At 33.1% G+C, this 58,535-nt stretch overlaps 7 protein-coding genes and 1 long non-coding RNA gene across 8 annotated transcripts; 4 read left to right on the forward strand and 4 right to left on the reverse strand.

Annotated features, from left to right (window-relative positions):
* Positions 1–9,750: 9,750 nt before the first annotated feature.
* On the reverse strand, positions 9,751–16,920 carry LOC114188268 (integrin-linked protein kinase 1). The gene is made up of 12 exons (XM_028076856.1): positions 16,424–16,920; positions 14,412–14,486; positions 14,207–14,302; positions 13,443–13,528; positions 13,236–13,356; positions 13,045–13,124; positions 12,181–12,243; positions 11,942–12,048; positions 11,685–11,770; positions 11,134–11,255; positions 10,520–10,631; positions 9,751–10,153 (listed from the first exon to the last, which is right to left on the reverse strand). The coding sequence occupies exons 1-12, from the start codon at positions 16,736–16,738 to the stop codon at positions 10,049–10,051; spliced, it is 1,368 nt and encodes a 455-aa protein (XP_027932657.1). The 5' UTR covers positions 16,739–16,920; the 3' UTR covers positions 9,751–10,048.
* A 2,886-nt stretch (positions 16,921–19,806) lies between these two features.
* LOC114186618 lies at positions 19,807–20,262 on the forward strand. The gene is made up of 2 exons (XM_028074573.1): positions 19,807–19,924; positions 20,001–20,262. The coding sequence occupies exons 1-2, from the start codon at positions 19,864–19,866 to the stop codon at positions 20,171–20,173; spliced, it is 234 nt and encodes a 77-aa protein (XP_027930374.1). The 5' UTR covers positions 19,807–19,863; the 3' UTR covers positions 20,174–20,262.
* A 5,710-nt stretch (positions 20,263–25,972) lies between these two features.
* Positions 25,973–27,383, reverse strand: LOC114187200 (oil body-associated protein 2B-like). The gene is made up of 4 exons (XM_028075378.1): positions 27,049–27,383; positions 26,876–26,958; positions 26,670–26,784; positions 25,973–26,389 (listed from the first exon to the last, which is right to left on the reverse strand). Exons 1-4 carry the CDS (start codon positions 27,329–27,331, stop codon positions 26,133–26,135), a joined length of 738 nt encoding a protein of 245 aa, XP_027931179.1. The 5' UTR covers positions 27,332–27,383; the 3' UTR covers positions 25,973–26,132.
* Positions 27,384–28,399: 1,016 nt separating this feature from the next.
* LOC114187566 (protein NRT1/ PTR FAMILY 4.6-like) lies at positions 28,400–32,936 on the reverse strand. The gene is made up of 7 exons (XM_028075841.1): positions 32,847–32,936; positions 32,388–32,502; positions 32,178–32,298; positions 31,884–32,101; positions 30,017–30,460; positions 29,734–29,861; positions 28,400–29,528 (listed from the first exon to the last, which is right to left on the reverse strand). Exons 2-7 carry the CDS (start codon positions 32,388–32,390, stop codon positions 28,658–28,660), a joined length of 1,785 nt encoding a protein of 594 aa, XP_027931642.1. The 5' UTR covers positions 32,391–32,502; positions 32,847–32,936; the 3' UTR covers positions 28,400–28,657.
* A 5,012-nt stretch (positions 32,937–37,948) lies between these two features.
* Positions 37,949–40,037, forward strand: LOC114187591 (heat shock 70 kDa protein-like). Its single transcript, XM_028075869.1, has one exon. It carries the CDS (start codon positions 38,041–38,043, stop codon positions 39,847–39,849), a length of 1,809 nt encoding a protein of 602 aa, XP_027931670.1. The 5' UTR covers positions 37,949–38,040; the 3' UTR covers positions 39,850–40,037.
* A 1,618-nt stretch (positions 40,038–41,655) lies between these two features.
* On the forward strand, positions 41,656–44,414 carry LOC114187590 (heat shock 70 kDa protein-like). Its single transcript, XM_028075868.1, has one exon. It carries the CDS (start codon positions 41,886–41,888, stop codon positions 44,265–44,267), a length of 2,382 nt encoding a protein of 793 aa, XP_027931669.1. The 5' UTR covers positions 41,656–41,885; the 3' UTR covers positions 44,268–44,414.
* A 229-nt stretch (positions 44,415–44,643) lies between these two features.
* LOC114186853 lies at positions 44,644–46,678 on the reverse strand. Its single transcript, XR_003605160.1, has 3 exons — positions 46,479–46,678; positions 46,301–46,375; positions 44,644–44,871 (listed from the first exon to the last, which is right to left on the reverse strand). It is a non-coding gene; the product is annotated as an uncharacterized LOC114186853 (long non-coding RNA).
* A 7,041-nt stretch (positions 46,679–53,719) lies between these two features.
* On the forward strand, positions 53,720–56,032 carry LOC114187924 (dynamin-related protein 4C-like). Its single transcript, XM_028076344.1, has one exon. The coding sequence runs from the start codon at positions 53,798–53,800 to the stop codon at positions 55,787–55,789; it is 1,992 nt and encodes a 663-aa protein (XP_027932145.1). The 5' UTR covers positions 53,720–53,797; the 3' UTR covers positions 55,790–56,032.
* Positions 56,033–58,535: the final 2,503 nt, after the last annotated feature.

Here is a 58,535-nt window from a genome sequence, read left to right on the forward strand (position 1 = left end):
ATTTTTGTCCTCAAAATTATATATTATTTTCATACTTGTATATTTTCTCCTCCCCCCACAACGGAAAAAATAAAAACCAGACACTAGTCTTGAAAGCAAGGTACCCACCATTCGTTATCTTTCCCTTACTCATTATGAAAAGGTTGTACGAATAATTAAGTAGGTAAACTCTAGCTTTCACCTCAAAATGAATTTTTGGGCCCACTGTTTTCCCCCATGGAAGTCGAAAATTAACCGAAGAAGCAGAAGGAAAAAATAAGGTATAGGTTATGGTAGGAATTTAACATTAATTATATGTTTACAGAGAGTGTGGAATAGGTTAGTTAGATGAGGGAGTGTTGGTTCCCGTTTTGGTTGATTTTGGCATGATGATGATGATGTTGTTTAGTGGATAGTTTGGTACAGAGAAGTAAGAAATGTTGCATGGATGGTCTCTATTTGCAGGTGCTTAGGAAATGTAGGGATGAGTGGCATGGTGACAGCACTAAGGGCCAATGCAATCCTTGTCGAGATTTCCGTGTTGGCGACGGTATAGCATTGGTGAGGACAAGGCACTACCATGTTTTTATCCTTGGTGTGTGGCAAATTGCTTAACCTTTTTCCAAAGCATCCAACTCACCTTCTGCTCATAACTTGAATTGTAATTCCATTTAGCTCTGAAATGGAAAGGGGCTAGAGAGATAAGCCATTTTCTCAAGGGTCAAACTCCTTATGTTTTCACAACAAAAAAATCTTGCCCATATCTGCCATGAGGACCACACGTTGAGGGTAAGTGGTACCACATGCCTCTTGCTTCAGCCATCCAAATGCTAGAGTTAACACACATGTGTCACCACTGGGCATATGTAGACCTCTCAATTATTGCTTATGCATGGTTTTCAATGTGAACCAATTATGCAAAAGAATGGGTGTGATGGAATGGAATGCATTTCAAAAAGAATTTTGTGAAATTAGAGCCTTGATGCCTCATAACAAGTCTCTGATTAAGCTCTTGTTTGGGAGGAAGGGGAAAGAGTGGAGAAAGGGAAGACAAGGGTAGAAGAGGCCCCCCCCTTATAATTGTTTGGAAATTTGGGTGAACCCTCTGCCCCCCCTCCCTCTCTTCTTCTTCTTCTTCTTTTTTTTCTTTCTAATAAAACAACTTACTAGGAGTAGGTAAATTAGTTACCTTATCCTTCTTTAATTTAAAATACCTCTCTTTTGGCTTAGTCTATAGTACTTTGTTCTAATTGTTAAATTCTTCCATGTCCTTAAACTTTGCATGCCTCAATTTCAAATAACTGTCTCAACAAATAGAGGAAGCCCATAATTATCTTCCCTTTGTCATTATTTACTCCCAATAAATGCATAATTAAACTTCAAAATGAATGCCATTATGGAATGATAAGTTTTGTGAGAGTGACTCTTATAAGAGAATGTCATTCACTCATTCTTTACTGTAAAGTTAGGAGCGAAGTACAAGGTGCAGTTCCTTTGAGGAGTAATATATTCTTTGCACAAGGGGACCACACAGCAATTACATGATTCTCTATAGGGCTTTCAAATGATGCTACTCCTTGCTGTTCTTCAATGCAAAACCTAATCTCATAAATGCATAGTATGTAGGTTATCACAATCTCACCTTCTTTGTCGTCAAGCTATTGTATGATTTCAGCCGATTCAAGTACTGCCTTTCACTCCCACATGCTTAAATAGAAAGTTTAGCTCAAACGGGAACTAAATTCAATTCAAAGAATTGGGTGTGGGGGCTGCTACGATTTTGCCCTTCTTCAACCACTTATATCACAACCTGCTCATCAACTATAACATCCGCTATTAACGCCCTAAATAACTCTTCTGCCACATTTTAACTTACCATTACCTTCCATCCCCCGAACAAGTCAATTCTTTTTGTCAGTGTCATGCAACCTAAAATGCTTCAACTATAAGGTTTTCAGTTTCTTTTCAATTCATTCTTCGATATTTTAGCATCAAAAAGACCCTTCCCATAAAACCAGTGATTCTGGTATTGGGCTGACTCCCCTGGGTATGGTGGATGGCAAAGAAGTTTGTCATAACTTTCACAAATTGTATTGCTAGGGTAATTGCAGGAAACGTTAGGGTTTGAATTGGAGTTTGTAAGAAATGATCATTAGTTTGTTTCAACTACCGGATAGGAATGTCATGAAATATTTCTCCTAATCGAAAGTAAGCATTAGTGTCCTTGGTCCCTGAGTAGAAGTGAGTGGAAGTTTTTTGTACCAAGGCTTAAGAATATTGAAGATGAACAAAAATACTCGATCTATATTAGGTAACATCTTTCTGCTCTCATCTCACACCACTTCAGGGTGACTGATGCTTGGTCCCATCCCTTCCTTTTGCTAAAGAGAACCCACAATGGTAATTGGTAGATGCTGGTAATTCCCAATTACAGTATAAATCTGTTGTCCATTTTCCTCCTCTTGTTTCTTTGTTACCTTAGGCCTTTTGCTCTATAAAGCCTATGAATTTTAGTTGATGGGTCCAAATTCAACGACCCCAAAAGATGTACAAGATAAAATTGAGGGTCCTCTGCCACCACTGCCTAGTTGGATCAGCGGAACTAGAAAAAATTTAGTACTTCTTTCTCTTACGAATGAAAAGTTCATTCCAAATTCTGTAATGTGATATTTACCGGTGAATATGATGCTTCTCTGTAAAGTCTCTCAAGTGGATACAAGCTTTAACAGAACAACAAGTTTACTGCAACTAACTTAAAATGGAGCATGGGGATCAATGAATTTACCCTGTTAAAAGAGCTTAAAGGGGAAAAAGAAGTGAGTAATGCTTGTGTATAATGTTGATTGCTCTTATGGATTTGGAGTGTGTAAAGTCCACCTTTTTGTTTTTGCTGGAGGCTCCAGTCATAAGAAAACCATTCTCGTGCTTCACCCTCTTATTTCTTACTGTTGGATTGGGGTGTAGGCATGATATGAACCGAACCAACTTTTGGTCTCGCAGTCACATGGTGCTGAATATAAATTTTGTTACTTATGTGGCCTCCAATCACTCTTTTTTCACATTCTACAGGGCAATGATGTCCTTAGAAAAAGCACAAAGCAGTTGGAAGTTGGTAACTGTTACAACCTTTTTTTTACTCATAGAATGAGTATTATAGTAGGAATCCTCACCCACCCCATCCCCAAATAAAATCTCCCAAGTAGAAACTCGAATTTCACAGCACTGTGTTTGGGTGGCATGTTGGTATCTGAAGGAAGAAAGCATGGGAAATAAGATTTTTTTTGTTTTTCCATTGCCGAGTGATGCGAAGCATGATGGTTTATTTTAGAGACAAAGTCCCCACCCACAAACACAAGGGTAGGGCAATGTTATTATGAGCATTTTAACAGGTAGTTGGGTCCAAGTACAAAATCATATGAGCTGCATTAATTCCCTAATATTATTTCAACACCCTCTCCTCTTCTAGCGTTGCCCGTGACATCCCAACGTGAACCATCACACCAAATCCTTCCATTGCCATGTGGCTCCAGCTAACCCTAAGCTTTCAATACCCAACATATCAAAAGATTAACTGTCACGTTTATCAGTCTATTCCTCTGACGTTCGTAATTTTTCTATTAAAACAAACTTCAAAATTTTGGAAAAAGTGACAACATTATAATTAATTCCAACACCATCATGAATTTATGGCTATGTTCAGTTGGATGTCAGTGTTGGGGGAAAATGAATTCACGTTTGACAAGGAAGTGTTAATTGGAAATTAATTGATGAGCCCCGATTTGAAGGGGTACGTAGAAGATACGATTATAAAGCAGGAAGCGATATTAAGAGTTTTCCACGTTGAGGAACCTTGGATTTGCCCCATCTTGAGTTGCAGATAGAAGAGCTTAAAATGTTACGTACGAAGTGAAAATAGAAGCTGAAACACTGTGGTGGAAGTGAAAGCTCGTAATACATGTCAATTACGTGCAAAGCTTTCTCGAAATAAGAGGGTTGAGTTGGAGTCTACGGTTGGTATGGTTCCCACTAATTGGAAAATTTTCACGTTAATAGATTCTTCATCATTATTGTTATTATTATTTTGTTAGAAGATTAGTATTGAGAATTTTTTTTAAATATTATTGGATTACGGCAGAGGGTGTGCGGTGAAAGGAGAAAAAGGTAAAGGCGTGAGATTTGCTTGCACATTTGAAACTGTCCAAATGGGGAAACAAGGGTTCCACGAACAGTGCCAAATTTTGTTATCTCTTCAGAAATAGGTAAGCATGCCTGCAATTTGGATTCGCTACTTTGGGTTTAGTTTAGACCTTAACCCATTTTCAGCAACCATATTAATCTCTTCCTCTCAACGTGCACTCTAAACACATTTCTTAAATATGCTTCATAGAGTAATTCTTTGGTCTTCTTCCTTACGGGGAAACTAAAAAACCCATGTTACTGTAAATATATATTTGTTTCCTATTAGGTCATGCCACCCATAACATAATCTATCATTTAATTCACACCATATTTAATGCTGCTTTGGTACATAATATATTATTTCAGGACAATTCTAGTCTCTCTTCTACCCTAATCTCCTCCTTCTTTCATTTTAAGCAATATATTTCTCTTTCTGCTCATTTCAGAACGTTACTTATTTTCATATATTCAAAATTTTCTGCTTTAGTGCGTTTTAAAATAAAATAGATTAATGTCAAATGTGAAATGATTTTTATAAGTTTTCGAATAACTCAATTAAATATTTAAGAAATAAATTTTGATGTATATAAAAGAAATAGTTAATAAAATAATAAGTATATATCTTCAAAATCATTTACTATTGGTCACATTTTTTATTGTGTTGAACTCTTAATACGTCTAGTCCCGTTTCATTTTTGGAGGTGTGCAAATTAAAGTTGGTGACAATAAGATATACACTTCCAATATATATAGCACAGAAATTAAAATAAATTAATCACATTACTACTATTTAAAAAAAAATAAACAAGATATTACTATATGAAATCAGCCGTGTGCTGTTTTCTTTTTTTCTTTTTTAACTTTGTTAGGTTTATCTAACTTATATTTAACGTGATGTTCGTATAGGTAATAGTATGAGAATATATTTATAATTGTATTACTAGTATCAAATATTACTAATTTTATTAATCATTAATAGATATAAATATGTTAAGGTGTCATACATTAATTATCTAATGAAATTAAAAAATAATTTTGACTCAAAATTGTCTTTCTAACCATCTTTTTGATGTCGAATAGCATTTGACTTTTTATTGAAAAAACTTCAATAGTACAACAGTAATGTACCAGCTTATATATAATAGGTAGAATGATATTTTTCTTGAGTAAGATGTCGTTAGAATCTTACAAACAATGAATTGTCTTGTGAATACTTTACTGAATATTAAATGTGTTTTATAATTAAAATTATATATAAAGCTAAAATTTTACTTTTGCTTCTTCAATTTATTGTTCACTTAGCTGGTTTATTAAATTTCTAAAACGATTTAGTTTAAATTTTTTCCGTCATATAAAGCTAACAAAAAATCTTAATGAAATATAATATTGCTGATATATAATAGTTGAATCTATTTCTTGTCAGCATATATGCAGAATATGATCCTAATATTGATTCTGATGATCAATCATAAACCATATCTCATACTCATGTTATAAATAGTAAATGGAAAGTGTATATGAATAAGCCATAACGATGATGTTCCCTTCTTTAGAGCACTAGTGATCCAGTGATCTTCTTCCTGTGGAGCACCTTTATTTCCCTTTAGTCTTCTATCTTGATGGGGATAGAGAGAAAGGAACTTGAAAAGAACGTTATGTCTCTGTGTACTCTCAGAAAGGACCACGACCATTTATAAACTGTTAAGTTTTAGTATTTCTAATTTAGCCCCTCATCAAATTAGAAATTACTTTATGGTCTCTATACAATATTTATTTTCATGACATATGCCTTTAGTCAAAACTTTAATTTAGTCAGATCACTTTATTATTTGGCTTAATAAATAATAGTCCTAACACATTTAATTATGTATCATATATATATATATATATATATATATATATATATATATATATATATATATATATATATATGCATGACCCAAAATTACTAACATTTCTTATATCAAGTTGCAATAAAGTTGCTTCAATGTTGAAATTTATCTTGGAAAATGCTAAGTTGTTTTTTTATTGATGTTTTGATCTTTTTTTCATAGTAGAAAAGGGTTGAAAGCAGCGACTGTGTCTTTACGGTTGGTATTTTGCAGAGATCCGTGATGAAAAAATATATGATTATATATTATGAGATGTAATGTAAGTTATAAATGTAATTTTTATGGTTATTTTGTATGAAGCTACCTACTATTGAGAATTTCCCATTCAAATGTATCGGAGGAAGAGTATGTGAATTTTGTAAAGTTGAATATAAAAGGCTTTGTTAGCTTATGTAATCTAATTATTAACTAATGAAAACTGTACTTATGAATTATGTAATATACACATTTTTGCATGTAAATTTTAATTGTTTGAATCACATTGAAGACAAATGTACATTGAATCTAGTAAAAAGGGTATGGTTATAGTATTTGTCTCTTTGGGTGAACTAGGTTACATATTCTAAACAAGTGAAAGACAAATTGGACCTACTTAAACACATGAAGGACGAATTTAAATATACTTAAAAACATATTGAACTAACATACATTTATGAAAAAAAATATAAATAATATCATAAATAAATAAACGCTAATTAAGTTAGAAAGATTTGGACCAACCAAACAAAGGCTTTAAAAATAAGGAACAAAGTGTAAAATAATAAAATCAAATAAATTAAATGAGAAGATGGAAAGTGGTAATTGTATTATTATATTATATTTTTATTTTTTATTTATTGTTATCTTTTATTGTTATTTTATTATTATATTTTCAGATATTTTAGGTTTTATTTAATAAAACTGGAAAAAATAATTATTTGGTTTACATATTTAATATTTTGCGTGAAAATATAAAAAATAAATAAAAAGAATATCATCGAAATTTGATTATCAAAGTTATCCGTAAGAGACATTTATGAAGTGAGTTACTTCAATACAAAATAACGTAATACAAGACAAAGTACAAAACTACATGTATCGACCAAATCAAAAAAAAAAAAACTATAAACAAAAAGTTTGATAGAGGTAAAAAAGAACAACCCTTTTTGGGAAAACCCCCCCTTTTCAAAAAGAGAGAGAAAAATAACACTTTTGGAAAGAATGACACTTGACCTAAAAACAATGAAGGTAAAAGTGCATTATTAAGGCAGAAAATATTCATCTTGGTCACTATTCTAGTATTCACATAATGTTTAGGAGTAACTAACTCCCTCATTCACGGGGTTGAGTGTAATATTTCCTCTATTCATGGTATAGTTATTGTTTCTCATCACTCATTGATAAGAGATTGGAACTTATTACAAAAGATGTGAATGCTAAAGAATGAATTAGAAATATATTGTTTAATATTTTTGCTTTGAATTGAATCATGCAACACAATCCCAGTGAAGCTTTTATCATATATTTTCTTAAATCAAATTAATTGTTTTTATTTTGTGAATTTTATTGTTTTCTAGTTTTAGATTAACTTCTCATTCATCAATTGTTTGAAAATTTTTAACCATTATTAGTAAATAAACGTAATTTTTCTTAAGCCACAATAATCTTTGGGAAAACAATACTTAGACTATACACTTTATTACTTGTGCAATTTGGTATACTTGTCAATTTCATAATAGAAAGAATATGACATCTTTGGATACTAGATAAGTATATTGTTGAATTACTTCTTGAATAAGTTCTTCAAAGATAGAAATCTAGATTAAGAGTATCCAGATTTTAAGATACAAATAAAGATGTATTGTTTTATGTTTCTCTTAAAGTATGTAAAATATAATATGGAGGGGCCTTTTATAGGATAAGAAAGCATGTTCAATAAGCTTCCAAAGATTTAAAAAGAGAAGTAAAGTACTAATGGGCCAAAAGACTAAGGTAACCAAAAATCTAGATACATGAAATGAAAATGAGATTGCAACTTCCTTATCATCATGTCATGTGATAGAAAAAACAATTAGGTGTGTGAACTAACTTTAACTAGTATTAGTTGGAGTTAGTCCATGACACTTAGCCACCTTGTCACAAAATATGCTAGAAGCTTTTAGAACTTTCTAACACATTTAAAATAATGTTTCTTATTTTTAAAAGGTATTTATTCTTTAATTCATGTTCTTTATTGAAGTTTCTTGAGTTTATCATCTTATTTTGTAAGGACCACAAGAGGTGCCTTCTTTTTATTTGTTTGAATTCTCTCTATCTATGGTTTCATCACAAACTCTTCAAATATTTAATATCATATCAACATTTTTCTATGTGTACCCACTAACGAGGTAACCACTTCATAATAACAGAAAAAAAAAAAAAAAAACTAAGCTAAACTTAGTTTTAGAAATTTAAAGGACCAAATTAGATTTTTTTTTTTTAAGTTAAGAGACCACACTAAATATAAAAATAAGTTAAAAAAAACTAAAGCAATTTTTCGTCTAATATAAACTAAAAGGAGACGTGATTCGAAAAAGATTACAAATGGACATATTCTTGGAGAATTAAGTAAGAAAAAAGTTACTCTTTATTGTCAAAGCATATAAATTTTTGACCAGAACAAGACACGTATATTTTTTAAAATACAGAAAAATATAAATTATATGATGACTTTGTTATTATTATTTAATGTTAGGAAATTTTTTTATGAAAATAATTGTGATCGTATGTAGTTATTATTTAATAATTAGATCAACATAATTTATATTTTATGTGAAATTATTATCACTAGTAAAAAACAAATTGATCCTCATTATTGCATTTTTGATAACTTATATTTGAGAACTCTAGTTTATATTTCTCCTTTAACAAATCTATTAGCACTCTTGATAATTATTTCAAATAATAATGTAAGCTGTTGATGAATCAAAATAAAATTCTACATATGAGAATTCACTGATTGATGTTCAAGGACAAAGTTTCAGGTATGATTCAAGGACAAAGTTTCAGGTATGAATAGTGCAGGTACCCCTTCAATATAACAAAACTGTTTTTTTTTGTCAACGTCTCCCAGCCCAATTCTCCACCTACCCAAAACAGAGAAAAAAGACCCTCACACGGCCCATACCCTTATTTTTAAAATGAGATATTTACTTCCTGCACCCCGTGATTACTACCTGCACACACTAATGACACAGAATAAAAATTAAAATACCTTCTCTTGTTGCATTGCATCATTGATGTTAACATGACTATACTCCGCAGAGACAAACTGTATTTGGGATTTATCAAGGTAAATTTCCATTTCTACATTTTTAAGTGAAAAAACTATAAAGTCAATTTCTCTATATATTAAAACAAACTTATGCATAAGTTAAAATTTCGATTTTTAAAAGGTAATGTAAAAAAAAAAAATTACAAATTATATTATAGACTGAGTTTAATTTACGAAAAAATTATCTTATTTTTTGTTTTATTTTCTAGAAGTCCTACAAAACAATATTTAAACAAAATCCCAAGTGCTACTATTTTTCTCCATGATCATTTACTCATGTCATGGCATTGCCTCTTTTTGTTATTGTTTCTAAAATTAAAAATTAAACGATAGTGTTTTTAATACTATAACCATTTTTTATATAACAAAAACAAAAATAGCATTTATTTATCATTTATCATCTTCCTGTTTGTTTGGTTCTGCAGTGAGAACCAAAAATTACATAACAAAATTGTCTTGGTACATAATAATACAGTACATAATGTACATGACAAGGAGCAAGTTCCTAGAATGTGTTTACGTTACTACAATTTTATATATATCAGACACAATGTAATTGAAAAAGAAATAATTGAGAAGCATGAAGAATCTTGAAAAATACACATGTGAAAGAGTTGCAAAGCCCCTACTCAGAAATCAAATTTGTTTGTTGTTCTTCATCTTTACGCCAATGTTTGAAGTTACAGGAGAAGACCAGTGTTCTCCTTCATATTCTGCTGGATTTAGAGCGAGATGAACCACGACTGCTTCCATTTGAATGATCTCTCTTTAGCAAGGCTTCCAGATTTTGGAAACATTTCAAAGGCCTAACCTGTATGTTACAAACACTGTCAATGTTACAACTGCTCCACATGTGTTGTAATCACAGAAAGCTGTTCAAATAAATGACATATAGTGCCAACTTTTAGTACAATGCTAGTGAAAATTTGTACATTGCCAATTGCTTATATTTGCATACAACCAACAGTAAATTTAGCTGATAAATTATGGATGGTACCCTTCATTAAAATAGCAAAATCAAGTGAATAGTATTAAACATGCGACAAATAATGACTTTAACTTGTAAAATATGAAATATTTAAAGAGATTAGGCATTTAGTCCATTGAACAGAGTTTTGAAGAAGCACAAATATCTGATGCAGGGGAGAGGGGAATGTTATGTAAGAGAGAGGATAACCTTCCAACGTCTTTTTTGACCGATTGTGTTGTAGATGAACTCCAGCCTTGTTATAATTTGCCTGAATGTTGGCCTCATAGCTGGATTTTCATTCCAGCACTCTTCAATCAATCTACAAACATATATCATTATTCATTAAAAAATGGAATTACAAAAAAAAAAATAAAGATACATTTAAACATACCTTTTTTATGTGATTTTAAATTGCTAAATAGTTCAATAGCTAATTTTAGTCATACTTTTACTTCATTGATCTAGCGTAATAGATAAATTCCAAATTTTTAAACTTCTGAACTTTGAACTAACTTTTCAAGTATCTTTTTACCAAACATTGGCATAATAAGAATAAGAGTTGGTTTACAAACGTGAACATTGTTAAACTGTAACTGTCCAAACATTAATAGTTTATGCCCTATTAATAAAAAAGAAGGTAAGTTATCTGTTAAAATGCAAAAATAAGGAATAAAATGTATACCTAGTTAGAAAGCTTATTAACAAAAAAATTGTATGTTGCATGTTAAGATGAGGAAATAGTTTAACATCCTTTTACCTTTTCTCAGGAAATTGAAATCACTGAACAGGAAAAAATAACCCAAGAAACATATATGACTTACTCTCTAATTCCATGGGAGTAACGCTTGGCTGGAGCTCGAAAAGGTGGACGCTCTTTGGCAGCATACACCTTAGGAACTTCATCTTCTTGCTTTGCAGAAAAAGGAGGGCACCCTTCAATCATCTAAAGATAAACATAAGAAACATCAATTGTGACAATAGCTAGTTAGGATCTTAACATTCACACTAAGGCTACAATAATTCCATCAAACCAATAAATATTATTAGAAACTCGACAGCAGAAAAGAATGCTATCATATTGTTGGAAATATTGGGTTTTGAAGGGAAAGAGAAGTAAATAACCAAGTTAAAAAAAGGATATAAAAATTCTACATAGTTGATTTTCAAGGAAAAAGAATGTAGTTTAAATGTCATTTGGGAACATGGTTTACTATGAACCATGTAGAGGTCAATTCAACTGGTAGTCAAGAAAGGTCTCATACAGGATATGGATAAAACAAAAATAAAGGGACCAATGCAACAATAACAACGATAATATTGCCATTCTATAATGTATAGCTTTTATTAGCATAGATGGAAAAAATAAAGTTACCTCTTGTAGAATTAGTGCAAATGAAAACACATCCACTTTGGTGTCATATTCTTCTTGTTTGAAAACTTCCGGAGCCACATACCGGCCTATGAGCAAAAATAAAAGATTCCCAGTTTCAGAAAATCAAGAGGACATGGAAAATGTCACAATAGTGAAAGTATTCTCAAATGCCCCATGAAAAAGAGAATACAGCATTTCAGATAATTCAATATTTCAAGTATGCATTAATGACAGTTCTGAAGAAAAGCAGCACCCACAGGAAGTTTCTTGGCAAGTTAGAGGCTTGTCTTCTTTAACGGCCAGCAACTTGCTAACCCCAAAGTCTGCAACTTTTAGGTGCCCAGAATCATCCCGCAATATATTACTGTTAGCTTACTCATAAGCAACATTGATAAAAAGTGTAGACTGTATCAGCCACTAAACCAGACACACACGGACTTCACATAAAACAATATAAAATTGAGGAAAAAACAATAACCGAACAAAAGAAACTTACGAAGGTTCAAGATCACGGTGAATAATGGGTGATGGCTTATTTTCATGCAAATAACCCACTCCCCTGCATAATTTCAAATAAAAAATGGTATTGAGTACACTTAATAGAACAAAAGATAAATAAAAAAGGGAGCAGAGATCATTATCAGAACCCAACAAATGTCTCATCTAAATATAATTTCCATTAAATGGATTTTGAGAACTTGTGTTTAACATGTCACAGACTTTCCTCCAGCAAGAATGAATCCATGAGAAATGTTAACAGTCATAAAACTCCTAAAACAAAATTCCATGAATGAGGGAGGTAGCTTTCAAAAATACATTGAATACCTTTCCATCAAATTAATAACTTTGTCTCGGTGGGTCATATAGAAATGACTGGCAGTTTGTGAGCCAAAACCATTTAGCCACTAAGATCCTATTCGATTTTTCTCTCTATATGGATGCAGTTATGTTACTGGCAAAAGGGATTAGATCATTATATAACCTAATTAAGCACAGACTTCAATGGTTATCCATATATTCATTTATTTATTTACTATATATGACAAAAATTATACACCTTTAGTTAATTTTATCTTCAGTTTGTTACTTTCTAGTTTCTCAGACAAATTCTTCTTCTTTTCTCCTTTATTGAAAATCAAGCCACTAGGGCAAGGAATCTGAAGCCTTTTATAATAAAAAATATACTATAGTTTATGTGCTCTTCTGATCTTTTGCATGACTAATAAGCACCAATCAAAATAAAATCACAGAAGTTTAAAATCACCCCCCTGGTAGAGAGAGAGAAAGAGAGCTCATTGTGAGACTAGATGCTGCAAACAGAAGAACCCAGATAAAATCAATGCATGAGTGTCGTCAATACCTAGCAATATCAAGCGCAAATCTCACAGCTGTAGATGGTTTCAAAGCTCCCTTTCTTTTCAAGAAATCACAAAGATCTCCCTGCACGACATGGCAAAATTAGATCAAGAAAGGAACATTTTGTCACATTACTGTTTAACTTCAACAAACATCCCAAGAAATCATGTTTCATGCAGCTGGAGGACAAAAAACCTTGGGAAGATATTCTGTCACAATCATCATTGGACTGCTCTGAGTCACAGCACCCAGAAATTGAATGACATTTGGATGCCGGATCTTCTGGAACAAGGCAAGTTCATCTCTGAAAGCCTTCCTGAGCAAGATCAAGTAAATTAATTATCATGAAATTACGTAACAAAATGCAACAGTTTTTGCGCAAGGTTTGTGAGAGCAACTCACACTTTCCCCTCGTCACTAAGCACCTCCTCCCCGAGCTTTTTTACTGCAACCTCTGTTCCACGCCACAATGCACTACAGAAAGTCCCCTGCAAATTCAGAAAAGATTAGCAGAAACAAAAATCATTTAGAAGCAATACAATTGAAGATTATTCACGCAATTAAGTAATTATGTACACACAAACACGAAAATTTAAGAGAATCTGCAAGCTAGACCTGGATATTCAATAGTGGTCAAATTCCTTGAGAAACAGGAATTGGCTTGTTTCAATACTGTACAGTTATAGCTATTTAACAAAACTTGCAAAATCACCAACTAGTGTCATAAACCTAATGAAGGATAATAAGTTGACATTTAGATAAGGATTTCAATTTCATCAAATTTTAAAATGAGCAGGACTTTAATTACTTGAATTAAATTTCCTTCATTTTTAAAATACTTTGTTTGAATATTTCAAACTCTTTGGTTTGATTAAGTAATATAAATTTTCTTCATATTCAAATTTCATATTGTGCTATTTGAAATTCCTTCCTTTTAGGATTTATTTGAAACTCCCTCATTATAAAATTCCCATTATCTTAAAAATCTTTGGATTTTATATCCAAACAGGTCACTTTGATGTATGATATTTTAAGTTCACTTGAAAATTGAATTCTTTCTCAAATTCCACATCCAAACACACCAATGTCCTTAGAGAATTTCTGATGAATTAATGACGTAATTGACATTAACTAACAATTATAAAAAATAATAAGAAAGCCTTTACCTTCGTTATCTCCACACTGTTGCTAAAATCGAGCTCTTTAGGATTTATTTCATACTCTGGGACTTCACGTGCATGGTCAACGTGCATAGGGGCCATCTGAAACAGTATAATCACAACATGTATTCACATCACATCCAGAAGCAGAATATAAAAGCTAAAACTGATACAATAACTTGATAATTTACAATCCTAAACACACACATACCAGTGGCTTTGCTCCATGCTTCTCCAATAGTTTAATCACGTTATTTCTTTTATAAAAAATAGCATCTGCAAGGGGCTGTTAAAGAGATGCAAAACTAATAATCAGTCCCATGATTACATATCTATTAGTAGTATTTTATTTTCAAAGGAAGCCCATACAGAAGACCCATGAACAGTAATTACAGAATACAGAGAAGAGTATTTTAGAGATAATTAGTTAGTTATTACATAGATGGGCTAGTATTATTTTTGTTATCCTTCTATGATACAATCCCTTTTCTATTCTTTATGATACAATTGTATCTTTTTCTTTTATCAATTTGGTAAACTCTATATGTATATGAGCTCCCGTTATTACTTTAATCAAATAATAAGAGTTCATTTTGTATTCTTTAATAAAGAGGAAAAGAAGGAGCATAAGACAAGATTATTAAAAGAAAGTTAGAAGAAACACAATACAATTGAATATTTTCATCACTTCATTCGGAGTTAAATTAAGGATAAACTCAATCACGATTAATAGCACAACACTTCAAGGGGAACGTAATTAGAAACCTAATACAATCTGCAACACAAGATCAGTCCTATTTTTAAAGTATATATTACTTATATCCTCTTGATGTTTACTCCCATCATACTAACTTTTCACGCAGGCAAGTGATAAGTCAACGTGCATCAGAAGTATCTTCTGTCAAAAATCGGATAAAAACACTGCCTAACAGATGCATGCTAGTGCACACCATCTGTTCCACTTTAAGTTTAGACACAAGGTTATCAAATTGACATTTAATCATCACCAAGCTAATTTGTTGAATTATGAATCATAATTTGCTTTGCATTGTAAGTTTCAAAGCCAATGAGAAATAATGCATCATATAGATTATTTATAGAGTTCAGTCTAATAATTTTAAACTAGAAATAGATAAAACAACTTAACCACAAGTCTCATAAAACATAATTATTAGTATATCAGAGTTTTTGATACCTTTACTTTGTAAGAATGGAAATAAACATTGAAATAGTCTGATAGAGTGCATGCATTGACTAAGAGATTTATAAACAAAATAGAAAAATAATCAAATAGGATAAGTTCAAAAATATTTCTTCAATTCTTCTTCAATTAACAAAGTGGTTGAACCCTGGTATTTACACCCATGATGAAAAAGTTTCACTAATTCATTAGTGAAATGTGAGATTCCATGTCATTTGTGATTCATCTTATGAAACGAGTCAACATGTAGTCAAATTTTTTTGAATAGGATTTAAATCTTGAAACGTGAATAGTAAGATTCTAATAACCTTCAGAATAAATTGTTGTGGCAACAGAATGTTTTTGATCTTACATTGATTATAAATAAAATCAATAGAACAATCTTCACCTTACAAGTCGATTTTATCGTAACAACTTAAACTTAAAAACTCATATATTAAAGTTTATCAAATTGAGTCTCTATTGGACCACTCACATGTTGGAGATCTCTAGTTAACTAGAAAAAAGACCAATTTCCAGTATATAAGGTGGAAGAATCTTCTTCGGGTTTTTTAGATGAGTTAGGCTTACACTCACCTCCTAATAGAATCTAAGATGAAGGCATCAATCTCCTTTTGATAAGAGAACTTATCTTAAACTTGCTCGAAGAAATGCACGCCTAAACAATTAATCAAGCCGCCGGGTAAATTGCAACAACAATCATGTTCACGAAAAATGCCTCTAACTTATTCTACAATCCACTACACGCAATCCTTTTTTTAGGCATTACATTTCACAGAACGAATCCACGCTACACGAGACATCATTTGACTAATCAAACAACACTAAATCCAGATACAACAACCCTGAACGCTTAAGCCAAACCTAGGACATTTTCTTATGAAATCTATGGTAAATGCTATCATCTTTGTCCGACTAAAAACCGCAAATAGCAATACCAACAAACCGTGTCAAACATCAAAGCACAATCACTTTTGGCACTAAACAAGATCACGAATTAAAAAGAAAAAGAGTGAAGTTACCGTGCTCCCCCATCGATCTTTAGCGTCAACTTCAGCACCTTTTTGGAGTAACAAATCAGCGACATCAGTGAAGCCCTCGCATGATGCGACATGAAGAGCAGTGCGATTATCAATATCCTTGTAATTCACACTCACACCAGACTCCAACACCTCGCGAATACCATCCACATCCCCTTCGAACGCCGAGTACATCAACCTCACACCCTGATCAACAGCGTCTCCATCGTTTTGAGGCTCTGCTCCTTCGTTGTGGCGTTCTGGGGCAAGCGATGACTGCTTCCCCAGCGTAAACCTCGCAGGGTTTTTGGACTCCATGGCGTAAAGAAAAGCAACCAAGAAAGTTCAGATCAAGAAAGATTTGATTTTGAAGTTTGGGGATGGAAGATTCAACGGGACGAAAACTCGATAAAGCAAGCTCTTTTCACTTTGCTTTTGAAAATTTTACTAGTCCGACGAGCCGCTTGTGATCGATGACGAAGATTCACTTTTGTCAGCGTAATCCAACGTGGAAATGTTTGACTTCAGGCTTTCCGAATACGCGGTGGATTGTACGCGTTGTGCTAAGCGCGTCACGCGTCTGCTTCAATGCCAACGTATCGCGCCAACACGGCGCAGGGTAAGATATATATGACTAACGTGTGCCGCTGGCGGCGGATGCAATTGGTGAGGTTAGATTCAAGAAGATCTTGACCGTTGCTTATGTGTAACACGGAGTGGAATGGACGTTCTTTGATACATGTTTCTTTTTTTCTTTCCGCCTGTAATGTTGAAATTCAAGTACTCCTTTTTGAAAGTTAGATTACAACAAGAATGCAAAGAGAAAAATAAGGAAATTGATTGCATATGTTTTTAATGGAGAATTATTCGTGATAACGACTGCTTATTATATACGATCAAGTTACCAACCTCTAACAATTTATTTAATGATTAATATATATTTGATCAAAGAAAATGTCTTTTCAACATTAACCAAAAGCTTTATTTCCAAGCAAATAATTCGGTCGGTTTATTTGGTTTTTTCTTATGTATACTTCTTTTTAGAACATAATTATTATTGTTTAGGTTTTTATGTATCTCTATGTTGTTCAAAATAATACAAAAATTTAAAATTTTATCAAAATTATAGACTATGTTGAATTTATTTAAATATATAAAAATTAATCACTAAATTATTTATAAAGAAATGAATTTATAATTTATGAGTTTTATGTACTCACAAATTTAAAATATTAAATTAATTTTTTTTTTCATTTTTAATCTTTTTTTAATAAAATAGTTATGGACATTAATTATATTCTTGAAATAATTACTTACGCCTTAAAATTTCTATTAGGAGCCATTTGAAATAGGAAACTTTTGTTAGTATAAATCCGAATATTAGCTTTCCATGTTTAAAATGTAATTTTTGAAAACAAATCACAAAAATATTCAATTTTATGAATATTGTACCTAGTTTCTTCAAAATTTATGGAGATTACGAAAATATATAAGAATTTAAATTCTTAGAGATGATAACAAAGTCTTTTTAAAATGTTATTTTAAGATGGTACAATTTTAGTTTAAAACATTTTTAATGTTGAATTCATGATAACGTGATATAACTTTATATAAAAATATTTTAAACTGGAATCATATCATTTTGGTAGGACTTTTACTAAAACTAAACTAAAGTCGTACTATTATAATATGTTTTAAGTTTAAAATATATTGAACTAAAATTGTATCATGTAGACAAATTCAACTCAAAATATAATATGAGTTAAGTCATGTGATTCTAAAATAATCTATTATGAATTAAGTGTCAAGATAACACTACTTATTATATAGGTAAGTTTTCTCGAATCGATCGATCTATTTGAAAAAGAAAATAGTTATACTATATTGATGTTTTTTCTTGTAAAATCTTTTGTTTTTTTTTTTCGCATCATACATGTCTGAGATGTTTTGCATCATTAAGTCTTTGATGTGAAAATTCTTTGATTTTGATGAAATTCCTTTTCATTATTAATTTGGAGTTGTTTTATTTGAATTTGATAACGTTCAACCCATTTTAATATGCTGGCACCATTATTCCGTTACATAAATTGATCAAAAGTTTGATTGAAATTCTCCATTATCATCATGATTACTTAATCTCATTGCCATATATTGGTTCTTATAATAAAAATAAAGGTTTGATATGAGGAAATCAAGAGTTTTTTGTTACGTTTTGCGTCGACAAACTTCTTTTAAACACTTACTAAAGAAAATATATATTTTAAAGTAAGAATGACTCTAGATAAAGTTAATTTAGATAAATTTATTTATTTATTTTAATTTTAATCACTTTAGTTTGTAGAAAGAAAAAAAAAGTGTTCGGAAATTTTGTTCAAATAAATTATACATATACAGATTAAACATGGTATGTATATTTGTAGCCGTTTATTATTATTATTATTATTATTATTATTACATTTTAACATTTTGTATTAATACGACTGTACCTTTGAATTTATTAAGTTGTCTTTATTCAAAAGTTAAGACAATAAATACAAATTTAAATTGATTCCATTATTTCTGAATCCACATCTCTATAAAATGTATGTATAACTTATTTAGAAATAATAAAAATATAAACTTAGTAAAATATAACAACAAAATACCGAAATATAATATTTAATAATGTGATTTTATCTATTGTGAAATGATATTTTAATAACCTTTTGCAAGAAGTAAATTTTATCAGTTTGTTTAAAAAAAAATGAACATGATCACTATTTACATATTTAAAGTGTATGTAATAACATAAGATTTACAATTTTTTATACTTAAAAGGTAATTAATATTTTACTACACGAATTTATTTTAATAGATGATATCTCATAGATCATAAGTTGAAAATTTTATGTTAATCTGATACAAAATTTAAATTTTTATGTCATAATATACTTTTTTATTTTAATAAAAATAATTTATTAATAAATAAATAAAAATTACCAAAAATATGTTTCTTTATAAGACCTTATTAAAACAAAAGATATAAAAGAATCTTCAAAATAAATAAGCTATACACTATCTAATAATTATTCGATTAAAAATAATATAACGATAACCAAATAATAAATATTTGGTGCTGTGATGAATTAGGAAAGAAAGAGGAGAAAAGTTGTGAGTTCATTTTTCCATTAACAAAAATACTAAAAAGTAATATTTATTGATAAAAAGCAAATAAATAAATATTTCCACCGAAATAATTAATAATCCTGAATTTAAGATGAGAACGGTCCAAACACATTTAGTTTCCTTCATCATGAGTATCCGAAAAAAACTGAGAAACTGATATATTTATTAAATGAACTGAGATACTCAACCAGGATAAATATGTTGCATGTGATAGCATTTGTATCCCAATCCAAGATAAAACAGCATATTCTTTGCAGCAGCAAAATCCTGAAGAAACAATGGCGAAAGTTTCAGTTCATCAAGTGGCACTCTTTGTGTTCCTAATTCTGGTTGCATCTGGTATTTCCCCACCTTCTTCCAATGCAACTTTATTTTTCAAAATGCAGGAATGAATACATATTTTTCTTATTTTCAGGTTTTATGCAACAAGCTTTTGGTAGAGGCGACCAGTGCAAACAGGACAAAGATTGTGCGAAAGCTTGTAGTCACCGCCCACATTGCCCTGCGCTGTGCCTTGGCGGATTTTGCCTTTGCAACTGCGATTCTACAAAAATTGATGTACAACAAAACGTTAACAAACCCTTCTAGGCTATGTCTTCCTTGCTTTGGGTTACAAGGCAAATAATGATGCATAATACTTTATAACTTAATATTAATAACATTCTATCTTCAACTTCCTTCTCTGTGCGTATATATAACTACGTTTTCGCATTAAAAACCTTTTTATGAACATTTATTGAAGGACCAAGAGTTAATAAAGCAATGCCAAATTGTAAAGTTTACACTCTCATTTTTAATGTCAATTTTAAATAAGACTTTGTCTTTAACGAGATTTGGTGAATTTCATAAACTCTTAACTTATAATTTCTTAAAAATTAAAAAAGTAGATTTTTAAGTTAAAATGATTTTACGACTTTGACTTTTGTTAGTCTACTGGAGATTTGGAAACTTTCAATTGAGTTCTTAATAAATCTATACATCATTGTAGTCTATTAAAAAAATTTAAAATTTTTCAATTGAGTCTCTACAATTAAGTGTGACGGTTAACTTTGTGTTGTGATAGTTACCTTGTAATGTTAGCGTAAATGTCACACACAAGACTTTCATGACACAGATCTATTTCAAATATTTATTGTATTTAACAAAGTTTATTTTTAAATTTAATTAAAATTAAAAATAAAAAAAAATGCAAAATTACAAAAATATAAAACTGCAAAATTATGAAAACAAAATTATAAGATTAAAAATAAAAAATTAAATAATATAAAATTATTGGTGACTGTTTCACAACAACCATTTCTTAGTCAGAGTGTACTGGTACTTAATAGTATCAATAAGTGTTATATCCACGAGGATTTAGCAAGTATATTGATAGTTTAATTTTTGGGTTTTTGGTTTTGATAAAGAACGCAAGTAAAATTAGATGGTAGTTCTTAGATAGATTGAGTGAAGCAGGGACTGTCAATTGATTTCATCTCATCTTCTACTACACCACTACCATCTTGTTTACTTATTATGCAAATCATTCAATGTCCTGGGAGTACTCTTTCTACATAGATCTAGGTTCATCCCTAATATACTAGAACCTAAGGACTTCAAACCCAGTGTGATTCCTCAACTTCTGGTAGAATGAATCTTTTGCTTTAATGTGTAGGACTCTCTCCTTCACCATCCCCTCTAACTACTTAAAATTAAATTAGCACCAGTACAAGTATGATGATTTGATTGGATCACAGTTTGAGATCAGTTTCCCAACTCAATTCAAACTAGTTAAATAAATGAGTGATCAAGTCATCATTAAGCATAAATTAAACCACAAACAATTGAATAAAAGCAAAGATAAATACTCAAAAAGTAGAATGAATATAATCAGAATTGATTACATCAAACATGGACACGAGGAAATTCAGCTACTCATAGAATATTACAATCTCATTTGAGCAACGTCTACATATAAGATTTACACTAAGAACACCTCATTCGTGCCTCACAGACCCTATTTATCCTAATGCTACATTTTTTTGTCTCCACTCAATGCCTGAAATAAAAGTCCAAGGTCTTATATTTATAGAATTTTTTTGGTGGTGCTTAGCCCAACTTTTGAAGTAATAAGGGATGATTTTTGTAACTTATAATCAGATTTTTTGTACATAAGACGTGCATCCCTTTGGACGATAAAAAAAAACGATTGATCGATCAATTTTAAAAAATTTTACGAAAACTAATAAGCAACTCACACTTTTTTTTTTCTTTGTGTCCCACTTGTTTGTCTATTTGGTTTGGCCTATTTTTTTTTCTTCAAGCCAGTCACCTAGTGCAAGAAATAAGGGTTGATTTTTGTAACTTATAATCAAATTCGGGATACATAAGAGGTACATCCCATCCCACAAATGATACAAAAATTATTGGTTAATAAATTTTAAAAAATTATACGAAAAGTAATACGCAGTTCTCCACTTATTTGTTTATTATTGTCCACTTATTTACCTATCTGGTTTTGTCTATTTTCTTTTTCAAGTTAGCCACCTCGTACAAGGATTGATTTTTGTAACTTATGATCAAATTCGGATACATAAGAAGTACATCCTATTGGATGATAAAGAAAATTAATTAATAAATTTTAAAACATTGTACAAAAAGTAATTTTAATATATATATATATATATATATATATATTTTATTAAAGATTTTATAAAATAATTTTAAAATATATAAATAAATGCAAATATCATCTTATAAATTTATTTTAAAAGTTGAATTAAGTTAAAAAATTATAGTTTAAACTAATATTATTGTAATTCATTTAAAATTGTTTCAGTTGAATTTTAAAATACATGTATGTTTTATTTCTATTGTCCTAATTTCTGTTATATTTAGTTTTATATCATGTATATATTTAGTGAATCTTAGCTTCGTTTAAATGATCAAGCTAATTATTTGCATTAAATTTTAGATCGTATGATTACTTGTGAATATTTATTAATACGATAATTTTTTTGAAATCACTTTTCATTTCATATATGTCGAAGACTAATATAATGTCGACAAAATTTTATCAAAATTCAATAGAATGGACTTAATCTATACGAGTTAACATCAGGATAAATGTTTTTCTGAATGAACATCTTCAATTTAAAAAGTGATATTTAAATTTATACTTATTCTTGTATTTATTATGGCAAAAGAAATTAACAGATATAAACTTTTAAAATAAAAATTAAATATTTGCTAAAAAAACTTCAAAATATAAAAAAAATAAAAGAGGTTGGTGCCGCTTTATTAAAAAATAAATAAAGGATACAAGTTTTATATTTATTACAACTTTGGTGAGGTGAATGTGCATATAAAAATAACATAGATTTGGTTTCATATAATTAAGAATACACCAGTGCAGAAAGGGCTTTTTGCCCCGGTTAATTTTCACATTTTGCCTCGGGTCTCGAACCGAGGCATATTGGGGCGAGGCCAAAATGTACCCCTTTTGGCCTCGGTTATCACCCGAAGCCATATACCCACTTTTATGCTTCGGTTGTTTCAAAACCGGTGCCATATACTCAGTTTCATCTCCGGCGCCGATCCACTCTCCACCACCTCATCTCCCGCAATCATCATCGCACCACCCATTTCCGCCTCTCCTCCCCTCGCCCCACCTTCTTCAAACCACATCAATCAAATGCGCCACCCAACTCCACACCCAACCCCACCCCTCACCCATGCCCAAGATCGCGTCTTCAACTTCGCCGCCGGCCCCGCCACCCTCCCGGAAAAGGTTCTCCTCCGTGCCCAATCCGAGCTCTACAACTGGGGCGGATCTGACATGAGCGGAGTATTCGCACCCTCCTCCAGATCTCGCCGGAGTATTCTGTCCTCTTCCTCCAGAGCGGCGCCACAACCCAGTTCGCCGCCGTGCCGCTCAACCTCTGCTCCCCTGACGACGTCGTCAACTTCATCGTCACGGGCTCAACTTCATCGTCACAGGAACAGTTCGAGGCTTAACCTTAAGCCATTTTTGCGAAGAGAGCGAGAGAGAGAGTGCGCGAGAGAGAGAGCGAGGGGAAGGAGTTGCAGAGGGGAAGAAGAATGGTTCGCGAAATTCGAACCCTAAATAAACCCTATGGCTTCGGTTGTTAGGGTAACCGAAGCCATAGACCCCCTTTTTGGCACCGGGTCTCCTTGGACCGAGGCCAAACAGCCAACGTCCAACCACTTTTTGGCTTCGGGTCTAACTGGATCGAGGCCTATACCACCATTTGGCACCGGTTTTGGGCGAACCGGGGCCTATACCCCTTTTTGGCTTCGGGTATTTGGAGAACCGAGGCCTAAAACTTGGCTGAAATTGCAAAAATGCCACCGCGCCATTATATGCTTCGGTTCCTGACCAACCGAGGCATATAAGGCGAGGTAAAATGAGAATTCTGCACTAGTGATAAATATAAAGGAGGCAAGTCTTTCATTCAAAAGTTAAAAATGTGAGTATTATTTAATATATAACCTTAAAGAGATAAGTACACAAAATCCCTATGTATTAATATTTTACTTAAATATTAAATCCAAAACAATTAACTGTACTTGAAACTATTTTTAAGAATATAAATAATAATCATAATTATGGAAATGGAATAACACATGAAAATACTTAAATACATTTAAATCAATATTAAAATAGATAATTATCCTAATTTTCTTAAAAAATATTTACGTATCCAAATATATGTTCTCATTCAATGAGATAAAATTGTTTTTGTTGATTTGTGATTTAATTTATATTTAGTTTTAATTTAAAATCAAAGCATATATATCATTTTAGTTAACTTAATTACATATTTTTATATATTAACAAATTAATTCAAAAGGTTTGCCTATATTTTAGAATAAAAAATATTAAGATAGTGCGGTACATGACGTTTATAGGGATGAAAAAACATTATTGTACATGGATGGGACTGCTTAAATATTAAGAAAGCTTGCAACTATTAATATTATATTCAATGAATTGGTGGAAATATTTATGAGGAAATAAATTTACACAAGGAATTATAGTACAACGAATGAGAGAGATAAGTACATTTACAACAAGTATTTATTTACAATATCAAATTATGATTAATATCCTAATATTTTAACTAGACCCCCTATATTTTTTAATGTAATAGTGGTTTAGGGTTGTTTCGATCAAACTCACTCGAACATTTAATTTTTATATTTTAATGTAATTTTAAATAAACTACCTATTGCTTTTTAATTTTCTTTTTTCAAGCAATTTTTAGTGTAAAATAAAGTAAAAATAAAGGTACAATTAAAGAAAAAAAAACATATCATACCGAAATTAAAAAAAAGAAAGGAAATAGAAAATTCTTTAAAAACGAGTATTATATAGAATCGGACTAAAAATATTTTAATTCACACTTTTTGAACAATTTTTTTTTTGATTGAATAATAGGAAACACATTAATTTTGTATATATTTTTTATTATAACTATTAATATGACACAACATATATAATTATTATTAATTATTGTTTTTTTTAATTGACTAATAGTTTCAAAAAGTCCAAGCTACATTCAACGTATGATGACAGAAAATTAATATAAATATTTAATGAGAATTGATTGTGAACAGTTCCATTGAATGGGTTCTGACGTTATAAGGAGCAGAGTCAAAAGTTTGAAGGAAAGATGATGATGGCTAAGAGAAATATTTGTGAGAGTGCTTTGAAAGTGGCACTTCTGTGTGTCGTTGCTTTAGGTTCTGCCCTTGCTGCAGAAAACGCCGCCTCCGAACAGTTGTGGCGTCCACCTCCTCCTTCGGCAAGAAACCACCGTGGTGGATTTTCCGGAACATTTTCTTCCGGACCCTATCGTGGCCCTCCACACTACGAGCTTTCGCCACCACCACCTCCTCATCATGGTTTCAGTTCAGGACCTTACCATGGTCCTCCGCTTTATGAGATTCCTCCACCACCCCCTCGTCGTTTGAGTTCATCTTATGGATCTTTTTCTTCAGGACCTTATCACGGTCCTCCCCTCTATGAAATTCCACCTCCTCCACCCGCTGCATGAGGTGTTATATCACTCTCATTTATCATCTTCAAACCTATTCTGATGTTGGGCTCAAATAATGTGCAATAAAAATAACTATTACTGTAAACTCATTATTTTCATAAACTTTCTTGTTGCAAGAAAGGAATCAAACACATATTCTCATTAATATCGATGTGAGCACAAGTTTATACTACTCCTCGCATTATAAAATAAGTCGTATATTCCATTAATGTTATTATAATTTATCGTAATTTTTTTTTCATCGATACACGATCGTTAATTCAATCAATCTTAAAAAAGATAATTGTGTCATTCACGATGTTTGAATTGAATTGACAAATAGTTGTGATTAAAAGAGACATTATTAAGCTTAGATAGAAGGCATTAACATATATATGTAAAGTTGGGTAGAGGAAACACTTGACAGACATTTATTTAGCTTATCCCTTAAATGTAAAATTGCATAAGTCTGATTTATTAGCTAAAAAATCAGAGAAAGAGATGAGTCAAGGAAAAGGTGCCCTCAACTTCATTTCAGTGTCCTCGATGTCAATGGCAAATCCTTTGCCATGTTGCTTCCAGTAGTCAGCCAAGGGGTTGATCATCTCAGGCTCAGGAATCTCCACCCTTGAGCTTTTCAGGCTCTCTGAGCAAATACCGTACTTCGCATCCCTCTCTTGCACCAGCTCTGCCCTCACTACACCAGGACTTGCTGCTTGTGGAGACATCATCAGCGCAGGTGCACCCATAGGAAGCCTGTCCCCTGCATTTCTAATTTTCATCAACATGCATCTTCCCATTCGATCAGTATATTTAAATTTAAAATAAATGTCTCTGAAATAAATTATGTCACTCGTTTATTAAAAAAACATTAAACTATACAGACATCAGACAAACACAGCACCTATTTCGATTCATTATTGTATGTATATAAAAGACAAATAATTTGCAATTGAATGATGCGTCATCGAAAGATGAGAGATTTTAATTAAATACTTTAAAAAAAAAACTCAAAGTATCAAATTATTTTCATGTATGCGTACCTCTGTCAGCCTGCCACGTACACCAGAATTTGCCGTAAGTTCTGGCTAGGTTTTCGAGATCCGGCTTCGCAATAAGCTCTGGAACTCTGGGGTTCACCAAGAGACCCGATTTGACCTGCACGGTCCACGGTCCAAATCATCCTTCAGAAATTTTCAACTCCAAAGAAAAAAACACATGCAAGAAAAGCAGAAGCTGGGAATAAAACCTCATAAGCATGAGAATGCCAAAGTTTCTGTTCCTCCGGTGGCATTGTTTCAAAGATATCATCAGAAACAATATACTCCACACCTATCAAACACACAACCAAAACATTAAAAAAATCAGATATCGAGTTTTGAGAGAGTTGAAACAAAAAGAGAGAGAAAAGAAGAAGAAGACCGAGAAGACGAGCATCGGATTTATCAGAATCGTAGACGGCGCATTGGATGAAATTTTGGTGGAGCCTGGAGCAGTAGTGGTGAGTCTCTATCTGGCGAGACATGTCGTGACTATAGATGGCGAAGGTACACGTGTGGTGACTAATCTGCTTTATGGGCTCCAGTGACTGTATCATCATTGCACCCTTGTCGATCATATGCTGTCCTACTCCCATCGCCTTTCCGGGAGTTGGTTCCGGACCCTTCGCCGGCGTCGGTTCCGGTGACTTGTCCGTGGAGGCCATTACCTATTGCAAGTTTAACTCAGTCTCCTCTCTAGAGCATGTGGGATGTCTTCCCATCGTGACTCGTATATATAACCCGAAGATGGAGAACGTGGGTTGAGGCTTTGGTTCCACGCGGACATGCAGCAATGGTTACGTGGCTGATTGTAGAGGTTTTGGTTCCACGCGGACATGCATCGAAGAATACGTGCCTAATAGTAGAGGTTTTGGTTCCACGTGGACATGCAGCGATGATTACGTGGCTGAGTTCAGAGAGAATCTGCTGCCAAGACATTAACTATCACAAAAATATAGTATGACACTCTAAAACTTTAATAAGTAAGTTGTTAAGTAAGCTTATTTTGTTGGGGGATTGCTTTTCCTCGCTATCATCTCGAAATTGGATTCACTAGTAGTGCAGTTTTTAAGTTAGTGGTCTGAATTCAAAAACTCTCCGCTACTTTCTTGCAGAGTTTGATTTGATACTAAGATAGAAAAATCTCGCGTATTAGATAATCTGGCGCTCAAGTCTCTTCACTTCGTCTCTTTGAGACGTAAAAGTAAGAGATATATACATTCTCTGGAAGAGACTAACTTAGGGTCAGATTTTAAATAATCTTGTTAAAGTTGATTGAGGTGATTATTCTGAATATCATATTATTGTGTAAGAAAATTACGGTAGAACTCTTAAATTTAATCCAGTAAAGGTGTGAATTTTGGAAATATAGGACAACGAGTTGGAGGAGTTTGGAAGAAATATTGAGGAACAAGCACTAAGGTGCCCACTAACAGTTAGAATGATCGTATAATTCTTCAAGCATTTCACAACAATATTTATTCCTAACTTTTATAACAGTTTTACACTATATTTGTCGTCTATATATCTCGAAAGTATCAGAAATATAAAGAGGCCATTTCTTTGGGAAGTAAATGTGTAGAATATAATTATGTTATAATGAATATCGATGATTAAGGTTAATTAAAATTTGAATTTGCATTAAATGCTTTATTTGAATATCTAGTGGTGCTAAGCTGTATTAACTATTGTTGATCGAGTGATTTTTAATTTACCAACCAAAAAAGGGAGCGTCTTTCTCATGCATATCTTATTGCTTTTGGTATAATACGAAGAAAAAGACACAGAACAGAACTACATAATTGGTCAGCCATGAGGTAAGATTGAAAGAAAGAAAAGAAGCCGTGAAAAGCAAACTAGAAATAGAAATTAATTCTTCCTAAAGGCATAGGGAAATAGTTTCAGATCACATTGGTTATGAATCTCTTAGAGACCATTCCCTTAAAATTATGAAGAAAAGAAACAAGTAGTTCTCTCTTTTTTGTTCCCCGTTACTTATTTGAATTGGCAGCAGGAACTGAAGGGCCTTGAGACCTGTACTTGTACCTCGTTGAAACTAGCAGATAGATAAAGAAGTTGATCAGGCTCACTATGGAAAGGAACAAGTAGAACAAATTTAGATGGTTTCTATTAATATTGTTCCCGGCTAACCAGCCACCACTCCTAGTGATATGTTTGGTGGCTCCATTCACACTTTTTACCAATATGGTACTAGCAAAATAACCAAGTGCCATAGAGCTCCAAAGGAAGCAGGTTGACGTAGACTTAAGACCTTTAGGTGCCTCTGAATAGAAAAACTGAAGCAGCCCCACATAAGTAAACATGTCAGCTATGCCAAATATAAAGTACTGAAAAGAGAGCCAAAATGTGCTTATAGGCAATGGCATAAGTATTGGTACAGCATCAAGCATGTTGTGGTCTCTGGCCACTCTTTTCCTTTTCACCTCTACAATTGAAGCCACAGCCATTGAAATGCAAGAGAGAACAAGACCAACTCCTATGCGCTGCAAGTGAGTAACCCCAGTAGGAACGCCCGTGATTTTTCGCATAACAGGCACAAAAATGCGGTCATAGATTGGAACAATGATGATTAGAAAACAAATTGGGATGATTGGAAGGGACGCAGGTGGGATTTGAAAATTCTTAGTGAAAGTGGTGTCCATGGTGTAGCCTTGTTGGATTGAAAAGGTTTGTAGCTGAGCTAGACAAAGGGTCATTATAATGGTGCAGCAGAATATGGGGATCATGCTAAGAATAATTTTGGCATTTTCTACTTGGGTTACCCTACAAAGTTTCCATGGGCTTGGTGGTTTCTCAGATTCCACATCATCTTTTACTTGGATGGCTGCTCTGTCTAAGAACCTGAGAAAAGGGAACTTCAGTTTAGAATCAGAATAAATTTAAATTGGAGTGATATTCCATGAAACTCATGAAACTTTAGCAGATATACACTTTATATTTGCAAAAGATCACTCTAACACTTTTACTACTAGTGAGTTATTGTGAGTAGTGAGTTGTGACCAAGTGACATGATGCAATTATGTTAGACTCAAGAGAGGAATTGAACCTGAGAATGTTTCTATGAGGTAGAAACTCTATTTTCTCAGCAGCTTCCTTGTCCTGTTTAATCTCATACAGTTCTGCTGGATCTTCAGGAAGAAGAAGATTCCTATTGCGGATCGCTGCAACGTAGACCTGGAAAATGCATGAGCAGATGTTAGAACAAACAGCTTCATCAATGCAATACTAAAGCTTCAAATTATTTAAATCATTTCAAATTCAAGTCCCTTTAACAAGCACTAGAGTTTATTTATGAAAAAATGTTGTATGAAGCACGGATTACGTGATACCTGTATGATCTGAATGATATCATTTGTTCCTTGACGAACACGGAATCTGTATAGTGGCAATCCAGCTGCAAAGATAATGACACCCAAAAGTATGACTATGGTGCCAATACCAAAGCCCCAAGCCCAGCCCCTGTGGATTTGTATCCATACGATGAAGGTTAAGCTGACAGCACCACCTATGCAAACAGCCAACAAGAGAGTGTTAAAGAAGGTGGACATTGCCCTTGCTTCTTCAGGATCCGTTTCATCAAACTGGTCTGCACCATGTGATGGCAGGGAAGCTTTCACTCCTGCACTTCCAAAAGCCAACAGGTATAGGCCAATGTACAGAAGAGCTTCTTGGCCACCACTGGGTGTTTTGCAGTGAGAAGTTATGACGTAAAGGTTGCAAGAAGGTGGCTTAAGGCTGGAATAGTGTGCTTGCGCTGTGAGCAATGCAAGTCCCTACAACCTCATCATAAATGCATATTAACAGTAATCATACATTTCTGAGTTACAAACCTATCTACAACTGTGCAAATTATTATCTATTAATTAACTTTGTGTTTCTGAATTTTGATTGCTGGTCATGGAATTTGATCAAGAATCTTGCTAGTGAGTTCAGGTTGATTTTTGGGCCTTTCACTGTTTCTCAATTGAGCAAGTTTTCATAATGGATTTTAACGTTTTGGGAAAATTCTTCCTGCACCTCATTATTATTAACTCCACTCTATCTTGATAGAAAAAAATTAAAATGCATAACGCCACCGCTGTGCCATCATCGTTACAGCGGAGGAAGGTAAGAGAGAAAACTTATTTCTCAAAAGTTTGTTTCGGAAATCTCGTTCTAAACTATTTTATATATATATATATATATATATATATATATATATATATATATATATATATATATATATATATATATATATATTTAAAAAGCTTAATTTGAAATTCTGTTCCAAATAAATTATTTTAAATGTATTTCATGAGTCCTAATAAAATTTATTTCGAAAATCTCATTCCAAAAGTTTTATTCTAAAAAACCTATTCCAGAAATTATGTTTTGAATATTTAAAAAAAAATTGTTCTATGTAAATTTTGAAAAATAATTTAGAAATCACTTTTTCAAATGGTTGTTTTGAAAATTAGGGTGGATGCATGAAGTGCCCGCATTTAACCCACCGATTGTTGGGGCCATATGCTGGGGCCCTAACCTGACAAATTGTTGGGCCCTAACCTGACAAATTGTTGGGGCCATATGCTGCGTTTCACACCAGTGCTCGCATTTAACCCACCGATTTTTTTTTTTTTCTTCCCGCAATTAGTTATATTTTTTAACAAAAAATGAAACTTTTTCTTTTATTGAATCTTGTTTCCATCAAGTATCTTAAATAATCACAAAACTATTTCCGTTGTATATCTATTTAAGATATTTCTCCCAAACTAACTTCTATTATATAGTTTAGCACAGTATAACCTAGTTTTCATGAAAAAAAAAAAAAAAGAATCGGTGAGTAAAGCTTAAAAAGAACGATGAAAATAGCAAATATAGACTATAGGCCCATATGAAACCCAACCTTTTCATCAAATACTTCGGGAAGAGTTTTTTATATTTATATTTTCGTAAATGTTTGAAACAAGTGTATAACAATAATATGTTTGCCTAAATAATTTAAATAATTTTAGATAATATATTTTAAAATAATTATTTCAAAAATCAACAAACAACTTAATTAAAGACAAGAAGAAATTAATTTACAAGAAGGATAAAATTATTCCAGGGTAATTTTAATTTTTATTTTAATCTTCATTTTTTTAATTTAATTATTAGAAGTCAGTTATCCATTAGAATGATTAGAAATAGTAAGATGGTGAAGTAGGAGCTTACCAGAAACTCAAAGAGGCCAGAAATTAAAACAGATGTGTATCTGCCAATCCATGTGTCAGAAAGAATTGCGACCGGAATAGCGAGTATGTAACCAGTTCCCATGTAGTTGGTGAGCATGTTAGCCGAATCTGGTATACTATAATGCATGATCCCACTGAAGTACGGCACCGAGTTCACTGCCAGAGAAAATGTTCCCAAATTCTCGAAACTAATCATAGCTGCGCCCAATTTCAAATAACTTCATGTCATAATCAACTTTAACTTTACTCACTTATTAATACCACTGTTCATTACCTAATATCAGCACAGCAGCTCTCATTCCCCCGTATTTTAATTTATCAGCTCTTCTTCCTTTCCAATCCTCTTTATTTTCATCAACCATCTGCTTTTCGATACTTACAACCACTGACCTTTCCTGCATGATCAAAAATGAAAAAAAAAAGAAGAAAAGGTAACTCTAGAGCCGAAATGGCAGAGGCACGAGAACACAGAAAAAATAGGTACCATGATTATGCAGACAACTTTTACTGAGCGGTTCTGTAGAAAGAGCAGGACTGAGAAGAAGATTTACAATGGTGGTTGGGAAGATCAGTATCTCTCTCTATATATACACTCAATTCTATTAATACAAATAAAACAAAATAAAAGTTTCTTAGTGTATAGAAGATTAATGAAGAAAGACAAGGGAACACTCCTGCAGTGCTCCATCCCAAGAAAAATGAAAGTCAACAAAGAACCATATCAAATAAATGTAAAAGCATTTTTTTTTCAAAATATCATTATTTTTCGAGACAAATAGTTTTACAAATGTTAATATCTTTCAAATCCTTGTTTTGGTTATTTTAAACAATTATTAAATGTTCATATCGAAACAAAGATTGGCTTAAAGAGAATAATAGAGAAATATGTTATAAAAAAAATAAAAAGTATTTTACATATGATGATGAGGGATGACTGACAAACCTATTTATTTAGACAGAATTTGGCGTCTTTGATTGGCAGCAACATGCTTTGGTGACAAAATTCGCCGATTTTAGAAGCGGAAATTTCGAGGTTTACAGCGTACTTAACTCTCAACAAAGAATCAAAACAAAAGGGCGAGTCCTAGGTCGTTATATCCAAAGAATACTAAATAGTATCTTACCGTAGTAACTAACAATTATAACTGATAACTGGACTTGTTCACAACAAATGAGAAAAATTCTTTTAATAAAAAAACTATATGATATGAACTATACATGGAAAAATTATTATATTATTTTTCCAATATAAAAAAATTACAATTATAATATAATTTTGAGTGATAATATACGAGTGCCATGACAGATATATCATAAACATAGTTAATAATGTTATGGCGATCCCATTTATATGCTTTTCTAAAAATTTGTAATGGAAACAATTTGCAGCCTCTTTCGAATATGCTGACATATGAGTATTAGGCTATTAGCCTTTAAACATTAATTTCCACTTTGACTGCATAAGCTTACCTTTTTCAAACTAGTATTTGTAGGACAAAATTTCTCACATTGTTTAGCTAAGGAATGAAATTAGGAAGAACCAAAATAAGAGAATATAATAAGTATATATAATTTTGATAAATTAAAAAATTGTATATTTACTTGTGTATATATATGGGATGTGCAGAATAATAAATGAATTATGTAAGAAGACTTTTTTTCTTTTCTCGTTTCTTAAATTCGCAAGATAAAATGGCAGAGGAGTAATAATAGAAGATGGACCACTTCGAACACGTCCTTTAAGATGGTGTTCAGGTCTTACACAGCTGATATTGAGAATTGAATACGATAGCAAAACCTTCTAGATGAGATAAAAAGTTATCCCAAACTCGATAAGTTTCTTTTAGAGTTTTAAATAAATAACAATGAGAGAATTATCTATAAGTTTTCTGTTTCGGATATAGGGGTGAAACACTTATCTTCTACACTCAATTTATTTTTACGATTTTTTTGTGCTAATTTTTACCGTTTGATCTTTTCTTCTTTTTTTTTTTCCATTCGATTTCTTTTCAAATAATCGGAGTACTTATCTATAAGGCTTCAATACTTAAGTCATTTCAAGTTCATTCAAGTAAATACAATTAATTTGTAATAAATGCGAGGTAAAAGTCACAACCAACTTACCTTGGACTCCTATTTATAATTTTTGACATGGGCATGTGATTAAAATTTTCTTAATGATGACCCAATAGCTTTCTAAACTTGATTACTATTACCTTAATTTACTTTAGTTTACTGATTTAGTTTTGGTGCAGCCGTTCGATTGGAGGGTCTTGCGTCCTGGCTGAGGTCCTCATAATTGTGTTGACAAAATTCCATTAGAATGAACGACAGAGACCATTCGGTCGTGAGCTCCCTTAAATCATTCCAAAAAAATTACCACATCAACAACCCAAGGAATCATCTGCCTGTAACGGACAGTCTTCGACCACTTATTCTTGGACCACCTGACCGATTGTCTGGCCGGAGATATCGATAAATCATACAGTACATTTTCCAATAGAAAAACAAACAGAATATTTTTAACAAAATTAAAATGTTCAGAAAGTAAAAAAAAAGTTACAATTATGAACCATAAAGTAGAAGTATATCCAAAATTTATTTTGATCAGAATTGAGAAAGTTAAATACCTAAAAGACTTGTAAACTTTCTATTTTAAGATTTTAAGTTCAACATGATATTATTGGGTACAATCAATTGAGACAAGTAGAGAAAGCACATATTACTTAATTCGAAATTGGTGGAAGAAGTTCAAAGGAGTTTATAACTGGGATTGTGTAATTCAAAACCCTCCGTATTTGTAATTATTTAATTCGAAATTGGTGGAAGAAGTTCAAAGGAGTTTATAACTGGGATTGTGTAATTCAAAACCCTCCGTATTTGTAATTATTTAATTCGAAATTGGTGGAAGAAGTTCAAAGGAGTTTATAACTGGGATTGTGTAATTCAAAACCCTCCGTATTTGTAATTATGTACTGTAATATGATTTTGTTTTAAAAAGTTTGGGAGTGTATGGAGAAAATTTGGTGGTACATGAAGAAAGAGTCACATTTAGTCTCGTTTCTTTTATTTTGGGTCGTGTGTCCTCCATGGAATTAAAAAAAAAAAAAAACTAGTTACATCAAAGGAATCAGTTTTCTTCTTTTTCTCTATGTATAAGCAGAAATAATTAATTGAAAAATAAATAAATAAAAGTTAATTTAAATTAAAATGATTTTAGTATTCCGTATGATAACTTTAAACAGCGTATTAAATTGTTAAAATTTTTTATTTTGAAATTTTAAAGGATTGTTGTATTACATTTTGTCTAGAGCTGTCAAGATGAGTTGAAACCTACGAGTCAACCAGGCTCACCACGGGTTCAGGTCGGGTTGGGTTGAATTTTTTTTTACAATTTTCAATACGGGTTGATTTTTGACCCGGCTCATCGGGATTGAACCCGTGGTGAGCCGGGTTGGCTCACCAACCCGCAGATAAAATGGTCGCACAAGTGTTTTTATTAAGTTGGACTTACATTTAAGTCATGTTAGGTTATTTTTATCCAATACATAAATAAATTGTATTCTTTTATTTTGGTTTGTATTTGGATTGTATTAAAGTTTATTTAGATTTTAATTAGAATTACAATTTAGTTTTGACTGAAAAAAAATAAAAAAATAAAATTTTTTTTAATTAAGTGAAACCGTGAGCCAACCCATTTAACCCGTCAACCCGTGGTGAGCCGGACCGGGTTCAAATTTTTTTGACTCGCTACAAAATAAGCCGGGTTGAGTTAGCTCACTAAATCATCAACCCATAATGGATTGAGTCAGGTTGAACTGAATTATCCGTTTTGACAACTCCAATTTTGTCTTTATTTTTTTTACTTAATAATATCTGTTTTAAATGGGGAAATAGTTATTTATAACTGAAGAAAAAGTTGTACTTATTTAAAACTGGTTAGTTAATGATATCTTAGTAATTGAAATTATAAAAAAGTATGTCAGAACATAAATATATTTCTGTAGTTTAAAAATCCAATTCTAAAAGCAAATAAATTATTTAAAAAAACGCTAGTTGTAGGAAGGAAAGCTAAGGGAAGGGACTACACCTTAAAATGTTTGATGTGTATGGCTATTGTTTATATTTGGAAATTTAAAGCTTGTAACAGTAAATTAAATTTTCTTTTCCACTCCTTATAAATTAAAAAATAAGTTATTTTTCCATCCTCCCTGTTTAAATAAAAGACAATGACTAATCAAATTTCATTTTCTTTCTTTTTCTTCTGATCATCAAAGTTTTGGTATAATTCTAAAATATGATAGTTTGACTGGGACTCGATCTATTTAACATCTGTCACGAAATAATTGATTTCATCTTGCTATTAGTATATTTTGATTTAGCATTAAATTAGAGCCGAGTCAAAAGTTGTATTAGAATTATTTTTCTTAATATCTTTGATGACATAACTTTCTTGTCTAGAGTATTTATAAGAATACCTAATTTTTATTTTTATGAGCACATTACCTAAAATTCAGAGTAGTGGTATAAAATAAGTTTATTTGTAAATATCTCGTTTGCACTTTTCTAAATTTTGTGATCATTTAATATTATTTATCACATTTAGATTTTTTTTCTAATTTAAAATTAAAAGTTAGATATTGACGAATGACTTTTTCTTTTTTTGGTTTTAATTAAGTAGCCAATCAAATGAATCCCTTCGGAGAGAAGGAGTCAGATGGGGTCAACTCAGTAGCATTAGGGAATCCGGGAATCTGAGTTCTCTTTTCCAACAGCTAATCTATTGAAAACTTTATATTCTCTGTCTTTTATTTTTAACCCACACACCATGTATTTCCATACCTAATATATTCACATCTTCAAATTTAATTTAATTAATTTTAACTGAAGCACTTAACCAATGACCCGTCTTCATTCCCCTACCGTTTTTACGGTCGAATCACTATTAAGGATTTGTTTGAACCCAAGGATAATTTTGAAATGGTGAAAAAGAAAAGAAAAGAAACAAAAGTAGAAAATGAGGTTGTCTGAGTTTAGAAAGAATATGAAAGAAATAATAATATTTTATTTTATTAAAATATCAAAATCTAAATTAGTTTATTTTATTTATTATTTTATTATTTATTCTATTATGATATAGAACATATATTAATAAAATATTAATAATTAATAAACAAACTGTAAATGTGTCTCTAGTACTACTTTACATAGATGTGTTTTGTTGTGTTTATCTCCAGATTAGTTCAAAAACCCAATAGAAACGAATCATAATCAATTCAGAATACAAAATGTAAAAGTTTGTAATGGATTTAGTTAAAATAAATCTTTATTATTAGAATGAAAGTTATAATGAATAATTCGAATATAATTCCTATTACATAAAAAGCATAACAACATAAAAAGCTGAAGAGTATGATTTCATCGAGACTTCATCAATTGATATCCCCTCCGATGTAATTGATGTAACAGAAAAAAATGACTATACATGAATATACTTATAAAATAAATTTTACAATGAAGGTAAAGAATAAATTTTTTGAAAATGTAAATTAAAGTCCAATGAATTTTAAATTAAAATAAAAAGTTATTATAACAACTTTCACAAAAAAAAAAATATTTTTTAGAATAAAAATAGATTAAAATAAATCGTCAGCATTTAAATAAATTATTTTTGTTTTTTTAATATAGAAATATATGTGAAAAAAAATTATATTAATTATTTTAATGTTTTTATTTTAGTTAGTAATTTTGTTAGGATATGATAAAATATGTTTAATCACTATTTATATTTATATATTTAATTATTTATTACGTTAGAATAAAAAAAATGTTTTATAAAATGTCATTTAACTCTAATCCATTAACTTTCTTATTTAATTGATTATATGATTCCTATTTATAAGTAAAAATTAATAAAATATTTATAAAAAATTATCAGGTTCCAACTTTCTTAATGTGTTTTCTTTCCGGACACCTTCCTTAAGTACGGAAAAAGTGTTTCTAAAAACACAATTTTTTCATTTTTATGCCTTTAAATAGAATGAGTGTCTCACTTCTCATTCATCAACCACTCTGCATTCCCCCTGTTCTCTTCAATTCCCCTGCTCGTCCCTCTGAAATTGAAAATAAACTCTTCCATGGCAACCAGAAAAGTCAAAGCCATAGGCATTGACTTGGGAACCACCTATAGCTGCGTGGCAGTGTGGCAACACAACCGTGTCGAGGTGATTCCCAACGACCAAGGCAACCGCACCACCCCTTCCTATGTTGCCTTCAACGACACTCAAAGGTTGTTGGGTGATGCTGCCATGAACCAGCGTTGCCTGAATCCGCAAAACACTGTCTTCGACGCCAAACGTTTGATTGGACGCAGATTCTCCGACCAGTCCGTTAAGCAAGACATGAAGCTCTGGCCCTTCAAGGTTGTCCCTGGCAGCAGGGATAAGCCCATGATTTCTGTCACGTACAGGGATGAAGAGAAGCGCCTTGCAGCAGAAGAGATATCTTCCATGGTACTATTTAAGATGAAGGAGGTTGCTGAAGCCTATCTGGGTCACGCGGTGAATGATGCGGTGATCACTGTCCCTGCTTACTTCAGCAACGCGCAGAGACAAGCCACTAAGGATGCTGGGAAAATCGCTGGTTTGAACGTGTTGAGGATCATCAACGAGCCAACCGCAGCAGCTATTGCTTACGGGTTAGACAAGAAAGGATGGAGAGAGGGAGAGCAGAACGTGCTTGTGTTTGATCTCGGCGGTGGTACTTTTGACGTTTCATTGGTGACAATTGATGAAGGTATGTTTAAGGTTAAGGCCACAGTGGGAGATACTCATTTGGGTGGTGTTGATTTTGATACCAATTTGGTGAACTATCTTGTGAGCATCTTCAAGAGAAGGTACAAGAAGGATATTGCTGAAAACCCCAAATCTCTTGGAAGGTTGAGGTTAGCGTGCGAGAAGGCCAAGAGGATACTCTCTTCGAGCTCTCAAACAACGATAGAGCTTGATTCTTTATGTGGAGGAATTGATCTACATGCAATTCTAACAAGGGCGCTGTTCGAGGAATTGAACAAGGAGCTGTTTATGAAGTGTATGGAGACAGTGGAGAAGTGCCTCGTTGAGGCAAGGGTTGACAAAAGCAAAGTCCATGAGTTAGTTCTTGTAGGTGGGTCTACTAGAATTCCAAAAGTACAACAACTTCTGAAGGACATGTTCAGCGTAAATGGAAAAGCTAAAGAGCTTTGCAAAAGCATTAACCCTGATGAGGCTGTGGCGTACGGTGCGGCGGTTCAGGCCGCGATTTTGGGAGGCGAAGGGGACAAGAAGATTGAGGACTTGTTGTTGCTGGATGTGATGCCTCTTAGTATTGGAATTGAAACCGGTGGTGGTGACATGTCGGTGTTGATTCCGAAGAACACCATGATCCCCACCAAGAAAGAGAGCGTTTTCTCCACGTTTTCTGATAATCAAACGAGCGTTTTGATTAAAGTTTACGAGGGGGAGGAAGCTAAGACAGAGGATAACTTTCTTCTTGGGAAGTTTGAGCTATCTGGGTTCGCTCCATCGCCAAGGGGGGGTCCACAGATAAATGTTGGGTTTGACGTGGATGTTGATGGCATTGTGGAGGTCACTGCTAAGGATAGGAGCACGGGTTTGAAGAAAAAGATCACGATCAGCAACAAGCATGGGAGGTTGAGTTCCGAAGAGATGAGGAGGATGGTGAGAGATGCAGAGAGGTATAAGGCAGAGGATGAGGAAGCGAAGAAGAAAGTGAGGGCCAAAAACTTGCTGGAGAATTATGCTTTTGAAATGAGGGATCGAGTGAAGAATCTGGAGAAGGTGGTGGAGGCGACCATAGAATGGCTTGACACAAACCAATTGGCTGAAGCCGATGAGTTTGAGTACAAGATGCAGGAGCTGGAAGAAAGGGTTCTGAAGTTTATGTAATGGTTCTTCATGGTGGAACAATTTTACTATTGATCGAGTCCGAAGCAATGTAAAATAGTTCTAGCTTTGTTAACTCGATCTAGCGGTTTGTCTTAACATCTAGTTTATGCGTTTGGTCTAAAATGTGAAAGTTGTTAGTAAATTTGTATGGATGAAATGAATGGAATGTTATGTTTGTTAATTATTGACCTTTTGCGATGGTTCTTATGGAATGCATTCCTCGTAATCCATAATTCATAATCCATTGTTTCACTTTTTTCACAAGAATTCGTGGTTATGGCATGTGATGTTGCTAAGACGAGGCCAGGAACTATTTTTCCTTATATAACATGATTTCGTTTGCAGTTAGGAAAATTGAAGAGTAATTATATAGTTTTATACTCCAAACCTAGTTATAAATCCCGAACCGTGGTAGATCAATTCAGATTGATGTTAAGATAAAAATACATTCCATTTGGATTGATTTCATTTGACCTTACTTATAAAGTTGCATGGGTCAATTTTTATTTGAGATTCATATATTAATATTTTACTATGATAAAAAATTTAGTAAGTTAGATTTGTGAAATTAGGCTGTATATATGATATAATTTTACTCTTTTAATATATAATGGTCTAGTGCATCAATCAATTATCCAATAATAATCACTGACCAATTAACCTAGTTTCTCAGCTGATCCGTGCTCCAAAGCGTAGTTAGTAACACTCATGAGTCAGTTTGTGTAAAAGGAGAATAAAATAATTTAGATAGAGAGAGAAACAGAGTGAGCTGTGGAAAATAGGACTTTAAAAATTATTTTATTACTTCGAATAGGAAAACCTAACGTTCCAGTTAAGTTAATAGAAAATCTATAACATCCTCCCGTGGCTCTTCTTGATGTCTTGATGTCTAATAGGGATGTGTATGATCGAATACGTACATGTTTGGATTAAAGTAAAAGCTCATATCGATGATCGAAAAATAAAGTGGTTCTTTTAAAACATTTTTTTTTCAGTGATGTAAAAACAAAACAAAAACAGAAGTCCTTTTCTTGAAAAATAATAAGAAGCCACAGGACCAAAAGGTAGAGGAAAAAAACAAAGGTGAATTGAATCATTGAAATTTTGTGGTTGTACATCCAATCAATCAATGAAATATTGACTCCTTAGCTAAGAAGTAGACAAAGTGGAAAAGGAACCTAAATTTCTAACCTCTTTTCAGTTGTAATACTAGTAGACTCGTACTTCACTAGTTGTATTTTTAGCGAGGACTTTTACGTGGAATTCGGAAAAACAATTTTCACACAAAAACTGGAAAAATTTGTAAAGGACAAAAAAACCAAGATAAATTATGGTTTTTATTAATTTTAGAAGAAAAATAAAAGCAAGATATCTTCTAGGAATATTATTAAAAGCCAGATATCTTCTAGGAATATTATTAAAAAAAATCCAACATTATTATGAAATATCTTTTTCGTTTTACTATTTTAGTTTAAAATTCGATAAATTTTAGTATCAACAATATCAAACAAATATTTTATGTTAATGAAAAATAGTGGAGAAAGACATTTTGTTGCTTAAAATTATTATTTTTTAATTAATATAAAATGTGTATATGTACTTCTTGTGTTTGTTCAAACTATTTATCAAGATTATGAAGTGGGTTTTGGAAAAACTATTTATCAAGTTGGTATATTATAAATTAGTAGTCAACCATGCAAATTTGCCCCATAATTTACTCCTCCAATTCAAAATTGTTACCCAAAAATTTTAATCATAGATATGAATTAACAATTAAATCTTTCATAGATAAGCCTTTACCTCTGATTCTAAAAGGGACTTATTGGGAAACCTCCTTCTCTTTACCAATCCAATCTATCATCGCCTTTGCCACAATTTTCTTGAAGCTGCTTTCCAAGCAGGTTCCCCAAATTCTGAAATCAAGGGTTTCTGAAATTCAACTATCACATTCTTATACCTATATCTGTACACTTGCTGTTCAATAAATCTCTTTTCTGTGTTTACCTACTCTCTTCTCTCAACTGCTAAGCTTTGCCATGGCTACCAAAAAAGTCACACCCATTGGCATTGACTTGGGCACAACCTATAGCTGCGTAGCAGTGTGGCAAGACAGCCGTGTCCAAGTCATTTCCAACGACCAAGGCAACCGCACTACCCCTTCCTACGTTGCCTTCACCGACACTCAGAGGTTGTTGGGCGATGATGCCATGAATCAGCGATTCAAGAACCCTCACAACACTGTCTTCGACGCCAAACGTTTGATCGGTCGCAGATTTTCCGATGTTTCTGTTCAGCAAGACATGAAGCTGTGGCCCTTCAAGGTTGTCCCTGGGACCAGAGACAAACCAATGATCGCGGTCACCTACAAAGGCGAAGAGAAGCACCTTGCAGCTGAAGAGATATCTTCCATGGTGCTGTTTAAGATGAAGGAGGTCGCGGAATCCTATTTGGGTCACGCAGTAAGGGATGCAGTTGTCACTGTCCCTGCTTACTTCAGCAACGCGCAGAGACAAGCCACAAAGGATGCTGGGAAAATCGCTGGTTTGAATGTGTTGAGGATCATCAACGAGCCAACAGCAGCAGCTATTGCTTATGGGTTGGACAGGAAAGGATTCAGACAGGGTGATCAGAACGTCCTTGTGTTTGATCTCGGTGGTGGCACATTTGATGTCTCCTTGGTGACAATTGATGAAGGGATGTTTAAGGTTAAGGCAACGGTGGGAGATACTCATTTGGGTGGTGTGGATTTTGATAATAAATTGGTTAACCATCTCGTGAATGTTTTTAGAGAGAAATACAAGAAGGATATTAGCGGAAACGCGAAATCTATGCTAAGATTAAGGTCAGCGTGCGAGAAAGCTAAGAGGATTCTGTCTTCGACTTCCCAGACGATGATAGAGCTTGATTCTTTATATGAAGGGATTGATCTGTATGCCTCTGTTACGAGGGCCTTGTTCGAGGAACTGAACAAAGACTTGTTCATTAAGTGTAAGGAGACAGTGGAGAAGTGCCTGGTTGAGGCCAAGGTTGACAAGAGCCAAGTTCATGAGATCGTTCTTGTGGGTGGGTCCACTAGAATTCCAAAGGTACAGCAACTTCTGAAGGAAATGTCCAGCGTCAACGGTAATATCAAAGAGCTTTGCAAAAGCATCAACCCTGACGAGGCCGTGGCGTACGGTGCTGCAGTTCAGGCAGCAATTTTGAGCGGTGAAGGAGATAAAAAGGTGGAGGAATTGTTGTTATTGGACGTGATGCCAATTAGTCTCGGAATTGAGGGTGCCGGTGGTGCCATGTCAGTGTTGATCCCCAAGAACACTATGATCCCCACCAAGAAGGAGAAGGTTTGTTCGACCTTCTACGACAATCAGACAAGCGTCACGGTCAAATTGTTCGAGGGAGAACGAGTCAAGGCAAAAGACAACGTCTTTCTCGGGCAGTTTGTCCTCTATGGGTTCGAGCCATCGCTAAAGGGAGTTCCACAGATCAACGTTATCTTTGACGTGGACGCAGATGGCATTGTGGAGGTGACGGCGGAAGATAAAGCGACGGGGCTAAAGAAGAAGATAGCGATCAATAACAAGCAGGGAAGGTTGAACCCGGAAGAGATCAGAAAAATGGTGAGGGATTCAATGAAGTATAGGGCAGAGGATGAGGTGGGGAAGAGGAAGGTGAAGGCAAAGAACGCACTTGAGAATTTCGCTTATGAAATGAGGGAGAGAGCGAGAAGGATAGAAGAGGCGGTGGAAGAAACCATAGAGTGGCTAGAGAACAACCAATTAGCAGAGATAGAGGAGATTGAGTACAAGAAGCGGGAGTTAGGAAGTTATCTAAAAGATTATCCAAATCCGAATAATACCTCAAACTCTGAGGTTAAGGTTCCTATATGGTGCACGTGGAGATGTCCACCCAGTGGGTGGGTTTGTCTGAACACGGATGGGTCAGTGTTTGAGAACCATCGAACAGGGTGTAGCAGAGGTGCGTGTGGGGGTCTAGTTCGAGACTCCGCAGGATGTTTTCTTGGTGGTTTCAGTGTTAATTTGGGGCCCACATCGGTGACATTAGCGGAGTTGTGGGGGGTTGTTCACGGTCTGAAGTTGGCGTGGGATCTTGGTTGTAAGAAGGTGAAGGTTGACATTGATTCGAGCCATGCTCTTGGTCTGGTTAGGCACTGTCCAGTGGGCAACGACCCAGCGTTTGCGGTGGTTCAAGAGATCAATGAGCTTGTTCGGAAGGATTGGTTGGTGGAGTTCTCGCACGTGTTTAGAGAATCTAATCGTGCGGCCGATCGCTTGGCTCACTTGGGACACTCCCACTCTTTCGAATCGGGTGGGAAGCGATTTTCGGACCCTCCATCTGCCATTGTTGAGTTTCTTCGAGATGACTTGGCAGGTCTTGCAAAGCAACGTGGCGTTCCCTAGTGCTGTTTATATGTATTGGTCATCCATGGTTATAAGTTTCTTTTTTTTTTCTTTTCTTCTTTTATGATGCGGCCCACTGTGATTGTAATCATTTGTACATTAACAATCAATTAAGTATACATATAGGGAAAATGATATGTTAACAAAGTTTTTCTTACAAATTTTTTGACAAACTACTAATTTGGTAAAAAAATATTATTTTATTATTTTATTTTAGTTAAAAATAAAAAAAATAATATATTTTAATTCTATTTAAGGAAAGTTTGTCAACTTTGTCAAAATACTTTTTGTAAAAAGATTATTTTTCATATAGTTATGAGTACAAATTGCAACGTTCCATTTAATTATTAAATGAAATTAAAGGAAACGTCACGCGATAAAGTATAACAGCGTAGTCTTGGGGTCCTTAACGCAACCCCTACACCCTGGCACACCAAGATGTCAACATAAAACCGATACAATTCTAACAAAGAGTGTAGAGTAAGGAATCATAAGAAGATACAGGGGTCGTAGCCCTAAAGAAATCATGAATAAAATGACTCCGGCCCGGATGGCTAAGCTACTGAATCGCCAGTCCCTTGCTGACCACGAGAACCTCGCCCATCTGCTCCCATCAACCAAGTTGATGATCATCGCAAGAAAGAACAGCCACATACAACACAACCATGCAACGAAACGGGTAAGCTAGAGCCAACAACATATTCATCATGCAGTCAAATATATTTTCATCATCTCATATCCACATAGCAACCAAACATGTTATGACTCTTCATTCAATACACTACGACTCGACTCGACTCATCCGGATACGTATAACTTGGTCGGATTCAGCGGATGCTTGCACTTGTGGTGGATACCTCTGCTCGACCCTGAGCTATGTAATACAAGTGTTATGATGAATCAAATCTCCCTCACCACAAGGTTAGCTCTTAATGAATTTCAGGCCTCCTGCTACTCTCACCACAGGAGTCAGTCCGCTCTAGGTGAGACTAACTGGCTCCTCAGAGTGTCAGGATGCAACCTTACCTTGAATCCTTACCTAGTTATACAGATGGGGCACCACCATGAACACCCACTAACAGGGGTCATGGAATTACGTCCCGACCACTGAAGCGCAACCCTGAAGGTCTCACCTAGAGACCCCAAGGAATTACACGCTGACACGGACCAACAATCATAAATCAGCAGTATGGGAACATTAAATCATGTTTACAATTTCATACCAACCCCTGGAATTAATTCCCCATACGTATCACATTTTGAATCCATACCACTGGTCATCACCACCCCATGAGTCTAGGGCCTCATCTCATATCAATACCATGTTACTTTAATTCCAATCTACGTACATAGAATTCAACTCATCTCGTTATCATGCCACATTAATGATGCCCATCTCATTTAGTTCACATGCCAATTCTCATACCAAACCAATCATCTACAATTCATGAATCATGCTACGAATACATAATACTCCATTATATACATGTCTCTCATCACAACATTCATACCCAAACCAATACCAATCATCCAAGAATAAACAAGCATCTAAATACAACACTGTCTCGCCCAGTACCTCGCTCAGGCTGAAGGGTCTCGCTCAGGCGAGACGTGCTCGCTCAGGCGAGACGTGCTCGCTCAGGCGAGACGTGCTCGCTCAGGCGAGCCCTCCTCGCCCAGGCGAGGGCTCAAAAAGGCATCCAGAAATCAACGCGGGATCTCGCTTAGGCGAGATCCCTCTCACCTGGGCGAGATGCCTGCTGGCTCAAAAGTTGAGCGAGTCGCCTGGGCGACTTTTCGCGCGAACTGGCCAAGGTGAGCCCTTGTTTGTCTCGCCTAGGCGAGATTAGGTCGCCTGGGCGAGATTTACAGATCTCGCCGCTGTTTCACCTGTAACCGCCATATTTTCCGACCAAACAACACATGCAAAGTACTTTCACACATCAAAACGACAGATCCAACCATGCAATCAACAATCAACGCATAAACAGTTCCAAAGAAAGACTCGAAACTAGAACCCTAACTTCCCGTACCTGGAAATCAAGCTAGCAAACGCTCTGACCCGTACAAAGAAGGTAGAACTGCCCCTAGGGCGGTCAGCTGCTAAACTGAACGGCAGAACAGAAGAAAGGAGCGGGTTATTACCAAACCCTAACGATACAGCGAACATAAACCATGAAAGGAAGGAGCATGAGCTGAGGAGTGACTTACGTGAGTAGGAACCGAGTTTGAGCTAGCTCGAAGTGCACCTTAGGGCAAACCCTAGCAGAGCGTTCTGTGAGGGGTATGGAGAGTGAGGGCGGCTGGATTTCTGCAAGAGTGAGGTTGAGTGAGGAATTAGGACAGACCTAAGGACTTTTATGCGTTGGGCCGACCTTAAGCCCACTTACAAGAGCAGCCCACTAATCTTTAGGGCAGAAAAAAAATGGGACCTTACACAAATATTTCAGATCACTCAACAAAAAATACTATCCAGACCTATAATACTTTCTTAAAAATATAAATTTGGTCAAAATTTCTTTAAATGTTATTTTAAATAAAAATATATAATTTAGACAAGGAAAATTGCAGTTTGACACTCACTTTTTCTCTTCCGACCATTTGACGTTAACCTTTATTAATAAATTATTATGTTTAATATATAAAAATGAATATAAATGAAATTTTATAGTAAAATAATAGTATTAAAAGTGTCAGAGTACGGGATCCTTTAGATAATTCAAAATATGTTTAGCTCAACTAATTTAAAACATAAAAATAATTATTAATAACTATTGTTTTATTAAATTTATTATAACGGATTAAAATTTTATTTTATATGTGATTTGATACTTTCCATTAGATTGATCTAATTCAGCACCGAAGCAAGTGATGTTTGACGAAAACAATTTTCTTCAATAGTCAAAGTGAAAGTAGGAGATAGTTTTCAAATAATTTAATCTTGAATCCAGCGCATTAACTATTTAATATAAAATTGCACAGTTTATAAAGATTAAAAGTAAATGTTTAATTAGTTTACTGAAAAATAAATTCAAGATATTTTATTTACAAAATATATTAAAAAAAAGTTAAATTTATAGTAAGGATAACAATACTTTAATTGGCTCTTTTTAACTTATTTTTAAACCCTATTTTAATCGATATTAGATCATTACATCATTTAAAAAAATTAAAATAAATAATTCAATAATAATTAAAAAATAAATTAAAAATAAATAAAAAAAGTAAGTTAAAGTATGTCTAGCTTTATCGTAATTGTTAAACATAGATGCGCTTTCACGCTTTCAGCTTTTCAGATTGGAATCCAAAGTTTAGACAAAAAGCAAAAGTTGAGATGAGTGGATTTTAACTGGAGCTTCTCTTGCGCCAATGAGCGTCGACTGCTTCGATAAGAAGCATTACAATATTCTAAATTTTATTTTTAGGATAATCATATTTTAATTTATTTTTTAAACTTTAATTTTATGATAATGATATTTTAATTTATTTTTATATTTAATATTTAATTTATTATTTTGATCATCATTAAATTATTATATTATTAAAAATAATTTAAATAAATAATGTAATGAAGATGAAAATAAAAAAAAATGAATTAAATATCGTTATCTTATCTTTGAAATCCGGAAATTTTTGTTGTCTCCTTGTCCAAGAAGTAGGTACGGCCTCGCAACACGATTCAAATCGGATCCAGATTTATCTTTAAATAATTAACCAATTAAATATAATGGAATATCGTACGAATAATTGTAAATTTGTATCAAACCTTTTAACGGTTCTTCATTTGATATAATAAATTAAACAAAATCACATAAACATTCATCTTTTATTTTGTTGGAGTCTATTTTTAATAATCTTTATAACAGAAAAAAATTTTGAGTTGCAACAATTAAATCTGATTAAATTAATGAATTAAATGATTAATCAAAATACGTTAAATATTTTATTATTTTCACCTATCAATGACATAATTTAAAAATCATTGATAAATTTCTCGTTACTGAAATGGAATATCAAGTTTGTGATGTTGAACTTGTATTTCAAAATGTAATTTTTCATGTAATATAATACGCGAGATACGGTGAATTCATCTTTTATTATTCAAACATAATTAATTTGGGTACTGATTTGAAAAATCTTTTTAATATTGCAAATGAGTTTAACGTGTATAAAGTTTAAAATTTTCGTATTTTTTTGACGTTTTATTACTTTATTTTTGAATTTTCTCAATAATGTTTGTCTTGAGTATTAATTATATGGCTTGATCCAAACAGACATACGTTTTTAAGTACAGTGCATCCTTTTGACTATGCAAACATAAGCAAATATCGTGTGGAAGAAGAAGAATCATCCGAAAACATCAAATTTTCAAATGGAATTAACTCATATACAGTGATCCATTACAATTAAATTATCTTAATAAATTAAGTCAAAACAGTAATAACAGTGAAATTAAAATAAACATCTATATTCTGTATTTCTCTTTATTTAAATAATTTTATTTTTTATATAATATATATATATATATATATATATATATTGAGAATATTATTATCTAATTATATTTTTTACCTTATGTAACTTATCTTGTTAAATACTAAATATATTATATAATATTAGTAAAAGATCGATACCTAATTTAAAAAGTAAAGAAAATAATAAGTGTCACAAAAAATCTATAATAATGATGTATTTGTTTGAGGTAGAATAGTTTAGCGAGGATAGATTGTCAAGTTCTTTATTTGTTCGTTTGTGAGGTGTTGAGAGAAATGTATAATGATGATATGCGGAATGCACCATGATGATAATCATAATCACCTCTAAATTTATTTAAAAAAAAACACATAATTCACTTTTAAATCAACTCAAATCTAACTATTCTTAGGGATGGTAACGGGGCAGAGAGACACAGGTTTCGCTATCTCATATTTATCCCCGTAAAAAAAATCCATCATCATCCTCATATCCAAACCCAACGGGTATCAAACTTTTGTCTCATCCCCATCTAACCGGGTAACGGGTATAATCTCGTCCCCATACTCATACTCATTTTCTTACTACTTCAATATCAATTTTAATTAATTTTTATAAAATAATAAAAAATTATGGTAAAGGAAGCATAATATTAACAAATATTCAATATTAGAAGGGTGGTTGTTTCTTCGATATCAAGTACTTTTAAATAATTTATAATTATTTACATTTTAGATTATAATACCAAATAAAATTTAATGAAAATCAAAACAAAGCTCGAATTTGCAAATATTAATGAAACATAGTTAATAAAATTTAAAAATATTTTTTAAAAAGTATAAAAGAAAAATAAATATTCAAATTAAAATACATTTTAAAGGTTTGTTTACTTCAATCTTTTAAATTCTAATCAATCTCTTTTTTATACACTAATAAAAGTTATAATACATCATTTGAACAAAACGATACAAAGAACAAATAATAATTATAATAAAATTTAAAAAATAATTATAATTGCTTACATTTTATATTATAATACCAAATAAAATTTCATGAGAACCAACACATTTATTAAATTTACAAACATTAATGAAACCTAGTTGATAAAATTTAAAAATATTTTTTAAAAATATAAAAGGAAATGTAACGTCCCATTTAAATAATAACATAATCAAATGAAACATCACACAAATTAATATAAAGAGCAACATTATGGATTATAAGTATCGCTCCTTAAGAAAAACCCCAGATACCTAGAGAAAAGCCTAAGGCACACCACAATGTCATTGACAAAATAAGATAAAAGTTGAATAGTATTTAAAATATAAGGTAGTACATAGGCCTCAGCTTTAAAGAACACCCGGAGGAGGGGATCCGACCCAAGAATATCTATGCAGCGAAATCTCCATCACCCTGACGACCACGGGAAGTTCCCACATCCGCTCACATCAATAAATTAATAATCATCACAAAAGGAGGAAAATCACAAATAGAACATGCAACAAACAGAAAGGGTGAGCTAGAGTGGAAAACCGTTTTATCATACAATTACATACAATTTTCAAAGTCAAAGATACATGAAACAACCAAGCATGTGAAGATCGACAAACAAAAAACTAAGACTCAAAGACACGATTATGCGGATACATATAATCAGTCAGATTCACTGAATGCTTGTACTTGTGGTGGTCTCTACTGCTCTGCAGAGCCATTGCTAGTGGGTTTCACCTTACCACGCACAAGGTTAGCCTTCAAACATCTAAGGCCATTATCCTGCCAAAGACTAGGGCATCCTGCTACTCTCACCACTTGAGTCAGTAGGCTTTACGTGAGACTAACTAACTCTTTAGAGTGTTAGAATGCAATTCTTACTTGAATCCTTACTAAATTATATAATGAGGCACCACCATGAATCTTTGTGGAATTATGTCATAACCATGAGGCACCACTATGAGCTCCCACTAACAGGGGTCATGGAATTACGTCCTGACCATGAGACACCACCACGAAAATCTCGTGGAATTACGTCCTGACCAATGAGGCACCACCATGAGATATCACTTAGAGATTCATGGAATTACGTTCGAAACCATACCAAGATCATGTTTCACCAACCAAGCATATAATATCATGCATACCAACTCATGCCAATGTATATAACCAACCTTTCAAAACATGTTCCATACGCAAGATTATACCAAACTCATCCATTTCATTCCCATTGTGTCATATATAATACATACAAGACATCTTACATGACTTTGTAGACTATCACACCAACCAAACATTTGAAAGCATACACTTATCCAATCAACACCATCAATCTCGCTCAGATGACGGAGCCTTCGCTCAGGAGAGAGAGACCCCTCGCTCAGGAGAGAGAGACCCCTCGCTCAAGCTGCCAGGTCTCGCTTGGGCGAGATTGTAATAGTGGGCATGTCGAGGTCTCGCTCAAGCTAGCCCATCTCGCTCAGGCGAGACTACTTTCGCTCAGGCAAGTGGGTTTCACTTAGATGAGCCCTCAAAATAGAGAAGGGGTGAACTACTGTTGTCCTTGCTCAGGCGAAAGCTCCTTGCTTAAGCAAAATAAAAGAGTTATTCAAATAAGTAAAGAATTTTTTGTATATTACTTAGTAAACGAAAGGTTTGTGCTATTAAATACTTAAATTAAGAGTATTAAACATTCTCATGTGAAAGGAAAATATACAATACATAACAATATTAAAAAATAATAGAAATATTAAAATGTGAGACAAAAAAATTTTAATTGACATACATCTTTCTAACATAATTACATAAATATTATGATAGGATAAAAAATATAATTGAGATGCGAATGACTTTTATAATAAACCAAATAATTAAAAAAAATAAAAAATTATATATATATATATATATATATATACACTTAATTAATTATAAATATTTTAATAATTTAAACAAAATGAACATTATACATCTCCATCTTTATTTTTGTACTCAATTAAAAAAATCGAAATTAACTTAATCTTTTGAGGAAAACAATTTTCTTCAAGAATCAAAGTGAAAGTAGGAGATAGTTTTCAAATAATTTAATCTTAGGATCCAGCGCATTAACTATTTAATATAAAATTGCATAGTTTATAAAGATTAAAAGTAAATGTATAATTATTTTACTGAAAAATAAATTCAAGATATTTTGTTTACAAAATATATTAAAAAAAGTTAAATTTATCGTATTTGTTAAACACATATTGTCTTAAATGCGCTTTCAGGCTTTCAGCTTTTCAGATTGGAATACAAAGTTTAGACAAAAAGCAAAAGTTGAGATGATGGATTTTAATTGGAGCTTCCCTTGGGCCAATGAGTGTCGACTCCTTAGAGAAGAAGCATTAAAAAAATGAATTAAATATCGTTATCTTATCTTTGAAATCCGCATATTTTTGTGGTCTCCTTGTCCAAGAAGTAGGAATCGGATTCAGACTTATCTTTAAATAATTAACCAATTGAATATAAAGGAATATCGTACGAATAATTATAAATTTGTATCAAACCTTTTGACGGTTCCTCGTTCGATATAATAAATTAAACAAAATCAGAACAAAATTCATCTTTTTTTTGGAGTCTATTTTTAATAATCTTTATAACAGAAAAAAATAATTTGAGTTGCAACAATTAAATCTTTCAAAATGTAATTTTTCATGTAATATAATACGTGAGATACGGTGAATTCATCTTTTATTATTCAAACATAATTAATTTGTGTACTGATTTGAAAAATCTTTTTAATATTGCAAATGAGTTTAACGTGTATAAAGTTTAAAATTTTTGTATTTCTTTTGACGTTTTATTACTTTATTTTTGGAGTAGTGGATGGACGAGTGAACCGATCCCATTCTAGTGGAACGAATTCATAAAAAGAGAGAAAATGAGAGATTTAATTCCGACTTTAATGGATCAGTATTATTTTGTGTGAGATTTGATCCCACTTAAAAAGGTTAGATATGGATTTCTTGAGAGATTGAATACCTATATCGCGAAACAGATATCTGTGCCTGATTAATATATATATATATATATATATATATATATATATATATATATATATATATATATATATATATATATATATATAAAATTCTTTTTCTGTTGTATTTTTTTTCAATTTAATGATTAAAAAAATCATGAAATAATTTTTTTTATATAAATATCAATTTATATTTTTGATTAAACTAAAAATAAAATGATAATCTCATCAATATTTTTATTAAAATATATTTTTCGATTCATGACATCAATCAAATTTTTTATAAAATTTTATAAAAATTCTTCTAAATTTAATTACAATAAACTCCAAATTTATTAAAAACTCGTATCCGTGGACTTGCTTTCTATAATATCACAGTTATTTTTATTTTGTGATGTTGCTGAAAGGTAAAAGTAATTTACAATGCACTAGACAGCCTAAGCAACAAGTAGTAGAGTGGACAGTGGGAGGGGTGATAGCGTGTGAGGAAAGACTGAAACTCTGGTCAGAATGGTAGGCATGGCTGTTATGCCACTGTTTCAGTCACCTCACATTCAAATCAATTGGACACACTTTTATAATCTCTGACACTAATTTTACCATACAGAGAAACATATTCTCCTCCGAAAACATCTCCATATTTGTTGGGATTAAGAAGTCACGGGTAATAATAAATAAATAAAAGTTAGTAAATAAGAAAGATTCTTTGAATTAAATAAATAATAATAATAATAATAAAAACTAGGAAAAACTTGCTAAAGGATTTAAATAATATAATAAACTAAATCTTAAAAAATAATAAAATTGTTTATATTAAAAATACATCATTATTAAATTTAAAAATGTTTAATGATATGTGACCCACTTTAACCTATTTCAGAAAGTAACGAACTTAAATATTATTATTCGGTACTGTGTTGTAGAATTAACAAGTATTTTTGCAGAAATATTGTATAAATAGCTGTAGCTCCACTCTTACCAACACAACATTCCTCCTAACTCTTGCTGCACTCAGTTTTGTTCCAATTCGTTACCTTACCCTCACTTGGAAATGGCAGAAGGAACCCTAGCCTCTGTTTTCGATCATACCACACCAATAGCTGAGCTATACGAGGTTAAAAATGTTGCACCTATGGTGTCTTCTTACAACGAGCGGATACGTCCGATCCTTGACGCTCTTGAGAACCTGAGGCGCCTAAACATCACCAAAGAAGGGATACAGCTTCCAACCATAGTGGTAGTTGGTGACCAATCTTCTGGAAAGTCCAGTGTCTTAGAATCTCTTGCTGGAATCAGCTTACCCCGTGGACAAGGTATATGCACAAGGGTGCCCTTGATCATGAGGCTGCAAAATCACTCACTTCTACAACCTGTGTTGGAGCTGGAATATAATGACAAACATGTGCCCACGGATGAAGCTCACGTCTCTGAAGCCATTCGTCATGCGACAGATGAACTTGCCGGCTCTGGGAAAGCAATTTCGAACACCCCATTAACTCTTATCGTGAAGAAGAATGACGTTCCTGATCTCACTATGATCGATCTTCCTGGCATTACGCGAGTGCCTGTTCAAGGTCAACCTATGGATATATATGACCAGATTGTGAATATTATTATGGAGTACATAAAACCTGAGGAAAGCATTATTCTCAATGTTTTATCTGCTACGGTTGATTTCTCAACTTGTGAGTCCATTAGGATGTCACAGAGTGTTGACAAAACGGGAGAGAGGACTCTTGCTGTTGTCACAAAAGTTGATCTTTTCCCAGAGGGTCTGCGTGAGAAGGTGACTGCTGATGATGTGAACATCGGTCTTGGCTACGTTTGTGTAAGAAATCGCGTTGGAGATGAGTCCTACGAAGAAGCTCGTGGAATAGAAGCCAAACTATTCAGGACACACGCGCTTTTGTCCAACATTGACAAGTCCATTGTTGGTATTCCTGTTTTGGCCGAGAAACTGGTTCAGCTTCAAGCGGTTAGCATTTCCAAAATATTGCCTGAGATTGTTAAGAAGATCAATGACAAGCTTGATTCTCAGCTTGCCAATCTGGAAAAATTTCCAAGGAAACTCAACTCCTTGGTTGATGTTATGTCTGCTTTCGTTCATGTCATTGGGTTGACAAAAGAGTCCCTAAGCAAGATTCTTTTGAGAGGAGAATTTGACGAGTACCCTGATGACGAACAAATGCATTGCACGGCTCGCCTTGTTGAAATGCTGGATCAGTACTCTAATGATCTTCGCAATGGTTCTGAAAGTGATGCTGGAGAGAAGTTTTTGATGGAAGAAATTAAGATGCTAGAAGAGACTAAGCGGATTGGACTTCCAAACTTCATCCCACGCGCTGTTTTTCTTACTCGTTTACGCGATAAAGTTGAATCCATTTCAAGCATTCCAATTAAGTTCATTAACCAGGTGTGGGACTATCTTGAGGCAGTGGCGGTAATGGTTCTGAATCGTCACTCAGAACACTATCACCAACTTCAGACATGTATAAGGCTTGCTGGGCAGAATCTTATTGCTAAAATGAGGGAAAATTCTATGAAATATATGAAAGAGGTGGTGGAAATGGAGAAACTAACTGATTACACTTGCAATCCTGAATACACAAATGAGTACAACAAACTAATTGGCAGCCAGAATTTTTTGGTGGATAGAGTTCAATCTTATTATTCTAAGGTGGCTATTGATGGTTTTGGTGATGTTGAGCTTAGTCATCTGACCCAGCACACAACTTTAGTTCCGCAGGCTTTTGACTTGAAAGTGAGACTAACAGCATACTGGAATATTGTGCTTCAGAGGCTAATTGATAACACTGCACTGCATTTGCAGTTCAGTATTTTCAACCTTTTGAACAAGGATCTAGGTTACGAGGTTTTGAAGGATATGGCGTCTCCTAGTGGAGGTGGAATAGAGAGATTGTTCGAGGAAACTCCTTCAGTTGCTGTGAGGCGTGACCATCTCATTAAGAGCATTACGATTCTTAAGGAAAGTAAGCAAGTCGTGGCTAGCATAATCGACAAAATCTCTACCTATGCTAATTAAATTAAGAATGTCTGTTTTGATGTTTGTGACAGTGTTAATGTTGCATCTAAGGTTTTAGAGCAAGTGTTTGTTAAGTGTTAGTATAACTAGATGTATGGGTTTTAGGTTGGTGTGTTCTCTAGTTTATCTTGGTGTTTGTAGTTGTATAACTTGTAGTGTGATTAGGATCACAATGAATGTGTTGACGTTTTATCCTTGTTCTTCCTGTGCTTTCGTGCAAAATGACTGCGTTGAACTGTTAAATGTTGTATTTTGTTTTTTGCTTGTTTTCCCATAGCATTCACCCTCAAGCATTCACCCTCAAGCATTCACCCTCAAACTCAAACGTCGATGGCCTGAATCACACAATGTCTTGGTACATTTAGAATCATTTCTGCTTCTTTTTTAACACCAGAACCAACATTCCTTGAATTTGTTTCAAAAAATTTCTAGCTTCACGCAGTTAATGTGGCCCCTGACATGAATTATATTTGTCTTGTTTCATGCAATTGATAATTTAAACTTTATTAGTATTACATGCAACCAGGAGAGAGAAATCTATGACTTTTTAATTACAAAAGGAGAAAAAAAATATTTAAGTTTGAATCTAAGGTGTAAACAACTGTGATTATAATAAACCTTGAAAAAAATAAACGATAATGTTCTATATAGTTGCTATTTTGAAAAACAAAAAAAAACCCAAATCTTATGCACATAACAAAACAAAATATGCGTGACTGGAAGCATTGCAGCGAGAGAAAACAACTGATGAACATTAGGGGCTTCTCCCTGCACCTCCAATTATTTCTCCTGTACTCCAAAAACTTATCTTAATTCCGTCTTTGTCCATGGTTAAAAAATGAGTTATTATTTTTTACTGCACTGCACCCTCAAATATCCTGTGACTCACCGCACTGCACCTCCAAAAGCAAATTCCCTGCTCTGCACCCCTGCCCTTGCCCTTGGAATCTTTGACCTAGTTTTTTTTAATCTGCAGAGGCCTCCATCCTCCACACCTCTTCTCCGTGTTCTCTCTCTTCTCCCACACACACAACACAGCACCCACACGTCCTTCCTCTTCTCCCCCTTCTCTCTCTTCTCCCACAAACACAACACAGCACCCACCCACGTCCTCCCTCTTCTCCCCAACGCCATCTTTTTCTCTTCTCCACACACCATTCTTGTCCCCAGACAATCGCGTTTCATCTGTTCCCGCCGCTTTTACATTTTTTACGGTAGTTTCTCCATTTTTCACGATACGTTTCTCCATTTTTTCACGTATTTTGATTTTAATTGATTTTAGTTGTAGGTTTGAATATGTACATCTTCGCTTTTTTGTGTTAAACCTGCTTCGGAAATAGTTGATGTCTGAGTATTTGAGACATGGTTTATGAGTTTTTTTTTCTTTGTTTTGGGAAACGGATTATGGAATCCGTTTCCTTTTATTTTTTTTAAAACGGATTATGAATTTCATTTGGTGTTTTTTTTTTTGGGAAACGGATTGTGTAATCCGTTTCCTATTTTTTTTTTTTTTTTTAAAAACGGATTGTGAAATCCGTTTGGTGTTTTTTTTCTTTTTTTTTTGGAAACGGATTGTGTAATCCGTTTCCTATTTTTTTTTTTTAAAAACGGATTCTGAAATTCGTTTGGTTTTTAATTTTTTTTTTTAAAAAACGGATTGTGAAATCCGTTTGGTTTTTTTTTTTTGGAAACGGATTATGTAATCCGTTTCATAAAAAAATTTGCAAATTTTTTTAGGAAACGGATTACAGAATCCGTTTCACAGTGTATGAAACGGATTCTGTACTCCGTTTCCACTAAATTATGATTTTTTTTGTTCAAATGGATTTTCTAGTTTATGAAAGGGAAAACACAAGCAAACAGAAACTCCTAACAAGCTGGTAAGATGGTAAGAAGGCTAACCTGGAACGCACAACCAACTTCTTTCAAAGAACCACTGATACAACCTTCAATAACACAATGCAATGCAAAAGTAAAGATATGAAGAAAATAAACATCATTCCTTAAAAAAAAGAAATAAAAGTGATACAAACCAGAGGGACCACCACCACAAGGAACGAATGGACCACGGAATGAATGAAGGACAGAAAAGGACCACGGAGAAGAGAATGAGAGCAACTGGAATGAAGAACGACGAAACGCGAAAAGAGAAAAATACTAAGAGAGTCAACTGTTGGGGGTGCAGGAGGTTGGTGACCCAGTAAATGCGTCCCAACGAATTTCACCCACTTTTATAAATGATGGTATAACGGTCTTTTTTTAGGGATACAGAAGAAGTCTTGGAGGTACAGGGAGAAGGCGCCTGAACATTAACAGTGAGATGATTCAATGTCCATGGACCTATATGATATTGATATAAGTTCGAAAGGAAGGAAAAACAAGTTAATCTACTTAGTTTGGAATTAATGGCAAAATCTAATACAAAATACAAGGTTTCAAAATTATAAAATTGTAAAAGTAAATAGTTAGATGGATATAAAGTTGTAAAAAGTTATGTTATTATATAGGAAAAAGGTTCGTTTATTGATATCGTCGGTAGGTAATATAGATTTCTTTCGTAAGTTATTATTTATAAGTTTTATAAATAGAAAATATATATGAACTTAATTTATATGTAATTATTTATAGATATTATGTATGAATTATGTCATATTAATTTATTTATGGATTTCAAAATCAGTAGATAACTGTTACTTATTTTTATTTCAGAATTTTAAGTATTTTATACGGATATTTTTTCAATTTT

This window comes from Vigna unguiculata, chromosome 6 (assembly GCF_004118075.2).
Source record: "Vigna unguiculata cultivar IT97K-499-35 chromosome 6, ASM411807v1, whole genome shotgun sequence".
Lineage (NCBI taxonomy): Eukaryota > Viridiplantae > Streptophyta > Magnoliopsida > Fabales > Fabaceae > Vigna > Vigna unguiculata.

Coding starts and splice junctions, on each gene's coding strand:
- LOC114187591 (XM_028075869.1), top strand. CDS start 38,041: ATGGCAACCAGAAAAGTCAAAGCCATAGGCATTGACTTGGGAACCACC.
- LOC114186618 (XM_028074573.1), top strand. CDS start 19,864: ATGGCGAAAGTTTCAGTTCATCAAGTGGCACTCTTTGTGTTCCTAATT. Junction 19,925..20,000: donor CCTAATTCTGGTTGCATCTG/GTATTTCCCCAC, acceptor TCTTATTTTCAG/GTTTTATGCAACAAGCTTTT.
- LOC114187590 (XM_028075868.1), top strand. CDS start 41,886: ATGGCTACCAAAAAAGTCACACCCATTGGCATTGACTTGGGCACAACC.
- LOC114187566 (XM_028075841.1), bottom strand. Junction 30,461..31,883: donor CTGGCCTCTTTGAGTTTCTG/GTAAGCTCCTAC, acceptor ATGAGGTTGTAG/GGACTTGCATTGCTCACAGC. Junction 29,862..30,016: donor ATATCATTCAGATCATACAG/GTATCACGTAAT, acceptor TGCATTTTCCAG/GTCTACGTTGCAGCGATCCG.
- LOC114188268 (XM_028076856.1), bottom strand. CDS start 16,738: ATGGAGTCCAAAAACCCTGCGAGGTTTACGCTGGGGAAGCAGTCATCG. Junction 13,125..13,235: donor TGACAGAATATCTTCCCAAG/GTTTTTTGTCCT, acceptor CATGTCGTGCAG/GGAGATCTTTGTGATTTCTT. Junction 10,632..11,133: donor TACTCCCATGGAATTAGAGA/GTAAGTCATATA, acceptor ATATGTTTGTAG/ATTGATTGAAGAGTGCTGGA.
- LOC114187924 (XM_028076344.1), top strand. CDS start 53,798: ATGGCAGAAGGAACCCTAGCCTCTGTTTTCGATCATACCACACCAATA.
- LOC114187200 (XM_028075378.1), bottom strand. CDS start 27,331: ATGGCCTCCACGGACAAGTCACCGGAACCGACGCCGGCGAAGGGTCCG. Junction 26,959..27,048: donor ATCCGATGCTCGTCTTCTCG/GTCTTCTTCTTC, acceptor TGTGTTTGATAG/GTGTGGAGTATATTGTTTCT. Junction 26,785..26,875: donor GGCATTCTCATGCTTATGAG/GTTTTATTCCCA, acceptor TGGACCGTGCAG/GTCAAATCGGGTCTCTTGGT.